Raw genomic sequence first — 72,089 nt, forward strand, 5'->3', positions numbered from 1 at the left:
GTGTTTATAATAAAGCGCTAGAATGTGCAGGAACAAATTGAAGTCGATTTGATTAAAATTAAGACTCCTTTCCTCCCCATCAGTGTGCACTGGTGGTGTTAAAATGGAACAATGACACAGCTGCGATGGAACAATATCAGAGAAATTACGGTAGGCATTGACTACAGACAAAATTATAAGGTTAGAGTTGCTATTCGCATTCAGAGATCCAACTGGCTGCATAAGCAAAAATGCTTCATATCATGAATTGTAAAAGGAACCCATTTAAATTTCCTTCATCTGGATAAGTAAAATAATGGAGCAAATACAGTAACAATAATAGCGCTCAGCTTTTGTACCGAACTTTTCATCTATGTCTTTCCAAGGCATTGAAGAAAGGACTTAATTATATGTGCAACTTTAAGCACATAAGCAGTGCCATAAAAGTTGTTGGGGCCCTGATTCAGGAAAGATTTTAGCATGTTCCTGACTTTAATCTGTAGGCCATATGAGGAGAAATTGATAAGATTGGGTTTTTCAACTTACAAAAAAAAGGACACTTATGGTACGTGTACACAGTCGCGCATAGGTCGACCGAAGCTATGCAATTTGAGCTACACAGGCTGTGTAGCTTATTTCGGGAGCTTATTTTGAAATTTGGTGGTCTACACAGCTAGTACGGCATCCTCATTTTTCCTCATGCAACAAGGTTTACAGGAAGCCAGAATAAGATACCTGTTATTTCAAATCTATTTCGAAATAACGGACGTGTTGTTAAGAAGCTCACAATGCTGTTTCAGGATAATGGATGTTATCTCAAAATAGTGCCACTGTGTAGACGTACACTATGGGGCTACATCTACATTGGCAAGATTCTGTGCAATTATTTTTAACGCAAGAGTTTTTGTGTTAAAGTATTTGCGCAAGAGAGCATCTACACTAGCATGCTTTTGCGCAAAAGCATCCGTGCCAGTGTAGACGCTCTCTTGCGCAAGAAAGCTCCAATGGCCATTTTAGCCATCAGGCTTTCTTGCGCAAAAAATTCATGTTGCCTGTCTACACTGGCCTTTTGCACAAGAACACTTGCACAAGAGGGCTTATTCCTGAGTGGGAGCATCATAGTTCTTGCGCGAGAAGCACTGATTTCTTACATTAGAACATCAATGTTCTTGCGCAAGAACTCGCGGCCAGTGTAGACAGGCGGCAAGTTTTTGCGCAAAAGCGCCTGCTTTGGAACAAAATCTTGCCAATGTAGACACAGCCTGGGGGAATATAATAAAGGTCTATAAAATCTTGACAGATATAAAGAAAGTAAATAAGGAAGAAACATAATGTAAGAACTAGGGGCCACCAAATGAAATTAATAGGTAGCAGGTTTAAAGCAAACAAAAGTAAATATTTCTTCATGCAGTGCACAGTCAACCTGTGGAACTCCTTGCCAGAGGATGTTGTGAAGACCAGGACTTTAACAGGGTTCAAAAAAGAGCTAGTTAGATTCATGAAGGATAATTCCCTCAATGGTTAGCCAGGACAGGTAGGGATGGTGTCCCTAGTCTCTATTTGCCAGAAGCTGGAAATGGGTGACAGGGGAGGGATCACCTGATGGTTCTTTTTTCTGTTCACTCCCTCTGGTGGCATGTGGCATTGGCCACTGTCGGCAGACAGGACACTGGGCGAGATGGACCTTTGGTCTGACCCAGAATGGCCATTCTTATGTAATTCTTATGTCATGAATTGTCCCATTGTGGAACATGCTTAAGTGCTATGCTGGATTGGAGCCTAATTGCTTTATAAAGGAAAGGAAAGTCGTGTTATTCCATCTTTCACAGATGTAGAAACTGAAGCACAAAGAATGAGTTGCCCTCAGGTCTAGCGACAGAGCCAAAAATGGAGTTTTGGTTATAGCTCTAGTCTCCTGACCCGGGCAATCCATAAAGGCTCCAGCTCATTAAAGCATTTAAATGCATGTTTAAGACTCATTGCCCATAAAATGCTGTAAGTTAAACATGAGCTTCAGTGCTTTGCTGCATAGGATGCACTTAAGCATGTTTAAAATTACTTATACACCTAAGTGCTTTGCTGAATCAGGGCCAGAGCCGAGAAAGGATAATACTGGTAAAAGTAATAGGGGAAAAAAGCCTTTATCCTCCAGTTCGCTATTTTAAACCAATACAATCTGACCCACACTTTGCCATGACAGCTGATGTACAGAATAAAATGGGCTAATCTGCTTGTAGGCCTTACGTCACTGCACAAACACCAGCTGGGATCAGTCCTGCAAGGTGCTGAACAATTCAGTTGTGGATGGGGCAGGATCGGGCTCACTGTGCAGGACAGCACAAAAAGAGATTGCTACTAAAGAATATGTAGGTGTGCATGTAACCCATACACCTAGGCCGTGTCTAGACTGGCAAGTTTTTCCGCAAAAGCAGATGCTTTTGCGCAAAAACTTACCAGCTGTCTACACTGGCAGCTTGATTTTGCGCAAAAGCACTGACGTTCTACTGTCCGAAATCAGTGCTTCTTGCGCAAATGCTTTGACATTCCCGTTTGGGCAAAAGCCCTTTTCCGGAAATGTTTTTGCACAAGAGGGCCAATGTAGACAGCTAAAAACTGTTTTGCGCAAAAAAGCCCCGATGGCAAAAAAGTGCTTTTGTGGGAAAGCGTCCGTGCCAATCTAGACGCTCGTTTCTGCAAATGCTTTTAACGGCAAAACTTTTCTGTTAAAAGCATTTGCAGAAAATCATGCCAGTCTAGACGTAGTCCTAGTGTGGTTACTGAGCAATGCAAGTGGTACCTAGACCACAGAAACAGCTACCATCAAGAGACCGCTACAGCATGGGCTGGGAGAAAGCTGGCTTTTAGCTCAGAGGGTAGAGGCTCCTATACTCAGCTTCAGAGGTCCCAGATTCAAATCCGCCCAGTGGCAGTTACAACTGGGGGCTCATCCGGAATCTCAGCTGGGTCTCTGAAGCTTGGGATGTGCTTCCTCACCTAGGGGAAGTATATAGCCCATACACCCAAGGGCTGTGTCTACACTGATGCGATCTTGCGCCAAAGCATCTGCTCTTGAGCAAAAACTTGCTGCCTGTCTACACTGGCCGCGTGTTCTTGCGCAAGTAACATGATGTTCTAATGTATGAAATCAGGGCTTCTTGCACAAGAACTATGATGCTCCTGCTCAGGAATAAGCCCTTTTGTGCAGCTGTTCTTGTGCAAGAGGCCAGTGTAGACAGGCAACATGAATTTCTTGAGCAAGAAAGTCCTATGGTTAAAATGGCCATTGGAGCTTTCTTGCGCAAGAGAGCGTCTACACTGGCATGGATGCTCTTGTGCAAAAGCACATGCCACTGTAGATGCTCTCTTCTGGAAGAGTTTTTGCAGAAGAACTCTTCCTCAAAAGAGTTTTTGCGCAAGATCATGCCAGTCTAGACATAGTCCTAGTGTGATTACTGATCAATGCAAGCGGTACCTAGACCACAGCAACAGTTAAGACCAAGAGACCTCTACAGCAGAGGCTGGGAGCCAGCTGGTTTTTAGCTCAGAGAGTAGAGGATCCTATACTCAGAGAGCTTCAGAGGTCCCAGGTTCAAATCCACCCGGTGGTGGTTACATACAGAGCAGGCTGGCAAACTTTCAAGCATGCAGTTTTCTGTTGAAAAAGGGAGCTTCATTAAAATCAAAATGTTTAATGGGGGATGTGTCGATTCCCACACATTTCAAAAAGTTAAAATTCATTTGGATAATATTGAAATCAGTTCAGGTATATCAGAGGTAGACAATTTTCTTTGTCAAGGTCCAGATTTCTTGCTTAAGAAATCCAGATTCTAAAGAAAATAATTTTAAAATGATAGTAAGTAGTTAAATAAAAAATTTTTTGAGTCTATTCAAAAGTCTCTCACAATCTGGATTTGGCCTGCAGCCTGCTCATTGGCTAGGTAAATTTTTTGTTTCACCTGCATTGTTTAAATTTCTTTCAAATGCAGCTCATCAAAATATTAACTTTATTATTTTAATCTATGGTTGTGTTTAATATTTTCTATATCATAACATTCTGGCAGTAGGGAAACAAAATATCTGGCTAGTTCCACAAACAAGTTTTCTACATTGGTGTTCAGCTAAACATTTTTAAAATGTTGACTTTTTGTTTCAATTTGGAATGAAAACAAATTTCAATGTGTCAGAATTTGCTGAACAATGGGAATTCCAGTTTTCAGTTGTCTCTACTCATGTGGTTTCTGTGCATAAGGTCTAAGGAAAGATTTTTAAAGCCAGCCTGTGTAATGCAATAGCAAGGATTGGATTCTCTGTTACGTTCAATGTATTAGTATAAAACTTCTATAGACTGGTTTTCATTACAGGTTGAACCTCTCTAGTCTGGCACCTTCAGGATCTGACTGGTTCTGAATGAGAGAATTTTCCAGACCACAGAAAGTCAATCTTGTGTAGCAGCATTAACAACACTTCCACTGCTTACTGGGGCTGGGGGAAACTTGGCCACACCAAGAAAAGTGGGCATCCAACTAACTATAATCATGCTGGACCATGGATGTTTCAAAACCAGAGACTTCTGGACTAAAGAGGTTCAACCTATATCTATTACATTCTGTAGGTCCTCTTGAGTAATTTCTATAGCAACCTATCAGAGCTATCCCAATTAATTTTTCCATAAGGATAAAAAATAATATTTCAAATGACAAGTCTATTGTAACCCTCATTTCAGTATTTTTTTCACCATAAGCTTTTTTTTTTTTTTTTCAAAACACCTTCATCCTATTTTTTTACAAGTGGTGGAGTTGAAAAAAGCCCAGCAATTTAGCAAGTACGGTTGCATAGAAATATGCCAGCTAAGAACCCATTTATTACATGAAGATTAAAAATGGCTTGCGAGTAAAGCAGCGTTGATGACAGTATAGTGATACACATTCTTTTGACTTAAGCTTGATGCTAACTTTTAATTATATTTTTTTTATTTAATGATGTTCTCCAGAGGGATATTAACTTTCTTTGCTCCACTGTTTATTGCTGGTTCATTGGACTCAAATGGGAAGTGGTGGTGCTTTGATTAAGGTCCAGTTGCTTTAATTTCATGGCCGCCTGTTTCCTTATCTCTGGCTGAAATACAATAGTGATCTTTTTTTCCCCCTTGCAGCAGTACTGTTAGGTGACTCACACCAGATATTTCTATGCCAAGAATAAGGAGACACTATGGTTAAGTTACTGTAATTTTCCTTTCTTTCTCCACATGGAAACTGGTATTAAATCAGGACTTTACATTGAACCTCTCTTGTCCAGCACCCTTGGTACCTGACCTATGACAAACCAGTGAATTTGCCGAACCTCGGCAGGCCAATATGGAAGTGAGTGGGTCTCTCTATTTTTATTTCACTGAGGCAAATAAATGGATTGACATCTGCAATGCTGCTTAATAAGGTATGACTGAACTGATACACCCTAGATAAGCCTATTTCTAGCCAAGGCGGATCAGCTCTCTTCATAACATGTTAGTGTTGCATGTTAGTGTTGGTGGTGTTGCACAATTTTACTGTATTGGCACAAGGAAATATGTAGAGAAAGTATGTAAAATAGGCTTATGCTTAGCAGCATCGCCAACACATCCACTGCTTGCTGGGCCCAAAACAAGCTAAATAACAGCACAGAACACTGAGAGACTATAAACCAGCTTTATGGGGCCATGGGAAACTTGGCCAAACCCATGATAAGTGGACATCCAGCTAATTAAAGTCATGCCAGACCACGGAGGTTGCTGGAGCAGAGAGTGCCGGACTAGAGAGTTCTCCCTGTACACAGACACCTTGAGGAGGGGTGTGATGGGGGGACAGTCACCTCTTATGAGCACCTCCTGCCCACGGGGGTGAACCCTGCGTGCTTTCCTTTTTCTGTTCCTTATTGGCGCCTTCCGTAAGTGGGTCCTCAATGTGCTCAGCCCTCTGGTGAAGGCACACGCAGTCTCAAAGCCTCCGAGGGTGAAAGGTCCACCAAGGCCTATCCCTGTGCCCTGGTTGGGATCTGCAGCCCTGTCTCTGGGCTCGGTTCTCCGCCCCTTCTGGGCTGGCTTTAAGTCCGTGTCCTGCTATGGGGCTGTGCTCCTGGACACTCTGCTTATCGGTTCTTTTCACCCCGGCTCTCCTGCTAGGTGACTCCTTAAAGCTCAGGCTTCTTTCCAGGGTAACAAAGTTCAGCAAAGAGTTGGCCCCCTATAGGGCCTCGGGTGGAAAGAGAGGGGCTGGGACAGCCAGTCCTCAGCGCCGGCCGGAATGCGCCATCCTGGCCCCCGCACCATCCAACCAGGCCTGACTGCAGCCCAAGTGTGCCACGGGGTGTTCTGATAGCGATTCAAAAAGCCTGGGGCTCCTGCCACCGCTGCTGCCCCCTTTAACTCCTCGTGTTAGGGGTCCTGCTCCCAGGTCTCTTTACCTGGGGAGTCTCACAGCTTTCCCTTCTTTCCTCACCCTTCTGGTCCCAGCCAGCAACTGAGCCACTCTGCCCTGCAGCCCCTTTTAACTAAGCCTGCTGTGCCCTGATTGGCTGCTTCTCTATGGCCTTTCTTGGCAGGCCTGGAGGACCCACCTTCACTGCTCCTGCTCTGTGCCGTGTGGTCACGAGTAAGGAGGTAGGCCTCCAGCCAGCGGCCTCCGAGGTCCTGGTGCACCCCATCAGACTGGGTATCTATAGTGCCCAGTCCTAAAAATAGCTGAGTGTGACCATCCACACTGTCCCTGGGAGTTGAGTAGGAATGTAAAATCCCGTTTAATTAATTAACTAATCAAACGGGTCAGGTGAGGGGGGGAAGGCTGCTCCAGCCCCTCTGGTAACCATCACTGGTAAGTCTCACCCATGAATGGTGAGGCTTCCTGGTTAACAAATTAACCATTAACTTCCCTACTCGAGAGACCTCCGTTGTAGTCCTGATTCTGCCACTAACCGGTAGAGTGAGGTGGTGTACGACATTTCACTGCTCGGTACTTCAGTTTCCTCTTGACCCATCTGTCTGTTTAGTTTGTAAGCTTCTTAGGGGTGGGACAAGCTCTCTTTCTATGCCTATGAACTTTATCCAGCACAATCTCAGTTTTGGTCTGGGACCTCTTAGTGTTACCATCATGCACATAGGACTAATAGCAAACAAGTGCTTTGTTCATAAACAGGTATAAAACAATGCACCATTTTGATTAAATCTTCCCCAAAATGGCTGGTTCTCAACAGAAATATAAAACATTTATTCTTGACTTTCTTGAAAGATTTTAGTAGCTTGCAAGCTAAGAGACAGAAATTTAGCTTTTTGGAGCTAGGCAGGACTTGCGTACATGAATGATGCATATTTTGAACGTTGTAATGTTCAGAAGTCACTGGAAATGTTTTGCTCAGCCCTATTTGACAACAGCTGGTGTGAAAGTTCGCCAGAAGTCTCCAAAAGAGAAGCCCAAATGTTCCCAACTCCATGGTGTGATGTCAAGCGCTCTCATTGGTCTAAATTTTTACACCGCACTTATCTCCATGGTATCCCAGCATTTGCCTGCTGTCAGGGTGTGATGACCTTTCTGAGCTTTCTTCCTGGGAAAATTCACCCGACTGTAATTCTTTTCTTGATGCAGGGAGTCACATTATATGATATCAGTCAAAGCAGGCATTTGGAGGGGTAGTGCGGGAGACATCTCTCCAAAAAAACAAGCTGTCTCCTTTTTTCATGCCATGATCAGAACTGGAGGCATGGTTCTAAAGGCTACCACTTATGTAGTAGTGACTTTGTGTATCCTGCAACTCCAAGTGGAGAAATCTCACCTTGTATGTCTTTGGCAAACCACTCTTATCTTCATTTTTTGAGCTGCAAGCACAACAAAAGAAAATTTGCCTGCTAAGTTGAAAGTGGGTCTTCTGACATCACAAGGGTTAATCAAGCAAAATCTACCTATTCGTACATCTTACGCCATCTGTTAATGAGAAAGGCTAAAGGAAAAAAGCAAAACTTCTTGAAGTCAAGGCTGCATAAGCCTAACCGGTCATTTTACAAGTGGTAATGAATGACCCATATGAAGAGAGTCCCATATGAAGAGAGATTAAAGCGACTGGGACTTTTCAGTTTAGAAAAGAGGAGACTGAGGGGGGATATGATAGAGGTCTATTAAATCATGAGTGGTGTGGAGAGGGCGGATAAAGAAAAGTTATGTATTAATTCCCATAATAGAAGAACTAGAGGACACCAAATGAAATTAATGGGTAGCAGGTTTAAAACTAATAAAAGAAAGTTCTTCTTCACACAGCGTATAGTCAACCTGTGGAACTCCTTGCCAGAGGAGGCTGTGAAGGTTAGGACTATCACAGAGTTTAAAGAGAAGCTAGATAATTTCATGGAGGTTAGGTCCATAAAAGACTATTAGCCAGGGGATAGAAATGGTGTCCCTGGCCTCTGTTTGTCAGAGGCTGGAGATGGATGCCACGAGACAAACTGTTTGATCCTTGTCTTCGGTCAACCCTCTCTGGGGCACCTGGTGCTGGCCACTGTCGGCAGACAGGATACTGGGCTAGATGGACCTTTGGTCTGACCCAGTACAGCCGTTCTTATGTACCAGCAAGTGAATCATTATCATGACTTTAGAATTAAAGGGGTTTCTGTTCTCATAATTGAACAGTATTAAGTACTTTGGTTTTCTGCTTTCAGAAAAGTCCATCTAGCTCAGTGTCCTGTCTGTGGACAAAGGCCAATGCCAAGTGCCCCAGAGGGAATGAATGGAACAGGGAATCATCAACTGATTCATTTTAAATGTCTCTGCTGCTCAATGCCCTTGTTCCTCTAGGGCATTCTTCATAAATAAAAAGTACATTTTCTCCCTAGATTGGTTCCCTGCTCAGATTTCTTTTCTACTGATTTGTTCCCAGGCTGTGTATCAGTTTCATTTGTTGCCCTGCATGTGATACTTCTGGAATTTTATTTTACCTTTACCACTTGAGGAAAACATTGGGTTTCTTATAAAATAACAAACCAAAAAAATCTCCGTCAGATCAGAGTTAATTTAACGGAACAAATTTAATTTTCCCTTCTGAAAGTGAGATGTTATGGCAGATTTTCCCATGTTTATTGAGTCATCTGTGCCAAATTACTGACAGAAATATGTTGATCCTGTGAAGTCCGCGGAGACAGGTCGTGCTGGGAAAGGAAGCTGGATTTTCCTGGTGTGAGCGCTGTCAATGGAGCTACTCACGAATGGCGTGGTTGCGTCACCTTTGCTCACATTCATTAGTACCTTGCTGCATTTGCAACACGCTGATTTCACTCACAGCTTTCACATAATATGGTAGAGCTGACCGGAGATGACAGTTCCATTTCACAGCAACTGTTGAGGTTTCAAAATTTGTTTTCTTTCCTCACTGGAACAAAACCCTTTCAAATGTCTTCGAGAAAATGGAGTTGTCAGAAAGTCCATTTTCTACGCCGAACCCTGAGGCTTTTCAATTGGGAAGTGGCGTCAACATGTCCAAATGTCAGGGCCCGGCGTTTGGCTGAGAGGCAGAAAATGGAGGGTCAAGCATTTGCTTCACTGGAGTCAGGACTGAGTTTTTCATCCCATGTCACTGTGAATCAGGCAGAGTGGGGACGTGAGCTTTTGTCTTGCCCTCTCTCTAGCTAGCGCGGCTAGCCATCAGGCTACAAGGGTGCATAAAAATGGCTGCTTCTTCTCTCCCTCCCCCCTCCACCAGACACCCCAAAAAGTCCAGTTAAGTCTTCCCTGAAACGTCTTCACAAAATGCTTTGACGAAACAACATTCTTCAGGGAAATCTCATTTCATCTAAGTTGTTCCAACCAGATCTATATTGTGCTGCTAGTCACTGGACCAGACTCTAAGGTCTGTGTAACTCCAGTTGAGAAACTGGGGGGAGGGATAGCTCAGTGGTTTGAGCATTGGCCTGCTAAACCCAGGGTTGTGAGTTCAATCCTTGTGGAGGCCATTTGGGGCAAAAATTTATCAGGGATGGTACTTGGTCCTGCTGAGAAGGCAGGGGACTGGACTCAATGACCTTTCAAGGTCCCTTCCAGTTCTAGGAGATAGGCAATCTCCATTATTATTATTATAACCTGGCCTGTGGGCAGGAATGGCAGCATATTTTGCTCCCAAACCTCACATCCTGACCCCCAATATCATAGTGTAGGAGGTGGGGAACTTGGTAGGACCAAATGGGGGGGGAATCTTCCCTTCTGGCTATGAAGTAGGGGCAGGTAGCTTCTGTCATCAGTGGTGGACTAGAAGGTCATAGATTCTCCGGACCCAGCCAGCCTGCACAAGAGATGCTGCACACAGAGATCCCAGAAGCATGGGGGAATGGCGCTGTACCAAACTCTAGGGTGAGAGTCTACAAGAAAAAGCAGAGCTGCTGTTCTCCTCCTATTCTGCGGTTTCCGATCACTGATGAGGCCAAGCAACCATTTGGGGTTTTCCTGCCACCGAGCGATACCTAGGTTAGCAAGAGCCCACCTTGGCTTTCATACTCAATTTGAGTAGATAGCCACAGCAGGTTAGAAAAATGACCTTGCTGAGGCTATTGTAAAGGAGGAACGCTTTATATGGATACCACCTTGACCTCCAGAAAATCCTGAAACATCTCCATCCTTGTGCTATTTTTATAGTAAGGATTATAAACCCCAACAACTAACAAGCTGAGAAAGGGGTTCCCAAATGCTTGTGCTTTGGGGCATAAACCAAGCCCTATCTAATGGGGGTTAGGAGGATACTGGACAGGTGGTCCCATAGTTGCTGCTGCACAATTTTCTGCACCTGACTCTAATGCTGCTGGTATTACCCACTGTTGTGGACCAAATACGGCACTAAACAGACTACCGGTCTGGCAATTCCTACCTTTAAGGTCGTTTATTAGAGTATAGCCCTTGTGAGTGAAGCTAGGGATGTGCAGGACTTAGGTGCTGGCCAGAGCCAGAGAGAGAATAAAAGTTAATTATGCAACTTTGCTAAAGCCCTTGGCAGTGCAGCGTTCCCTGTAAGCTGTGCGCTTGGGCAGCCATGCAGGAGAGGTCCAGGTGCCTCCCAGTTGATTAGCAGTGTACCCCAGCCACTCAGAGCTGGCAGCATGTGTTTCTACTGGTGGTGCACATCCGACACATCTCAGTGCACATAGCAAAATTTATTCCACATGCAGATGGAAAAAAATAGTGGGAACCATCTTGGATCCTGACCTGCGCCCTTGTCTTTGGATAGCCTGAATGCTTGGCATTTCTGACCTGTCACAATGTCATCCTATCCTGGGATGTCCACAGAGCTCAGCCAGGGCATCTTGTTCCTGACCTGCAGCTCTCCTGCTTTTCTAATCCTGCCCGGGCAATGCCCATTCTGCTAAGCTGTGTAGTGACTGGTTGGTGATGATAAATGGGGATTAGGATGAGAGGCATTTAAGCAGGTAAAGACCAGTTTTCTAAACTGTGCAGCCCTCATGTGTTTAGGGCTCCATTTAGCCGCCAAAAGGACTCGCTCTGAAGCAATGAAAAAATAAATGAAGTCCAATCTGTTTTTCAAAATCGCTCTTGAGCCCCACGTGGCAATTCAGTTGCCAGGGTTCCCTTTCGTCCTATAGGGAAAAGAAAGCAACCCTAATTGCTTTGTAAGAGGTGGCCGTGACAAAGGGAGAGGATCCATCGGGGTGTTGAGCCGTCAGCGGGTCACATGGTCAAATGAATGAATTACAGCTTAGAAGAAAAATGATCCGCCATCAGGGTAGTCTGTCTGTCTGTCTGCCTGTCTCAGCCGGTTTTACAGCTATTATTGAGCAGCCAAGCTGTGTATCACGACAGATTCATCTCTCTTGAAGGATGCTCCCCTGCAAATGGAAAAGCCCCAGGCCCAGTGTTAGCACCAGAAACACACTGTTTGAATGCTGGAGAGTGCCAATAAATCTGCCAGTGTGGATTGACGACAAGCAGTGCGAGGGCCAAGCCTGTAGCCATCCCCAGCCATTTGGCAAAAAGAGGACAAACTCAGAGCATTGCCAAGCGACTCGAGACAAAAGGTGGCTTCCATGCTGCCCAGCTGGAGGCTGGATAGACGCAACTGGCACCTGTCACCCCCTGTGCCAAGGGAAGATGCCGGAGGAGAGCAAATATTCAAAGCATTTTAGATGCTCATGTAGGAGGGCACCATGAAATGGCTCTAAACATCAGTCAGTTAAATACAATCCTAGCTACTGAGCAAGTCACCGGTTGGACTGGCAAAGCCAAGGCTGCAAAGTGATGTGGGCAGTTTTTTTGCAAACCTCTCTGATCAGGACTTTTTCACGGGTTAGGCTCAGAATAGCAGTGAAAGGGGAAGTAGCGAAAGCCCATCAGGCAGTGAGGTGCCCAACTCCCAAAGTCAGTGGCAACTTTTCCATTGACCCCCACACGAGCAGGATCAGGGGGCAACAGGTTATGGATGGATCGGTGTCCTTTATTTCCTTCTGCCCCTTTGGGTGATAGCGAGGGAAGAGACGCACGATGTGGGTTAAAACACTCGGAAATCCTGCTTCTCTGCTCCCTTGCCCTGAACCCTGGGGAGAGCCCTCTGCAGTGTGGACCCACGCCCGATCTGCATCTACTAGGCTTCCCTCATCATCCACGCCGCAGCCCGGGGTCCGGATTTTACTTGCGTCCACCCAGCAAACCATCCAGAGGGGAGGGAGCCTAGATGGGTGAGGAGGGGGCAGTTATTCAGGGAAGAGGCAGGCAGCACCAATGCAGGAACTGGGGTAAGGGGAAGCATGGTCCTGGGGCCAAGGATCCTCAGGTCTACACTCGCAAGGCGTGAGGGATGGGGGGGAAGACAGGACAGATACTTAGCCCCTCCTGCAGGGAGATTTAGGATAGAGCTTGTCTTTTCCTTTCCCTGTTGGCAGTGCAGGGGCCTGCCCTGGTGCCCCCCCTCCATGGTAGCTAAGCAGGGTGGTGGTGGTGGTGGGGGGGAGCCCCACATGGGCATTCACCCCACTATCCATGAATATGAAGCAGCTCTGTGCAGGACTCTAGCAATGGGCACATGGAAACTGCACTCTGGAGTGAGCCTCCTGGTGGCCACCTTTGCGCTAATCGGGCCTGTTAAAAATAGTGGTGTGGCTGTTCCAGCTCAGACAACACTTGAGCACGCTAAGCTCTGGGGCGGTGGGGAGGTCAGGTGGGCCCCTGCCTGGGCTGTTACGGCTGCGCTGCTGTTTTTAGTCGCGGCTCGAGGAGGGAGACACACTCCTGAGAGCAGTGAAGACCTTGCCTAAATCCCCAACCCGGCTTCTCCCATTGCTAGAGGCATCACAGGAGTGTACGCCTCAGAAGTCCTCTGCCACCAACCCCTGCTCCTGAACAGAGAGCGAATTTGATTACCGGTCATCATAAAAGGTCTAGAAGTCATGGCCTAGGAGGGAAGATGGGAAGAATTGGGTTCATTTAGTGGGAAAAAGAGAAGACTGAGAGGGACATGATAGCAGTTTTTAACTACCTGTAAGGGTGTCACAGAAAAGAGGTGGGAAAATTGTTCTCCTTGGCCTTTGCAGATAGGACAAGCAGCAATGGGCTTAAATTGCAGCAAGGGAGGTTTAGGCTGGACCAGGGCTGGCCTTACCATGAGGCGAACTGAGGTGGCCGCCTCAGGTGCCAGATTGTGGAGGGCGCCACTAGGACCCAGAGTGTAGAAAATTGTGTCTGCTGCTGGTGCAGGTGTATTCTCTCTGCTCGAGATGCACAGAGATGGCGGAGTGCTGTGCTGGAGGAAGGAGGGCACAAGAGACATAACAGGCAGGCAGGAGAAAAGGGAGCATGGGGGCATCATTCGAGCTCCCTGCTTCAGGTGCCATAATGTCGTGGGCCAGCCCTGGGCTGGACATTAGGAAAAACGTCCTGTCAGGGTGGTTAAACACTGGAATAAATTGCCTGGCGAGGTTGTGGAATCTCCGTCTCTGGAGATATGTAAGAGCAGGTTAGACAGACATCTTGCAGGGATGATCTAGATGGTGCCTGGTCCAGCCGTGAGGGTAGGAGACTGGACTTGATGATCTCTCAAGATTCCTTCCAGTTCTAGTATTCTGTGATCTCTTGCTGACAACTCCCTGTGCAGTGAAAAACGGAACCCACCAACAATATTGGAGTATATTTGAACAACTCTGCTGGAGGAAATTGCGATCCACGGGCAGAAAATGAGGTTTTAAATCACAGAGTAAAGTATTTGCTCAATTCTAATATGTAGGGACAGTGCCAACAATTGCACCATTCCTCCAATTGTAAGCAATGATGAGCTTGGACACTATTTAGTGATTTTTTTTGTTTAGAGGTGCATTAATTCTGGTTAAATAAGCAACTGAGGAATTTTTCAGGCCAATCTTATTGACAGGAGAATCCATAATGAGTGTCCTCTGAAGCCATTACCATCTCAAGATGTAAATCCATAATAATTCCATATATATGTCAAGGCAGTATATTGTTTAGGCAGCGCTAATAATAGTTCCAGTGTGCCAATGAAAACATCTTATGAACTAAAATCTCGGCCTTCCTCACCGCATGTTGTTTTTTTATGGGCAAGGTTTGTAACCCCCTAGATACTGCAGTTTATAGCAAATTATAATAATGAGCACATCTGAAAGCACAGTCATCTTCAGATTATTGTCCTTGTTCACTTCACCTCCTGGTGCCCTTAGGAAGGGAGTCAGTTTTCCTCAGGACATTTTACAGATGAGGACATTTGGATCTAAATCATTTCTCATGGTCCAGCCCAAGCTTGGATCAACTATACCCCAAAATCGCCCACGTGCACACAGCTGTGACCCCCTTTTCTCACATCCTGTCCCCTTGGCATGGTGCAAGCCCTTGTTCGTGGACTGTCTCAGCAATGAGGTGTGCAGTGTCTCATTCTGGGTCTTCACCCTGCATGTTATAAAACAAGTCTCACTTTGAAATTGGTGTCCTCCGCCATTTTCTGGACACCGGCTCTAAAACTAATCACTTGCTCAGCTGATTTGCTTCCATACATAACGATCCTCGACATAACATCTTTCTGTCCCACTGAGCAATATGAGTTATAAGGCATGATACCAAAATGCAGAGGAGTAACCCTAGCAAATAGCATATGGTTGCCCAGTCAGATAAGTTTCTTTGTCGACAGTAATCCAGGCCATCATGGCTTGCATTCCCCAAATCTGTAGTTGAAATTTGCAAGCCAAATGTGTTTTGAATACTCCTCCATCCAGAATGCAAACAAAGTCGTGTGAAACACTGGACCACAACTAACTGAGGGCCCAGTCCAGGCCTACAGAACTCAACGGAAAGATTCCCAGTGTTGACTTCAACCCAACTGCATCAGCCCCATACTGTGAAATTAGGCCTTCCCAGAGAACCCTTTGCCATCAACTCATAGTTACAGAGCTCTCACCAAAGAAGTTGTCTGATGTTTTAAAATAACAAATGCATTCACGGAAACCGCAGCCTGCTCACAGTCATGCAGGGAGCAGAAAAAGAGACTAAATCAGTCAGAAAATTATTCATTGTGAGTTATTTGTTCAGCTCCAGTACTCTGTAACAAAATGATTTATTCTTCCTTCCATACATGCACATCTCTTCCATCTATAATAACAAGGTATATCCACAACTAGCGAATAAATATTTCCACTTAGATCTCTTTATAAGACTCTTTCTTGCAAACATTTAATCTAATCCGTGTTATACCCAGTTCCGCCTTTCCCAGAGATTTACACATACACATTCTCTCTCTCTCTCTCTCTCTCTCTCTCACACACACACACACACACACACACACACACACACACACACACACACACACACAGATTTACTCATTGTTCACACACACACAGATTTACTCATTGTTCACTCTCTCTTTCTCTCTCTCACTCACACACACACACACACACACACAGATTTACTCATTGTTCACACACACACACAGATTTACTCATTGTTCACTCTCTCTCTCTCTCTCTCTCTCTTACACACACACACACACACACACACAGATTTACTCATTGTTGCCCCGGTCCTTTAGGGCAAGGCCTTGGGGAAATGTTTGTGTGTATTGGGGAGGGAGGGGTTCTCTTTTCCTCCTAGAACACCTCCCACCTCCCTGGGACCTGTTTTCTCTCCCTCAGGCCACCCTTCTAATCTACCCAGGGCCTATTCTCTTCCCCCACCTTGGGTGTTATGCCCAAGGGCTGGGAGTGGGGGAAGGGTTTGGGGCACGGGGCCTACATACTGGTCTGGTGGCAGGCAAGATGGTGGAGCCCAGTGGTCACTCTGCAGGGTAGATCTCCCTTTGCACTTGCTGCCCCCCATGGCCACTGTGCTAGCGTGTGACTCTGAGCAGCAGCCCCTCCCTTTGCAGGTTATGGAAACTGATGCAGTGGCCAGGGGGGCAGCAAGTGCAGGGGGGGAGCCGTCCTTCAGAGTGACCACCGGGGGCCACCGCTCCATAAAGGGAGTGGCCAGCAGGACTGGGACTCACCATCTTGCCTGCCAGCACACGGATAAGTAGCCTCCTTACCTAAACCCTTTCCCCCCTGGCCCTTGGCTGCAGTGACAGAGGGGAGGGAGGGAGAAAGTCCTGCTGGCTGGGGAAGGAAATGCCCTTGCTGCCTGGAGGAAGGCTGTGGGGAGAGAAAAGGCCCCATTGCTTGGGGATATAGGATATGATATGATATTGTATGTATTATATATTACTCTTAAAATTCATTCCTCTACTACATGCACAGCAGATTTGTTATATATATATCATGTAATACACAGAATAATTGTCTTGTCTATTCCTCCATCCCTAATGTTTACCAAGCTGGAATTATATTACTCTTAAAATGTATTCCTCTAACAAATACATGCACGACAGATCTCTCTAGCTCTAGCTCATGTTCGCTTCTGCACGCTCTCTCTCTTTATATAGACACAGAATGGCTGCTGTACATGTATTTGTTAGAGGAATACATTTTAAGAGTAATATAATTCCAGCTTGGTAAACATTAGGGATGGGGGAGTAGCAAAGTCAGTTCTTCCAGGGCTGTGGTTAAGGGTCGCTAGACTCTCTTTGGAGTTCCGTGTGTGTGTGTGTGTGTGTGTGTGTGTGTGTGTGTGTGTGTGTGTTTTGGAGTTCCCTATGTGTGTGTGTGAGTGTGTGTGTGTGTGTTTTGGAGTTCCGTGTGTGTGTGTGTGTGTGTGTGTGTGTGTGTGTGTGTGTGTCTGTCTTTTGGAGTTCCCTATGTGTGTGTGTGTGTGTGTGTGTGTGTGTGTGTGTGTGTGTGTGTGTGTGTGTTGGGGTGTGTCTAGACTACAGGGTTTTGTGGACTTTTGTCGAAAAACTATACCTGCGTCCACACTACCGCTGAGTTCTGTCGACATAACGTCGACAGAACTCAGCAGTTTTGTCGACGCTGGTAAACCTCATTTTACGAGGCATAACACCTTCTGTCGACAGAGTTTCTGTCGACAGAAGGTGTTATTGCATGTAAACTGTCCTTTGCGTCTACACTACCATGTCGACAAAGTAGCTTGCTTTGTCGACAGAACTCAATGTAGTCTAGACGCTCCTTGTTGACAGAAGTTTTGTCGACAGTATCTGTCGACAAAACTTCTGTCGACAGAAGCCTGTAGTCTAGACGTACCCTTGGAGTGGAGCAAATGTTGGCAGTTTGAGTTTTCATGGTTTGTGCAAATCTTGCTTCTGGTGTGCTGGGCTTTCAGACACCTCAGATGAATCCTGGACTCATTTAAGTCAATGGCAAAACTCCCGTTGGGTCAATCAAGCCAGAAGCTCACCGTTTGAGGTTTGTATTGTGTTGCTGGGCTTGAGCAAACTAGAAAACTGAAAGCCAGCCAGAAAGCAAGCAAGCAAGAAACTAAATAAAGTAGCAATGCTGGAATACAATGTTGGCTTACATCAAGTCTTTGGTTGCTACCAAATCGTTGGAAGTCCATTGGTTAGAATAAGCCCATAGTCCAGAGGTTTGAGCAGGGGAAAGGCAAAATGGAAATGTTCCTGGGGCCAATTATAGCTTCTGTCCTGTGGAGGGAATCCCATTGTTCTTATGGTAGAAAATTACAGGTATATAAAATGGAGTTGCATGGCCAAGTCACCTTGTCCAGGCATAATTTTGCTTAGTTACAACAGTGGAATGTTCACAAGGAAGTCCATTCAGTGCAGCTGGGTGTTCTCCATGGTCCATTGTGAGTTAAGCCTTGCTAAGCCTCTTGATAAGCCTCTTAGGTTGAAGAGTCCTTCCCAGATGTATTGGCTAACTTCCTTCTGGGTGTTATCCCAGGGAGCAAAGGCAGCAGGCTGGTGCACCTTCGAAGAGAGGTGGCCTGAGTCCAGCATTTGCTCCTTGTGTGGCCCGCCTGTTTTATTTGGGCAGGCATAGCCTCCTCACACCTCCTAGGTGCCACCCATGTGCAATCCGATTGGATGAGGCAAATGGTAAAGAAAAGAAGTGTTAGCGTCTCTCCCCCCTTTTAGAGATGCAGAAATGAGATGCGGGGGGTGAGGAGGGGAATTAAGGGTCTGAACTGACATCTGTCACCATCAGTGGGAGTCTTATTGTCGAGGGAGTGGTCATTGTTGAGGGAGGGGTTAGGGTGCAAGTCTGGAACTTGAGAGAGCCTCTCCATTCCCCATCTACCCCATGGGAAGAACAGCATGGCCTCACACCCCGGGCATTGAGGTGCTCAGATACCATGGGGTGTGTCTAGACTACAGGGTTTTGTAGACAAAACTATACCTGCGTCTACACTGCCACTGAGTTCTGTCGACATAACGTTGACAGAACTCAGCAGTTTTGTCGACGGCTGTAAACCTCATTCTATGAGGAATAACGCCTTTTGTTATTGGATCTACACTGTCCTTTGCGTCTACACTCTCATGTCGACAAAGTGGCTTGCTTTGTCGACAGAAATGGACGTAGTCTAGACTCTCTTTGTCGACAAAAGCCTGTAGTCTAGACGTACCCTCAGTGATGGAGTCTGTATAGATATTGAAGGTAGAGAGACTTCAAGGTTAGGGATAAGGCCCTAAGCTCATTGAAGCAGGGGGTGGGGGGTTGTTACTTATTTGTACAGCATCTAGCACAACGGGGCACATTATAATGAATAACTCTAAGGGTGTGTCTAGACAGGCAAGATTTTGCGCAAAAGCAGTTGCTTTTGTGCAAAAACTTGCCAGCTGTCTACACTGGCCACTTGAATTTGCGCAAGAGCACCGCCTTTGTAATGTACAAAATCAGTGCTTCTTGCACAAATACTTTCATGCTCCCGCTCGGGAAAAAGCCCTCTTGCACAAGAATACTTGTGCAAGAGGGCCAGTGTAGACAGGGAAGAATCATTTTGCGCAAAAAAGCCCCGATGGCTAAAATGGCAATCGGGGCTTTCTTGCACAAAATCGCGTCTAGACTGGCCACGGATGCTTTTGCGCAAAAGCATTTTTTTGTGCAAAAGCATCCATGCCAATCTAGACTCGCTTTTGCGGAAATACTTTTAATGGAAAAACTTTTCTGTTAAAAGTATTTCCACAAAATCATGCCAGTCTAGACGCAGCCTAAGTGTCTTGCCCAAGATCTTACGGGACATATGAGGTAGAGCTTGGAATTGCATTGGCTCTCCCCTGAGTCCCAGCCCCAGTGCCTTTTGACACAAGACCATCTTCCTCCTAAAATCCACTGAGTAAGCATCCTTCCCTGGAAACATCCCTGCCTTTCACATGAGCCATGAGAATGCCTGTGTTAGATCTGAAACAAAAAACAGGACTACGTAGCACTTTAAAGACAAAACCATCTTGTTAGTCTTTAAAGTGCTACATAATGCTGTTTTTTTGTTTCAGCTACACCAGACTAACACGGCTACATTTCTATCACTATGTTAGATCTGACTTTCTTTCCCCTCTCACTGCCTGCACGGTGCCAATCCCTGCCCAGATGATCCCTCCACGTCAGAACACATCTGACATTTTCCATTTGCCTGAATCGTACGCAGAAACTGGGGGGATCTGGGCACAAAGTCCTGCTTTGTAAAAAATAAAATAAAATAACAACATCCATCCATCAAGGCAAGTACCAAGCACTGAAATATTTTTTTCTTTCTCGCTTTCTTCTTGTTTCTCTCTCTCCCATCTCTCCTCTCTCTGTTGTTTGGGGGTGACTGTAGAAATTGATGGGGGGTAGGTGTGGATGGCTCAGGAAAGATGGTACTTTTACAACTCTTTGAATTAGAATCCATGAGAAATCCCAATGAGTATTCACAGCTACGGGCCAGTGGTTGTTTAGTATGGCACTACGAGAACCCAAGCCTTATGACTGATATCTTTCTTTTACAACCAAAACAAGAGTAAATCTGTTAAGAAACCTTCCCCTACCAAGGTGGACACCCACTATCTTTCTTTTCTTTTCTTTTCTTTTCTTTTCTTTTCTTTTCTTTTCTTTTCTTTTCAGCAACACATTTAGGGTCAGGGTGAAATCCCCATTGCTTGCAGTTGTCTAGCAAATTATTCCCATGCTTAACTTTGCCTTTTAGGATTGCCCGTCAACCTAACTTTAGCTAAACTCCACCAGCATAGAGATTCTGCTAAAGATCATGGGCCAGATTCTGTTTCACTCACACTGGCGTAAATGTAGACTCAATCCATTGATGTCGGTGACAGATCTACACCAGTGGGAAAGGAAGGTGAACTTGCAAACTTAATAATTGGGAAGAATGGGCAGAGAGCGAAAGAGACCCAACTTTCAGTGACACATGATCAGGTGACAATACAACAATACAGCTCCTGGGACAATGGGATTCTGTTCTATGACTAGGGGTTCTGGGTATTATGGTAATATAAGAGTATCCGATTCCACCCGCTTGCCCCAATAAACATTGCAGTGACAGCAGCTAGAGTGGGCTCCCTATTTTGATTTACTTCCTATGCTGCTTTTATAGGTTAATAAAGCAGTTTCATGGCCCACATTTATCATCATTTTAAGGCAGGCTTCGTCTAGGGTCTTTCTCCTTTCCAATTATTCTAAGGTTTAAAAATCTCTCCTGAGCCATCTAGTGACGTGTGTATGTGTTCCAGGGCTGGTTGCTTTTGATTCTGCCCAATAACGAATGTAACTTTCCCCCAAATTAATTGGTGATGTGCTTGGGGAATCTGCCTGCCACAAAGCAGAAGGACTCGGTGCAACCCATTTTCTAGCACTCCGGCTTGGAAGAGTTGGAGGAGGCAGGCTTCAGAGGAAATCAAAGTTTTTAAAATAAACAAAATGGTGGGGGTTGCTTATTCATCAAGGGGAAAAGAGACTCTAATAAAAATTGGGCAGTGAGACCATTAATGCTGCAACCTGAGGTGGCAAAAAGTAAATGCATTTCAACAGGCCCGTTCAGTTTGCAGTGTGTGGGGAAAACCCAGTATTTCTGATTCTTTGGGGTGGGACGTGTGTGTGTCCCCTGAATCAAAGGGATGGATTGGCAGCAGTGAAGTCTCTGCTACACATCACAAAAACACAGGTTAGGAAAGGACCTGTCTGGAGAATGCTGGAATAAACATGACAGATGAATTTTAGACTCTCGTTGTACCCAAAAGCTGGGGAGCAGGTGAGGAAACTTGCAAATTTGCCTCAGTTCCAAAGCAACATCTTATCTATCTGTATTCATACACCTCAAAACTGAGTACTTTGACTATGCTTCATACTATCAAGGTGTGATGCTATACCATCATATGCAATGCAGCCTTCAGGTAAGCCAAGAAGCAGAGAGTGTTTCAATTTCCCTCTGCCGATTGAACATGTAGCCTTTGTGGGATTGCTACTTGCGTATTGGGCTCTTCTCCCTTGCCACTGCTACGCACCGGTGAGGGATCAATTTGTGGCATGTCCTTTCATCGGTCCGGATGTTGAATAGCCAAGGATTCCTGCTTTGAATGCTATGGGACAGTTCTGTTGAATGCCCTATTGCAGTGGTTCTGAAACTTTTTGGGCTCCGGAGCCCTTTACATGCGTAAAAATTTATGAGGAGCTCCAGCGGTCCACTGATTGTATGTGTTGTACCTATCGATGTTGGCCGCATTAGACTTCCAAATTTTGTACATATATTTATCAACTCATGTGTGTTTTATTCATAAATAATAACAATCAAATCATTTACTTGGTTGAGAAACCGTGTCTTCTAGTATCCCTTTTTTAAGCCACGGATCCATTCTTAACATAAATAAAATATTTATTTTGAGGCGATTCTCAATTATGCTTGTGAAGGCTTTCCAGTTTGTCAACCTCATGGAGCCCTGGAGATGTCTCAGGGAGGTCTGGGGCTCTACAGAGCACAGTTTGAGAAACACTGCCCTATTGGATTACAGGTCTCCGAGGGGTCGCTATGTTAGTCCGTAACTTTAAATACAACAATTAGACCTGTAGCACCTCAGAGACTAACCAAGTATAAATAGTATCATAAGATTTTGTGGGTAAAACCCTTTTCATCAGATGTGCTGGCCTGGAAAAAACAGAAGCAAGATATTTATAACGAGTGTCAAGGAGGGGTACTGTCATTTGTAGGACCGGTGCTAATGAGGCTAATTTAGAGGGCTGGGACTGTCCCATTCTTAGTTTTGATGTAAAAATGCAGTTGCTAGAGGCAGGGAGGACTGGCTTTATAATGTGACATCCAGTTCATGCCTTTGTTCAAGCCCAGAGAAACAGTTTCAAATTTGTAGATGAAAACCAATTCCGCCCTCTCTCTCTGTCAGTGGCTGGTGAAATTCCTATGAGTCAATACCATATGCAGTTTTCTCTGGCTTTGAAATGAAAAGGAGAAGCACCTGTTTTCGGCTCCAAATTGAGGACCATAGAAGGTCCAGCGGGGCTTATTAGGCTAGAGCAGCACGTCTTGTTTTTGGGTTTGAATTTTAGTTTCCTCTTCACAAAGGGGGAAAATTTCTGCACGCTCCAGCGCTGTGGTAATGGGCATGGGGTAATACCTGGAGGGGCAGCACAGTATCACAGACTCATCCATGAGGCCTGAGTTTTTGTTCCGCACCTCTAAGAAGGTGATACACACCCAGCGTTTACCCAAACTTATCCCAATCTCTGTGAGTCTAGAACAGGGGTGTGGAACCTTTTATGGGCCAGGGGTCACTGACCCTCAGAACAATCAGTCAGGGGCGGCACAAAAGTGAGAAGCAGGGGGGGGGAACCCTTCTCGTTGAGGAAAAAGACACTCCCCACGTTTCCCTCGCACACCAGAGCCTAAGGAGGCCCAGCCTGCAGGATTTTGTGTGCTCCAGCCCCGAGGGGGACAGCACGGGGACTAGAGCACCAACGCAGGCTCCCCAATGCTAAGGAGGAGCTTTGAGCCTTCGGGGAGGGGGGCAGATCCACACAAGCTGAGGGCCACATCTGGCCCACAGGCCTGAGGTTCCCCAACCCCAGTTTAGAAGCTGGGCCAGAAAATACATGAGCACAAGCTTTTTGAGGAATTCTGACAGATTGGTGCTTCCAGGCTAAGTCAAAGGCAGGCAGTACAGAAGCACGAGAAAACACACACACACACACACACACACACACACACACACACACACACACACACACACACACACACACACACACACACACACACACCCCTTCTTCTGATCTCCAAAAAAGTTGGATTTAACATTTGCATGAATGTTCCTGTTGGTTTCACATGTTATTCCAGCATTGAAATGGCTAGAAGTTATCAATATTAAAAAGGACAATCCCATAGACAGGTGGGCAGGGAAAATTCACTCAACACTTATTAATTGTGACCCTGAAAAGTTGGCTGTTCTGTTTGAAGAGACCTTTGGGATGGACGACACAACTTCTCCCCTTCCCTCTTGTAGTGGGCATTCCTACTGCCAGCAAATCATGGGAAGGCTTTGTTCAAGAGATATTTAGGGACAGATCTGTGACATGCAGCTAATTGCAACACAGCCATCTCCCTCCTATCATTATTAAAAAAAAAAAAAAAAAAAGGTCTCAGTATGGCTCCGTGCTCTGCTGGCAGCGAGTGACAAAGCTGTCTGCTGAAAATGAGCACTCGCAGAGACAAAGGACTAAAGCGTTCAAAACTCCCCGCCTGACATCCTCCTGCTGGGTTACTTAAGGCAGTTCAGAGCCTTCTGGCTTGTTTCCCCCCCCCCCCCTCCGGTAGCATGTTTTGTCTCCCACAGAAGTCATGCCACTATCTGAGAACATAAATGGCGCATGATGTTAGATTAATTGGCTAAGAAAACAGCCACACTGGAGGGGCGGGGGGAGCCTTAGCTTGTCAGAAATGTCATTTTATCCCCATAGAAGTGAGGAAAGGAAAGTTTGTAAATGACATCAAAGGGCTTGCTTGACATTGCCAGCAGCAGACGATGATGATGGGGGTGGGGTGGAGGAAGCTAATGCACAGTGTCTATCTGCAACGCTAGCAGGGCTAGGAAATGCATTTGATGCTACTCACCAATGACTAGTCTGTTAATGGATACAATACGCTCCTGGCAGAAATAGGCACCTGGTGGCACCTTAGGGCATGTCTACACTAGGAAATTATTTCAAAATAATAACTCCCGAAATAATAATTTCAAAATAGCACATCCACAGTACGGGAAAGCCTGGAAATTAGTCCAAGCCAGTCTCCATGAATATGGATGCGCTTTCTTGACTTCAAGCCCCAGGAAGCACTGGGGAGTAATTAGTCTGAATTAGTCTGGGGAGTCATTAGTTTGAAACAGTGGCACCAGCGTGTCCACACTACCCCTATTTCGAAATAACTATTTTGAAATTAGCGTTGTTCCCCAAGGGAAGTGGGAGTTATTATTTTGAAATAACCAGCCCTTTATTTTGAAAGAAAGGGCTTTGTAGTGTGGACTGTCCACTTGCTATTTTGAAATAACTCCCTAGTATAGACCAGGGCATAGAGACCATCAGTTTTATTAGGGCATGAGCTGATGAAGTGGGTTTTACCCACAAAAACTGATGCCCTAATAAATCTATTAATCTCTAAGGGTATGTCTACACTAGCCCCCTAGTTTGAACTAGGGAGGCTAATGTAGGCATTCAAAGTTGCAAATCAAGCCTGGGATTTAAATATCCTATGCTTGATTTGCATCTTCCCGGCTGGTCACCATTTTTTGAAATTTACAAGTCCGGACTAACTGCCCGCATCTACACGTGGCAGGGACCCGGTATTTCAAATTAGAGCCCCTAAATCGAACTACCTGTTAAACCTCCTTGCAGGAGGAATCTTTTCTGGGTTGGGAGCTGCGGACCCACAGGAAAATCAGTCGGTGGGAGATAGCGGGGGCTGGAGTGCCAGCAAGCCAGGAACTACATCTGGCTCCAGGGCCGTAGGTTCCCCACCCCTGCTCCAAGGGCATGTCGACATGAGGAAATTATTTCAAAATAACTACATTTGAAATAATACCCCCTGAAATAACTATTTCAAAATAATCTTGTTCCCCAAGGAAAGCAAGAGTACAGATTTCAAAATAACCAGCCCGTTATTTCAAAATGTCGGGCTTGGTAGTGTGAACGTACTGCTTATTATTTCGTAATGAGGGGGGTTATTTCGAAATAACTCCCTAATGTAAACGAGGGCTAAGGTGCCACAGAGCTGCTCATTGTTTTTGCAGATACAGACTAATATGGCCACCCCCTGAGACTTTGCAGACATAGGGTCCTTCATTCAGGAAGCTGTGGGAGAGGAGTGGGTGCTGAAAAAACTACTTCTAGAGTGCAGGGATGAAATTCTGCTTGGTAGGCAAAGATAGATTGTTGGAGCCTGCTGTCTGGTACTTGTCTTGAGCTGTGTCAATCCCTCTGTGATGGATAGTGGGAGGGAAGGAAAAGATTGGGAAGTGGAAGAAGCCCTTGACTTCCCCTTGGACTGGACAGCCTGAAACAGCTTAGTTGCAGCTGCAACCAACAGAGACAGGACACAGTTGAGGACTGAGTCCTTTTTGTCTCATTGGCTGCCATATCAGGGCCATCTTCTCGGCCATGCCTCAGTTGTGATAGCTGCAGTGGAAAAGGCTCACTGCGGTTTGACAGTCATCACCTGCACCTTGTCAGAGGAGGTCTTTGCTTTCTGGAGCTGACTTGCAGACTCATAGCATCCGCTTGCATACTGCCATTCTTTGCTTGCTGGGCTGCCTGCTAAGTCCATCCATAGTCTCCAGCAAAACATGGCCCAGGAGGGAAGGCTGAAAGAACTGGGCTTGTTTAGTTTAGAAAAGAGAAGACTGAGAGACACGAGAGCAGCTTTCAAGTACCTAAAAGAGTGTCACAAGGAGGAGGGAGAAAAATTGTTCTCCTTCATCTGTGATGATTGGACAAGCAGCAATGGGCTTAAATTGCACCAAGGGAGGTTTAGGCTGGACATTAGGAAAAACTTCCTACCTGTCAGGGTGGTTAAACACTGGAATAAATTGTCTAGGGAGGTTGTGGAATCTCCAACACTGAAGATTTTTAGGAGAAGATAGATAAATCTGCTCCTAAATTTTAGACAAATATCTATCATGATCTAGACCAGCCAGGGACAACCCATGGCTTGTGAGCTGCATGCAGCTCCTCCCCCCCCCCTCCCCCAGGGTGAAGCCCCCTCTGTGGCTCATAAAGCCGCCTCTGGGCCCCTCAAAATGGCCCTCTCCTCCCGGCTCCCTGTGCTGACCTGGGCAGGGGAGCCATCCGGCATGGCCATTAAAGATGGAGAATTAAAGTGGGAGCTTGATGTGGCCAAAAAGCCTCCAAATGCATTTTCTTAAAGGGGCAGAGCTTTTTTTTTTTTTTTTTTTGCTCTTCACGCTAGATCCACTGATATTGGTTGGCCACCCCTGATCTAGAGGGTGCTTGATCCTGCCGTGAGGGCAGGGGACTGGACTTGATGACCTCTCGAGGTCCCTTCCAGTCCTAGTATTCTATGACTATGAAATTTCAGCTCTCTGGTAACTTGCTAGAGGTTAGGAAGTCCGGTTTATTGGTACTGCTCCGGAAGCTTTACATTGAGGCATGTTTTTAAATCCTACCCAGCCTGGTAAAAGCACTCCAGGGACTGAATGGGTCTCTCCTCCTCTGCCAGGTTCTCCATCATACTCTTTATCCACTCAATCATCCACACATTCCCCTCTGAAGACCTGTGGTTTTATGGCTTTTCCTCCTGACATCACATGCATATAGAATTAGCTCTCTCTCATGACACAAGAAAGGTTGAATCCCTTCAAGGTTTTTAAGGGAAAATTGAAGAGCCATTTGTAACATGTCAGACCCAGCACATAGATGAATTCCTCATTGGCTCACCCTGAACTCTGATTCTAACTCCCTGCCTAAAGATGAAAAATCTCTAATTCTGACTCATGTATGTCATTTGTGACAAACGCGGGGCTGCTAGGCAGTGTTCCCTCTAAGCTGTACACTTGTACGGCCACTCGGGAGAAATTCTGGTGCTGCCCTGCTGATCAGCAGAGCATCCACAGCTAGTTTTTTTTGTTTCAAGTGGTGGTGCACATTTGCACATGCCTTGGTGTGCATACAATTTATTCTGCACACGTATGGGGTAAAAATCCACACATGCATGGAAAAAGTTAGAGGAAACACAGGCTGCTAGGCAATCACCTCAGAAGACTGACATGAAATCCAATTATTGAGGATGATTATATGACTTATATTGGGGATAGTGGAATGTTTTATCCAATTACAGTATCAGAGGGGAAACCATGTTAGTCTGAATCTGGAAAAGCGACGAGGAGTCATGTGGCTAGCCAACTACAAAAGCAGTTTCTCCTCTCTTGGTGTTCACATCTCCACATCAGCTGCTAGAAGTAGACCTCATCCTCCCTGACTGAATTGACCTTGTTATCTCTAGCCTTGCTCTAGATTAGAACTTTTCTTATGCCTGTATATTTATACCTGCCTCTGGAATTTCCACGACATGCATCTGACGAAGTGGGTCTTTGTCCACGAAAGCTTATGCTCCAATAAATCTGTTAGGGTATGTCTACACTAGCACCCTAGTTTGAACTAGGGAGGCTAATCAGGGTGACCGAAATTGCAAATGAAGCGAGGGATTTAAATATCCCGTGCTTCATTAGCCTGTTCCCAGGCGGTCGCCATTTTGGAAATTGACTAGCCTGAATAACTGCCTACACGCGGCAGAGAAGAGCGATAATTTCCAAAATGGCGACTGGCTGGGAACATGCTAATGAAGCGCGGGATATTTAAATCCCGTGCTTCGTTTGCAATTTCGGTCGAACTCATTAGCCTCCCTAGTTCAAAGCAGGGGGCTAGTGTAGACACACCCATAGTCTATAAGGTACCACAGGACTCCTCGTCGCTTATCCAGTTACAGCCACACACGTATTTGAAAGAGAATGGGGCAAATAGTTAGCTTCATGGATCCTGCCTCAAAGATACTGTGAATCTTGTTTGGCCAGTGCTGGGAGCATGGAAATCAAAAGAACATTTACCCATTAAAAAGCCCAACTCAGAAGAAGGGGTTTCTATTGACAGGGATTGACACAGACTCTTTGGAGGGAGTTTAAAAGTGCTGAGTCTTCCCAGATCCAGGGAATGGGAAATTTTAGGGGAAAGCAGGAGTGAATATGGACAGTTGTATTGCCTTTGAGATGAGACGTTTGCTGATGAAATGCTTTGGTGGTCACAAGGGAGCTATCCGGCCAGTGGTTACCACTCTCCTGGCTTCTGAGCGAGGGCTAAACGAACTGCAGAGCCTGGCCATAATGCAGACCTGCTGTGGTAACCATAACTGGTGGATTTGGGATTGAATCCCAAGGCAGGCCCCGATGAGCATGGAACATCGTGAGACTCCATCTTGAGACAGGTGACCTACCTGAGGCCTCTGACCCGAGTAGGGCGTGCCTGAAGAGACCAGGAGTGCTCAGAGGAGCAGTTGGCATGGTTCACTGTGGTGCATCTAATCTTCTTAGCGCCAGCAAGGAAAGAAGAGGCTTGAGACCTCTCTGTTGCATTGTCAAATAGGAGCTGGCACAGAGAAGTCCTTCAGGGAAACCCTCGAGCGACAGTCAAATGTTAAGGAAAAGCTTACAGAAATGCTTATGGTTTGTTATTTCTCTGCTTGCTTTAGGCCCTCATTAGTGTTGCATCTGAGCACCTCACTCAGTTTAACATATTTATCCTCGCCCAGCTCCCGCTAACATATTTATCCTTCCCCTTTTGGGCAAAGCGAGTGAGGGAAGGATCATCTGGCTAGGTGCTAGCCAAAGACTTGCACCACCACCAAGTTTCTGTCTCCACTCAGGCAAGTCACTTGGTTTCTTTGTCCCTCCATTCTCCATCTGCAAAGTGGGGTGTTGTGAGGCTAAATTCATTAAATGTGATGGGGTTGCGCAGACACTGAAGTGATGCGGAGCCATATAAGTCGGATCAGTGGACAATGCCAGCCGTTTTTCCCAGACTAACATGTATAGGTGCTGTCAGAAACTGAGCATAGCTTCCTGACATCTTCTCTGAGCAACCAAAGGAATTCCCAAGAATCCTAGCTCCCTACACTCTGTTGTCCCCTTTGTTTGGGGAAGATAGGTTGTTGGGGACCCATGATCATGGGAATCCCTCCTGGTCCCATACGACCCATATTATCCACCGTTCAGTAATTTACAGACCACCAGTGTGGTTCTGAGAGGTGCTGAGTCCTGGGAAAACTCATTGGGAGGCAGATGTTACTTCTCTCAGACTGAAACCCCACACCCTAATGCAGTGGTCTCTCCAACCTTTTGAAGCATCAGATCGGCTGCGTCTAGACTGGCATGATTTTCCGCAAATGCTTTTAACGGAAAAGTTTTCCATTAAAAGCATTTGTGGAAAAGAGCGTCTAGATTGGCACGGATTTTTGCGATTGGGGCTTTTTTGTGCAAAACAAATCTGAGCTGTTTACACTGGCCACTTTGCGCAAAAGGACTTTTGCCCGAACAGGAGCAGCATAGTATTTCCGCGAGAAGCACTGATTTCAGACAGTAGGAAGTCAGTGTTCTTGCGGAAATTCAAGCGGCCAGTGTAGACAGCTGGCAAGTTTTTCCGCAAAAGCTACTGCTTTTGCGGAAAAACTTGCCAGTCTAGACACAGCCATCATGTTTCGAGTGCGAGTGCAATCCAGAATCTAGCTCAAGCCCAAACACCCTGGCCCCTCCTCCTTCTGCCCCTTCTCCAAGACCCCACCCCTTCTCACTCCATCCTCCTTCCCCCATCCTCACTCACTTTCATCAGGCTGGAGGCAGGGGCTTGGGGAACAGGAGGGGTTCAGGACTGGGCCAGGGTTTGGAATGCAGGCTCCAGCTGGGTACCACTTACCACAGGTGGCTTCTGGGTGGTGGTGCAGGGGGCTAAGGCAGGCTCACCCCTGTCCTGGCCTTACACTACTCCCAAAAGCAGCCAGCTAACTCTCTCCATCCCCGCCCCCCTCTGCTCTGTGGAGTTGGGTCCAGGGTGGAGGAGAGGGACACCCTGAAATCAGCACCCCCCGTTCTTCTTCTTTCCATGCCCTGCACAGCAAGCAGGAGGCTCCCAAGGATGGGGGTCAGCTCCAAGGCAGAGGGCAGGAGCAGCACGGTAATGCTGAGGGGGCAGATGAAGTGCCGGCTCTTGATACCCTTCCAGCCAAACCTGTTAGGATCACCTGTCAGAGGCTCCAAAATCTCCTGGTAGATCCTGATCGACTGGTTGGTGACCACTGCCCTAATATGATGTAACACAACTTGCCTCACTCAGCATTACCAAGAACTGATGTTCCTTTTTTCAGTGGTGGGTCCTCTCTTGGGTTGTCATGTTACTGTAACCCATCCCTAGGTAAGATTTTAAAAGAAAAAGAGCCAGCAATCATGGTGCTGATGAACTGACAGGGCAGGTTAACACGTCTGAGGAAGCGATTTTCTTTTTGTGCCATGTGACGACCGTTTGTTTCCTGTCAGCTGGAGCATGAAGGACCAAAGGCGCCCACCGTGACTACTCTCTGCGACATGCCGACGGCCAGGCAAATAAAGATCATCTATCAGTCCCTTCCCTTGGACAGCACAAGCATTAGGAAGAGACATGCTGTCTGGAAAAACAGATTGAGACAGGCGTGGTTAGCCACACACACCTCTGACCACCCACTCCTGGCTCATACACCAACTCCCACTTCTCACCGCCTCCCCCCTGCAGGGTGCTGAAATAATTTTTAGGGTGGGGGTGCTGAGAGCCAAGAAACCATACTGTAAACCCTGGATATAATAGAGCCTAGTTCCGGCACCAATGCACCCAAGCCCCCCCATGCTCACATAGGGTATGTCTACACTACCACCCTAGTTCGAACTAGGGTGGTTAATGTAGGCAACCGGAGTTGCAAATGAAGCCCGGGATTTGAATTTCCCGGGCTTCATTTGCATCTTGCCGGGCGCCGCCATTTTTAAATCCCCGCTAGTTTGGACTCCGTGCCCGCAGCTACACGCGGCACGGACTAGGTAGTTCGGATTAGGCTTTCTATTCCGAACTACCGGTACTCCTTGTGGAACGAGGCGTACTGGTAGTTCGGAATAGAAAGCCTAATTCGAACTACCTAGTCCATGCCGCGTGTAGCCGCGGGCACGGAGTCTGCACTAACAGGGATTTAAAAATGGCAGCGCCCGGCAAGATGCAAATTAAGCCCAGGATATTTAAATCACGGGCTTCATTTGCAACTTCGAATGACTACATTAGCCACCCTAGTTCGAACTAGGGTGGTAGTGTAGACATACCCATAGCTTACAACGTGATTAAGAGAGAAATCAAAGGGTTCCGAATGGCGTCTTCCACTTTTTTGCTCACGACAATCCAAAATGTAACCCCAAATGCAGTGACTCAGAGCTGGCACCCCAGCTAGAACCGGACTTAGTTGAACTCCCTTTCAGAGACAAAATACGTGCGTGAAGGGGAAGTGTCGAGAAATAGATCCAGATGGCAGAAGTAGGCCCAGAGAAAGAGAGAGCGAGAGAGAGAGCAGAGGTGAGGGAAAAAACACCCCGCAAATAGAGTAAAATTAGAGCTGCCAGTGGGCAGAGCTTTCAGTGACTGAAGAGCACAATTCCACCTGCTGAGCAGTGGCAGGCAGGCTGCCCACACAGTGAGGTACAAAAGGTTTGGGTTTGTTTCGCTATGATTAGGTACTAAAGCAGCATATTGGGTCTAGGTCTTGGAATGAAGAAAAGCTACTCATGTGTCCACACCAGAACCACTGCCTAGCCTTGTAATTCTCTCTCTGAGTGCACGTCTCCACTAGGAAATTTTTTCACAACAACTCAATTTGAAATAACTCCCGAAATAAAATCGAAATAGTGTGTCTTCACTATGGGGGAGCCTCGAAATTAGCCCAAGGCAGGCTCCATTAAGCGACTTAGCACCCCAGGAAGAACTGGGGCGTAATTAGTTCGAATGACTCTGAGGAGTCGTTATTTTCAAATAGCAGGAGCGGAGCGTCCACATGATTGTTATTTCGAAATAAGCGATATTTCCTGAGGAAAGCAGGAGTACAGATTTCGGAATAAGCGGCCCGTTATTTCAAAATAACGAGCTTGGTAGTGTGGACGCTCCACTTATTTTTAAATAAGGGGGGTATTTCAAAATAACTCCCTAGTATAGATCAGGGCTCAGTGGTGAACGGTTTACGTATCCTGCAGAGAGAGTAACCCTGTCAGAGCCCACAAAAACAGTTCTGACAGAGCAACACCCTATAAAATGAACAGATGAAAATAGTAAGGTTCTGTAAAAATTAGTCCAAAACCCAATAGAATGTGAGGGATAATTATATCCATTCTATAAGGGCGTTTGAATCCTTGAATATAATTCTGCAGCCGGGATATAAATTATCATTAAATTGTGTTTCAAAAAAGCTACAGGAAATGATCATTCCACTTGTACTCTGCATAGAGATTTTGCATAAGGTTGCAAACTGGGAAAAATGTATGTACTTTGATGTGTTTATTCCAGGTGGCCAATAACATAAATCAAAGAAATAGGACTGGTCAAAACTCCTTTGACATAGGGAGAGTCCGTTGAAAAATGGAGTTTAAGAAAAATGTGAAGGCTCAAAATCAGTTTGTTTTATGACATTTTTATCTTTTCAATTACATGAAAAAATCTCAAAATTAAAATACATAGTGGACAAATGCCCACTTTCTTTCAGTGTTTAACTTATCGGCTGTGTCTAGACTACATGCCTCTGTCGGCAGAGGCATGTAGATTAGACACATAGGCAAAGGCAAATGAAGCCGCGATTTAAATGATCGCGGCTTCATTTACATTTACATGGCTGCCGCGCTGAGCCGACAAACAGCTGATCAGCTGTTTGTTGGCTCGCGCGCTAGTCTGGACGTTCCCCCTGTCGACATCAAAGCCCTTTGTCGGCAGCCCCGTTATTCCTCGTGGAATGAGGTTTACCGAGGCTGCCGACAAAGGGCTTTGATGTCGACAGGGGGAACGTTCAGACTAGCGCTCGAGCCGACAAACAGCTGATCAGCTGTTTGTCGGCTCAGCGCGGCAGCCATGTAAATGTAAATGAAGCCGCGATCATTTAAATCGCGGCTTCATTTGCCTTTGCTGAACAAACAAATCTACATGCCTCTGCTGACAGAGGCATGTAGTTTAGACGTACCCATCCTGTTCTCTACAATGGAAAATGGGGAAGAAAAGTTTTTAAAAGTCAGAAAATTGGAGGGGAAAATGCCATTTCCTCTAATTCACTTATTTCCCAGTGGAAAAGTATGAAAAGCAACCAGTTTTTCACCTATATTCAGTGGTAAAATGGGAGGGAAAGGGGGGAATGAGAGAGAGAGAGAGAAGGGAAATACCCTTCCTACAAAATGCAAAATTTTTGTTAAAAACATTTTTGGTTCAAAACGACACAAAGCAAAACAAAAAATTGATCAAAGAAAGAACTGTTAGCAATCTTTTGAAATATTTTGCAAACATAAATAGATAGATAAATCTTTGCAAATCACAAACACGTGAAGAACTGCATTTGAGGCCAAATAAGAACACTGCTAAAATACATCACACAAGTGCTGGATTTTAGAGACCATGTTTCCTGTATCCACTGTACTCCAAATCAATGTCCAATTACCTTACCCATCTTACTCACCTCACCCCTCTAATACTCCAAATCAGACAGTCACACAAATCTTAATCATAAGGTCAACATGACCTGCCAAGACACTTTAGTACTGCATAAAGAAAAAAAGAAACTCCCAAAACTTCAGCGGTAACAAAATCTGTTTTTTGCCTAGCTAGATCCTCTTTCCAGAAGACAACAATTTGTTCCAAATCCCAATAACCTCTCAAATCTCTAACAAATACCCAGTAGGAAAGTAAGGAGGAATCTGCCATTGTGAATTATAACTCCAGCTTTCTCCCCTGTTTGCTTATTTACACCCCCGTCTGGATGAGCACGGGAGGCAGCCATAAAAAACCATTTTATTAAAAGGCTTCTGAAGCATTTAATCAAAGCTGCATTGATCCGACCCAGTGTTTGCAGCAATGTGTACATGGCAGAGACCTGACTGCAAGTACAGAGTGACAGAATGAGCAATTAATCACAGTTATGGCCTGCTCTGTATCGGTGGCAATCAGGCAATGGGGTGACTGACAACAAAAGAGGTGTCAACTGTAGGACTATTTTTAATATGTAAAGAAAACTTGAGCTGTCTAATCAAAGTCTCCAATCCTCAAAAGCCTTTTCTCCATTTTGATCGCCTACGGAAAGGAGTACACTCAACATGGTGCGCTCGCTGGTAGCATTTTGCTAGTCAGACCCCTATGCTGGGAGATGGTGTTACCCGGGGTTCTTTCCACCCAAACCTCTTGGTAACTTTTACTCTCTGCAAGGTGGGGTAATTCAGGGGAGTCACAGTCGTCCGACCAATAGATGGATGGTACAAACAGGATAACACAAGAGTACTTTCACTTACAGCTAAACTTTACTTAGTCTCAAGCACTTACACACATCCGCAACAGGTTAGTAAAACACCCCCAGCCTTCATAGTTACCAAAGGTGAGTGTGGCTTTCGAGTGACACGGGGCCAGCTGCTGATGGTCAGTCTTCTGTCTGCCGGTGGGGACGGAGATGCATCCAGATGTGAAGAGTCCTCAAAGCATCCCTCCAAGTGTGCCCTAAAATTCTCCCACTAACTCAAACTTTCCTTCCCTATTTATCCATTAGTATTACAATAACATGTCACTCAAAAACTTGTTAGGCAAGCACTTTCTGAAGGTTAGGCAAGAGGTTTTCTTCTGATCATCACTTTCACCAGATGCATTTTTTTCTTTTTCAGAGACTCCATACTCAGAAGCCCTGATAGATATATGTCTTAGGGCATTTAGACAAGCTTCCTGTTTTTCTAAATGTATAGCTCAGCAATTTCACTAGAGATTTGGGCCTCAGGAAGGATGCGGGGTCAAACTGCCCTCTCTGTGGCACTCAAACTCCCTTTCTTCCTCCTCCCTGACTGTGCTCATGCTGAAGTTGCTGTCGAGGTCTTATTTGGGGCCTGCTAGCTTGGTTGCTAAAGTTTAAGCAGTAAGCAATAGTGGTTCAGGCACTTTCCTGGATTTGCTGAATTCTCCCCAAACAACGGACTCTGTTGGTTTGGGGGCATGGATAGGATTGAGGTCCAGGTGTGGGGAAAGGTTTAAGATGTAGCTGCCAGAAGGCAGCTCGGAGGGAGGTCACCTTTCAGTCACTTTGTGGGTTACTGAGAGGGGGTGGACTAGGCCTGAAACCCCCCTGCTGGAGGCTGGAGGCCTTGCTGCACCCCACCCCAGAGAGAAGAGCAGAAAATAGGTCTTCCAGGCAGACTAGAGTGGCTGCCTCTGCTGTAGCCAATCAGGGCCCAGCGGGCTGATATAAAAGTAGTGGCTGGGCCAGGGCCTGGCAGTTCCTCACTAGCGCTCTACCTAGTCAGACTGACTGGGAGGACAGTGGCACCTTGGACAGCTCTGAGTGAGCACTGGCTTGCAGAGCTGGTGGAAACCCAGGTCCAATGGCTGAAGACCAGCCATCATAGAGGACAACCATTGCAGAACCCTGGACAGGGAGCAGTGAGAACTTGACCTCCAAGTCCTGAGAGAGAGGGCTGGGTGGAGCAGCTTCTTGGGAAATGGTCCGAGAAGTGAGATAGCTGGGCCAGGACCCAGTGGAGTGGGCAGGGCTGCGTCCTCCCCAACTCCCAACAGCTACAAAAAGGGGGACAAGAAGACTCCTGGTCCCAGGCAACCGACCAGAAAAGCCACCTGGGACACCTCCACTCCCAGAGCCTGTCGGAGAGAGAGGTTGCGCGTACACCCTCGGCCACAAAGGGGCGCTCACAAGAGGGGGAGTCCCTTCCCAGTTATATCTGTCATGCTCCTGAGAAATGATTCTCTAGGCCTTGGCAATGGAGTGTTTACCCCTATTCTGTTAGCGGTCTGATTCTCGTTGCCTTCCTGCTGTTGGAACTGACGGGGGTTCAATATTTATATTTTTATTATAATGTAACGGGTATGCTGTGCAGGATCCCAAGAGCCTCCGCCTGGCACCATAGAGAGAAACACGCTATTAAAAATCTATTATTTCTGTTCATTTTGTTGCAACAGAAAATAGATTGTGATATTATTCTGACATTAGCCAGGCTTGCCTCTCAGCAACCAGCACACCCCACAAACGAGCTTGGATTTGCACCGACATCTGCGGGTGTAAATCAGGAGGAATTCTGCGGAAGCCAATGGGGTCAAAAAAGCAACCCCACTGGAGTAAAAAAAAAGCAGCAGGATTGGCCCCAATGTGTCCCTCTGGTGGGGTTGCAGAGGGATAAAGCTCTTTGCATTTGCTATCGGGCTGCAATAAATCTCTCTCGAATAGATGCACAGTACATGGCCACTTTGAATGCCAGGCTTAATCTTCCTGGGATGTAAGTGCACGTGGGGGCCTATGGCAAGGAAAGCAAGCATTCTGGGTCTCAGAACTGATGTGTGATGGCAGAGCAATTGGGAGACCTTGCACAGTTCTTTCCTGTCCAATGTCTCTTTCTAGCTAGTGCTATTAATCAAGCCCTTTCAGCCTCACCAAAGGCACTTTCACTTTCTTCCCCAAGTGAAAGCAGGAAGAAAAAAAACCATGTTAACCCGAGGCAGGAAGGAAGAGAAGAGCCCGAGTTCTGGAGAGAGGGGTGAAGAATATCCAACCGGTTGGACACCATCATGACTCTTAAATTGTTGGGAAGGAAGGACCCAGCCGTGGGTCTCCTCGTTGTGATATAGTAAGCGGCGGAGTGGTGATAATGAATGATAAGCAAAGAGTTTGGATGTTCACTGTGTCCCGGCATTTAGAAATGAGATCGGCACATGGGCATTTATGCGACGTGGAAAGGATGCTCTTTCATTCACAGGCATCCAATCCCTATCATGACGGGAGGCGGTTCAGTGTTTTCAGGACTCTCATTAGTGTTAATTGGAATCTCATGAACTGCCCGGCAGATTCAACCCCGGAGATGCCCACGGTGCTGCATGTGTCAGGATACCCCAAGGCAAATGCACCCGCATAGTGACAGCACAGCATGGCGATGTTAGGTGCCAAACTCAGGAATGGTAATAGGATCAAAAAGCTTGATTTATGATTGTGTTGCTCCACTTTTAGATGGTCCCTACCCCAGTGATCACCGTGGAGGGCATAAAACTAGAATTATGATGGGGCTGAATCAGACCCTGAGTTGTAAACAAAGAACAGAATCAGCGGATTTTGGAAGCTGAACAATGAGAGTAAAATGTTGCTCTCACTTACACCCCGGTAAACCTGGCACTCAGTGGAATTACTCCAGGTTCTATATTCACATGAATCTGGACAAGAAGCTGTACAAGGCTACAGTTAAATTAAGCTGGGAACATTGCACTGGAAATTATTTGCAGTAAATTCTAGCATAAGGGTCAGTTCTCTTTTGACCAAATCATAGAATCATAGAATCATAGAATAATAGGACTGGAAGGGACCTCGAGAGGTCATCGAGTCCAGCCCCCCGCCCTCAAGGCAGGATCAAGCTCCGTCTACACCATCCCTGACAGATGTCTATCTAACCTGTTCTTAAATATCTCCAGAGAGGGAGATTCCACCACCTCCCTTGGCAATTTATTCCAATATTTGACCACCCTGACACTTAGGAATTTTTTCCTAATGTCCAATCTAAACCTCCCCTGCTGCACTTTAAGCCCATTACTCCTTGTCCTGTCCTCAGAAACCAAGAGGAACAAATTTTCGCCTTCCTCCTTGTGACACCCTTTTAGATATTTGAAAACCGCTATCATGTCCCCCCTTAATCTTCTTTTTTCCAAACTAAACAAGCCCAGTTCATGAAGCCTGGCTTCATAGGTCATGTTCTCTAGACCTTTAATCATTCTTGTCGCTCTTCTCTGTACCCTTTCCAATTTCTCCACATCTTTCTTGAAATGTGGCGCCCAGAACTGGACACAGTACTCCAGCTGAGGCCTAACTAGTGCAGAGTAGAGCGGCAGAATGACTTCACGAGTTTTGCTTACAACTCGATGTGCATGTCACACCCATGAGTGATCTGGGGAAAAGGTTGCTTCAAGGATCCGGCAGCAGTGAGACAGCCCCTTTTCCACTCTCTTCCAGGGGTCTGCCCCTCTGCAGGGCCGGTGACTCCTGCAGCCTTCAGCACACCTGCTTCTGCCATAAGCCACCTTGGAGGTCCATTCACTCTGGACCCCCAGGACCTCCACTCTCAGAGGGAATAGTGCAGCCCTGTTCTCCAGACCAGGGTGACTCTTAGCCAGCACAAAACAGGAGGTTTTACTGAGCTCTCTATAAAACCCTGGTATGCCCACAATTTGAATACGGTGTACAGATGTGGTCGCCTCATCTCAAAAACAATATATTGGTATTGGAAAAGGTTCAGAAAAGGGCCACAAAAATGATGAGAGGTTTGGAACAGGTCCCATATGAAAAGAGATTAAAAAGACTTGGACTTTTCAGCTTAGAAAAGAGGAGACTTAGAGGGGAAATAGTAGAGGTCTATCAAATCCTGACTGGTGTGGCAAAAGTGAATAAGAAAAAGTTATTTACTTCTTCCCACAATATAAGAATTAAGGGTCACCAAATGAAATGAATAGGCAGCAGGTTTCAAACAAACTAAAGGAAGTTTTTCTTCACTCGGCGCACAGTCAACCTGTGGAACTCCTTGCCAGAGGATGTGGTGAAGACTAGGACTTTAACAGCATTCAGAACAGAGCTAGATAGATTCATGGAGGTTAGATCCATCAATGGCTATTACCCAGGTTGGATAGGAATAGTGTCCCTGTCCTCTGTTTCTCTGGAAATGGGTGACAGGAGAGGAATCACGTGAAGGTTACCTGTTGTGTTCCCTCCCTCTTGGGCGTCTGGCATTGGCCACTGTTGGCAGACAGGACACTGGGCTAGATGGACCTTTGGTCTGACCCAGTCTGGCCATTCTTATGAACTTTGAACACAGCAAAGGATCCCTCAGATCTGTGGCCTTAGCCTCCCTCAGCCCAGCACGTCTGAGTCTCCCCTGCATCCAGATGGGCTCTGCCTGCTCTCTCCCCATCCAGTTCAAAATCCTCCTTCTTCCAGCCCATCCTCCGATATCCCCCTACAGCAGCCCCTCTCCTGTCCATTGTCTTCTATCCAGGTAAACAGGGTCACCTGGGCCCCTCTCTTCGCCGCCTATGCCCTCCTCCATCCTTTGTTCTCCCGTGGCACCTTATAGACTAACAGATTTATTGGAGCAGAAGTTTTTGCGGACAAAGACCCACTTCATCAAATGCATGTCACTAGTGTAACACACACACCTAGGCTATGTAGTACTGCTGTTGCTGTGGAGTGTTGCTGTTCCTGTGTGAGACAGCCTCTGTGAGAAGTGGTTCTTGTTTCCATGACTATTTCTGTGAAATTTCACAAACATCTAGCTTCTGGCAAACAGCCAAATTATTTGTTTGGTTTAAAAAAAAATCTGTTTCTTTGCTAATATTGCACAGATTTCAAAGGGCTGAGTCCGTTTTCTATTCTACCTGGCACTTTTTGCACTGCTCTTCTTGACGCTCTGGGGTAGAATTCTCCTCTCAGAGGACTGGGCTGAAATGAGGCATACCTCTTGTAAAGGTTCTCTGGAAAGGAGAGAATTTCAGTCGCAGTGAACAATGTCGGGTTTTCTAAAATATTGTTATGGGTTGGGTTAATTGCTCTTAAGAGTCAGGCTTAGCTGCCATCTTAGGTTCAGGATAAATGCAGAGACGTCACTGTAAAGAAATGCCTGGAAACCTCGTCCTAGTACTCAAAACACAAGCGTACGTTAGAGCTTGAAGAGAAGTTGAACCATGTGGGCCAACAGGTTTCAAATTCAGGGGATAGTGTTTGGATTGATGGACCTGGTTTTGGCAAGGTGTGTTTTAGAGACACACGAGAGACACTGATGTAGTGAAACCAAGCCAGACAGATAGTAACAAAAGGCCTCATTATGGAGAAAGCTTGGAGAAAATGCTTTTTAGGTACAGGGAGATGGCTAGAAAGGCAGGGTGGATACAGTGAATCTAGGAACTGTCTCATGTTCATTGTTTCCTATTGTGTGGTGGGAAACCTTAGACCTTTCTGCTTTCTATAAATAAACGAGAGGAAAAATTGTTCAGAGTCAGGAATTCCTTCAATGCAAATCTAACTGGAACAAGCTACAAGTCCCCAAATTTGAGAGTATCTGCCGAGGTGACAAGGGGGGTAAAAATACCATGACCTTCATGAATGAAACAAAGATAATTTCCCTCACATGGTCTCCTCAGAACTTTATCCGACAGGATAGCTGAGACGTGCTTTGGTTGGCTGGTTTTTTTCTCGCCCCATATTCTGCACGTCGGACAGCAACTGGATTTGGCGACGGGACAGTGGAAGCAGAAACGTTTGTGGACCATTTAGTAAGAGAACCAGTTGTCCAGGAGACACAGAATTATTTTTCACAGCTGTGTAGCAGGAGTTTCGCAACCTTGGGCTCCCCCCTGCATAGAATAGGATAAAAGTTGCTGACAGGGCTTCTGAGAATTTTTTTTGGTTTTTTTTTGCTGCAGGAGTTAAACATTATGATAATTTCATGCTCCTCTGAGAATCTGTTTAGCTGCAAAGAAATGTTTAGGTCAGCTTTCGTTACATCCTGTCTATTGTATGTAGGGAAAGGTAAACTGAATGTAGTTAGAAATGGCTTGGAAGAGAGCTTTGGAATGTGTTCAAAAGTGCCGGAGGGGGAAAGCCAGTGTTTCCCAAAGAGCACCAAGTAGTGCAGTTGCCTATAACTGTTTGGTGAGAGGAACTCACTTTGCTTCATTTCCAGGTGTCTTTGTTGTGGGAGAGAACTCAACGTGTGGCCCATGGCTTTCATTCCCCAACCTCTGCTTGTGATGTTCATCTGCAGGATTTCCACCTGCTTTGATGAGGTCTTCTCCACCCCCACCCCAATCTAGATGGCATTATTTGTTCCTTTGCTGTCAGATCCTGCCAGTCTGAGCACACGTAGGAAGATCTGCACATCACAATGCACCATCAATTGCCTGATGCCTTTTGCTTTTAATGCTGCTTCTGCTACACTGAGAGGAAACTGGAGACTTCCTTGGGAGAACAGAGCATCATGAAATGGGAATCAGATGATGAATGGCAAACTGCAGCTAAGTAAATGCTTCCTTGTTATTGATCACAAAATCAGACCATAGGATGCCAGATTCACTCCATCGGAAAACCAGGATACTGGATAGACTAGACACAAATGTTACACCTACCTCTCTGTCAGAAGAATAATTCAGCCTTGAAAACTGGCATGATAATCCACCAGTCCAGGCATAAAATCCAGTCTCTGTTAAAATAAGGTGATAAGATCATGATACTAGTGATAATAATATAATGAATATTTTACTTCCTCATCAAGCGAGGTTAAATAGAATTGTGTAAGGCTAGAATAAGCCAGATCAATTTGTGTCAGTCAAAAAATTGTATTTGGCACATTTTTGCACTTTGTTTTTTACTTGTGTATCCTAGTGCTGGCTTCTGTCAGCATATTAGAGTAAAATCAAAGATGGTGACATGGTGAAAGGAGACATGGCAACCCCTACTGTTTCAGTTTACACTTATCTGACATATGCTCCCTCATTGTAAACTGGCAGCCATGTAAATGCATTGGCTCAATTTCCTCACTTCCCACCAGATCGACTGGCAGCAATCTATCCAGTGGGGCTCGATTTATCACATGTAGACATGATAAATTGACTGCAGATCACTCTCCTATCGACTCCCGTACTCACCCGAATGAGAAGTGTAGGTGGAGTTGAAGGGAAAGTGTTGGCTATTGGCTTACTATAGTGAAGACACTGAAGTAAATAGGTCTAAGGACCTCTACTTCAGTTATGTTACCAACATAGCTGAAGTTGTATAACTTAGATCGACCACCCATGGTAGTGTGGAAAAGGCCTTAGTTCTAAGCCAGGAACTCCAGTGCGTGTGGGTTACATTCTTCTGAACCCATGTCTGTTCTGTGACTGCCCCACAGACCTACCCTGCAGAACCCTCTACACCTGAATGCTTCAATCACATAATAGGAAGCAGGTTTTTATTTATTCGAAACCCAGAAAGAAAATGTTACATTTTGAGAGGAGACCGACATTACTGTGGCAGAGGGCAGCAGCCCTTACCTAGGCCCAGTTGAAGAATGGATTAAAATCGCACTCTATTTAGACTAACTAGGGCATAATATCCTGATGGACAAAATAAAAGGAAGGTTCACTTGTTGATTAGTTTTCTTCCAGCAAAGTAGTTCTTCTGTGACTCTGACAAGGTTCGGATTCAGTGGCCTGGAACTTTCAGGCCTGAATAGTTCATTCATCTTTCATCCTACAGTCAAGGATCCTGGTTCAATTCCAGCCTGGTCCAACGGAGACCAGAAAAAAAATCTCTGTCATCTTCTGTTAAAGCTCTCCTGAATTACAGGACTGGTGCTCACTATTGCCCAAGGTGCAAGGAACCGTGGTGCACATGAGGAGAGAGTCCTTACATGTTTCTTGAGAGACACAGCAGAGGTGGGGGAGCTAAAGGGGATGATATGGGCAGCTTTAGTTCATGGCAGCCTGATCCAGCTTACCCTGTGGACCAAAGCCACCAAAGAATAGTGTATTTCCCACATTTGTCCCTCTCAGTCCTTACACGTTCCTCTCTGCCTCAGGCATGATCCTACACCAGGCTGTGGAGGATGGGTGGGGGAAGGGAGTGCAGGATCACAGACACCAACAGCTACATTGCTGCCAGCCATGTGGGAATTCCCTTAGACACTCTTCTGCCCCTGCACGGCTTCTGTAAACCACTGGAGCAGTGTAAAAGGACAAAAAAGGACCATAACTGGTGCCACCATAGTGAAACAGCACCAGCCTTGTGTCAACCACAAGCCAGCTAGGCCCAGTTCAGCACTGATAGCTAAGGGCATGCGGAGGCTATTGAGTTCCAGCTTAGCCACAGAGACCACGTTTGTCAAAACATACCACACCTCTCACTTCCACGCTCCTTTCCTCACGTGGATGTTTGGCACCATGTACTCTCGTGCAAAGACAGTCAATTGGGAAACTTGGTTGGCACGTGAGTTAAATTTATGATGCAAAGAAATAACCCATTTTCCCTCACTGGCCCAGGCAATATAACTACCAATCAAGGCAAGGCAGAGCAGAGAGAAAAATGAGAGAGCACATGAGCTGGCAGAAATGCTCCGTGCAAACCAGACGCAGGCATTTTATTTTCCACACTGCTGACCAGTCAACTAGACCAGGTCTATCATCATTTCCATAAATGGAGAGCCACCCTGCAGATGCAGAAAAGAGCGAGAAGGCGCACCAGGCCTCCTAAATCTACTCGTGCATTCAGCAAACTCAGTGCAGGGCTATAACTAGAATCTCTTTATCACCGAAGAGACGTGCTGGTACTGGATTTCCTGCTAACTATCAGTGCTGACAAAAATGTTCTCTCAGGAACACTACAGAAGACGTTACTTGGTAAAGCCCTTTAGCTGACACACTTCGCCTGCCACAGTCCCAGGAAAATCCTCCTCTCGGAATTTCTTGCCTGTACTAAATGGATTCTAGTTACATCTCTTGACTTTTTGGCAGGCATCCGGGTATTTACCATCTGTTCAAATGCGCATTGGCCGTGGTAAACAATCCGCGCTATTCCCCAAGCAATGGACATGAAGAGGCAACAAATAAGACACAGAGCACATAAAAGGGTCTGCCTGCCTACAGCACAGAATTATGAGCACCAAACACAACATGGACACACATGTTGGCGGGGCTAGCTGAAGCTGGAGGGAAAAACACCTCAGGCACATAGAACAAAGGACAAGCCAGGCAGGTGCTAACGGTCAAGAGAAATGATAGTTTGCTTTGACCAAAATTGCATTTCCCCACCCACACAATGGGCCCAATTAATTTCCTTTAGCAAAATATAATCTGTCCCAGGGTGATTGCCTATTGTGAGGGCAGGGGACTGGACTTGATGACCTCTTGAGGTCCCTTCCAGTTCTATGGTTCTGTGCACATCCGCAGCATGTTGTGATGTTAATGAAGGCTTCATAGGGGATGCTAAGGTTTTGGGCAGCTCCGTAAGGATCCTGCTAGTATCAGTAGCAAAGAAATGGACTGAACTAGGTTAATGTCGCTCATTTTTTTTCTCATTGGTGACCACTGTGTTCTTTTGGGGATATATTGGCACTGGAAAGGAAGATGGTGTCTGTCTCCTGCTACGGTAACTCTCTTCTGTGTGGACTTCCCACCGCCAGGAGCCCCATGTCAAGGTCTGGCCATCGTTGCCAGCAAAGACACATACGCAGTTGGGAGCTGCCCCTCGCAAAGAAGGACAAGTGGGAAGCACAACTTCAACAAAAGGCTGCTGCTGATCGGAGCGGGTTACAGACTCTCATTGTGTATACAATTAGTGCCTACGCTCTCTGCCTCTGTGCAGAAAAGTCTCGGATTAGCTCTCCCTGCCAGACATCACAAGCCTGCTTTGCATTCGTGTAGCTCTGCAGTTTGGCTGCCCAATGGACAGTCAGCTTGATGGCACAGAGAGTATGGCAACACACTGCTTCTCTCCACTCGCCCCAGTGGGCCCAGGCATTTATTTTTAATTTTATCGACCACTCTGAGAAATTCCGTTTCCTAGAGTTTTTAATTGTTTTGTACAATATTTTATTCATGGCCCCCCTACTGAAATCAGCTGTTAACCTTTTTATAAATATATCTATTATTTAGTGTTTATTTATTATTTAGTTTGTAATTGTACAGGGCCATATTATTTATTCATATTTTCTCTAGAACAATTCCCCCTCACATTCCAATGTACCTCCTTTCCCTCTCTTTCCCTTTGCTATGGTGGTGATCAGGGACCAGAACTGGGCAAATCCTATCCAAAGCCATTCCAAGAATAGTCTTTCAAAACCGCAATTCAGGATAGCACTTCGTTGTCAAAGGGATTTGCTTAAATTAAGCACATGCTTAAAGTGCCTTTCTGGTTTGAGGCCTTCATCAATTCATTTAATGCAGGGGTGGGCACTTATTGGCCCGTGGGTGGGATCTAGTCTGCCAGGGTTAGCCCCTGGCGGGCCCCCACACCGCCATATTTACCTGCGCCTCCGTACATATGGGGGATCGCAGCACCTAGTGGCCACAGATCACCATTCCTGACCAATGGGAGTCGTGATTGTCCATACCTGTGGAAGTACAGTTAAATATAGCGACATTGGACTACCAGGGACTAACTTTGGTGAACCGCTGCCATTTTAGTGTCCACCGCTGCCTTAATGACGCTGCCCGAGTTCACTTTTCTGCAGTATTCTAGCAAACGAACTCACCGGCAGGAATGTTCAACAAAGTGCCACATGTCAAGCTGCAATTGTACAGTATTCATGGAAAGAGAAGTCTCACTTCGTATCAGCAGAATTTCTGTCAGAGCAATTCATCCCATCAGGGAACAGAAACATACCGGCTGTGTCTAGACTGGCAAGTTTTTCCGCAAAAGCAGCTGCAATCTCATGTAAGATTGTGAGTGTTCTTGCAGAAATGCTATGCTGCTCCCGTTCAGTTGCAAATGAAGCATTTGCACAAGAGGGCCAGTGTAGACAACGTGGTATTGTTTTGCTCAAGGAAGTCCCAATCGCAAAAATGGCGATTGGGGCTTCCTTGCGCAAAACCACGTCTAGATTGGCACGGACACTTTTCCGCAGAAAGTGCTTTTGCGGAAAAGCGTCCATGCCAATCTAGACACTCTTTTCCGCAAATGCTTTTAACGGAAAAACTTTTCCTTCTGTCTTGGCAACTTTTCCCCTGGGCCACTTCCCCAAACAACCCCTCCAAAATGACTCCCTCTAGCACCTATTAACCAGCGCTCAGCTCATACACAGCTTCTTCTTGTTCCTCCCTTTCTCCTTCCGGTCCGTCACCTTTTGTCTTCCCCCTCTCCTTACCTGGGGGAGGCCTTTTAAAGCAACCCCACTGGCTGTAATTGGCTGCAGGTGTTGAGTGACTTGTCTGAGGTGGCAATCTAGTTAATTAGCCCCAGATGTTTCCTTGCCTTCATTTTATTGCAACGGGCTCTAGTCTCGGCTATGTCTACACTGCAGGGTTTTTTTGTGGAAGAGGATATGCAGATGGTGCGCTCTTTTGCATATCTTCTTCTGATTATTTTTGCGGAAGAGGTTTTGCCACTAAAAAGCCCTGTGTAGACGGGGCCATTTGTCAGAAAAAAACCCACCCTTTTTTGCAAGATCCTTTAAACCTTGATTTTTGTGGAATAAGGGATCTTGCGAAAAAGGGTTTTTTTTCCCCCAACAAATGGCCACATCTACATGGGGCTTATGAGTGGCAAAACTTAGAATCATAGAATCATAGGATTGGAAGGGACCTCGAGAGGTCATCGAGTCCAGCCCCCCGCCCTCAAGGCAGAACCAAGCTCCGTCTACACCATCCCTGACAGATGTCTATCTAACCTGTTCTTAAATATCTCCAGAGAGGGAGATTCCACCACCTCCCTTGGCAATTTATTCCAATATTTGACCACCCTGTCAGTTAGGAATTTTTTCCTAATGTCCAATCTAAACCTCCCCTGCTGCACTTTAAGCCCATTACTCCTTGTCCTGTCCTCAGAAACCAAGAGGAACAAATTTGAAAACCGCTATCATGTCCCCCCTTAATCTTCTTTTTTCCAAACTAAACAAGCCCAGTTCATGAAGCCTGGCTTCATAGGTCATGTTCTCTAGAACTTTAATCATTCTTGTTGCTCTTCTCTGTACCCTTTCCAATTTCTCCACATCTTTCTTGAAATGTGGCGCCCAGAACCGGACACAGTACTCCAGCTGAGGCTTAACTAGTGCAGAGTAGAATGGCAGAATGACTTCACGAGTTTTGCTTACAACACACCTGTTGATACAACCTAGAACCATATTTGCTTTTTTTGCAACAGCAGCACACTGTTGACTCATATTCAACTTGTGGTCCACTATGACCCCTATATCCCTTTCCGCCATGCTCCTTCCTAGACAGTCGCTTCCCATCTTGTATGTATGGAACTGATTGTTCCTTCCTAAGTGGAGCACTTTGCATTTCTCTTTATTAAAGTTCATCCTGTTTACCTTTGACCATTTCTCTAACTTGCTAAGGTCATTTTGAATTATGTCCCTATCCTCCAAAGAAGTTGCAACCTCATCCAGTTTGGTATCATCTGCAAACTTAATAAGTGTACTCTCTATCCCAATATCTACATCATTGATGAAGATATTGAACAGTACGGGTCCCAAAACAGACCCTTGCGGAACTCCATTTGTTATCCCTTTCCAGCAGGAATTAGCACCGTTAACAACAACTCTCTGACTACGGTTATCCAGCCAATTATGCACCCACCTTATCGTGGCCCTATCTAAGTTATATTTGCCTAGTTTATCAATAAGAATATCATGCGAGACCGTATAAAATGTCTTACTAAAGTCTAGGTATATGACATCCACCGCTTCTCCCTTATCCACAAGGCTTCTTCTGCAAAAAGAATTGGAAGAAGCTAGGCAAATGAGTGCACCATTTGCATATCCTCTTCCGCCAAAAAAACTCAGTGTAGACATAGCCTAGTAGTTTATTCTGGAAAGAGAAAACCACATATCCAGTGCCCTGTATACCTGCCTTCCACCAGAGTGTGGCCGGCTGCTGGCTTAGGTCTGTCACACACACTGGAAGGATGTAGAAAGAGTGTGTCATACCACATCATCAGAGGGACAGAGTGTCCCCTCAAAATTCAAAGGCAAGCCCGCCCCTGACTCAGGCCCCAGCAGGAATACACTTTAACTACCTGAAAAAGAATACATAGCTACCTTCTTTACATCTAAAACCACATAAAAGCCCTCCTCACGGGTCAGCACAGAGCCAATGAAATAAACCCACCACACCCTTTGCATTTAGGATCATGCATTTAGGACCCACTATTGTGTTTACACCAGAAAGGAAAAGGTTTCAATTCCTTCAAAATTCCTATACAGAGGCCCTGGTCAGTTCTCACTGTTCCCACCTCCTTGGGCTGAGAGGATAAAAGGCTAAGTGCTTTGATGATGACTCATATTGTTTATATCATTATAGTACTGAGAAGCTCCCCCGCCCCCAGCATGGGCCGACACCTTGTTGTGTTAGGCGTTGTACAGATATAGAACAAAAAGACAGCATCTGCCCTGGGGGTGTTACAATTTTAATAAGACAAGAGAGAACAGATGGGTACGTACAGAGTGGGGAGTACAAAGAAATTATGAAACGATTGTGGGCACCATGATTAGTAGACTAAACCAGTGTCAAATTTTGTGTCGGCACCATGGCAAAGGAGCATTTTAAGCAGGGCCGTCCTTACCGATATGTAGAATATGCAGCTGCATAGGGCACCTGAAAATTTGGGGCATCCCTGGGTCTTAATGTGCACCCACTCACCTTTTTCTTTCTCTGTTCTTTGGCTCTACGTCTTCTGGAGAGGATCGAGTTAACTGAAATGTGAAAAAGCTTGGCAAAGCAATTTGCAGAACATGGAACCTGGGAAAGAGTCATTCGAGTGGTAAAGAAGCCATTTAACAAGCATGGGCCAACCCGAGGTCCAGGCCGTCCGTTTCTGAATTGACGGTGTTAGTCTACAGGGCCTTAGTTTAAATTGGGCATTAATCTGTTTCATTAGGGTGTTGCTGAAGATGATAAAATCACAGCTCTAAGAAATCCCCCCCTCCGCCATTGGGCATAGGAGCACCAATTAAATAGTACTGCATAGGGCCCCTTAAATCCAAAGGACAGCTCTGGTTTTGGAGATGTCTGCAGATGTTTACACGTCAAGCAGAAGGGGCAGTGTTACAGAAAAGAGCCATGAAGGTGCTTATTGGAAAATGTAGGAAGTGGATGGTGGAATTTGCCATGATGGCTGATCAGAGATGGGAGTCACCCTCTCCCTAGTGAATGCAAGATGTTGGTAGGGAGGGGAGAGGCATGGAAGGCCATCAAAATGAAGGCAGGTGGCTTATGTGTGATGGGAGAGGAGATGGGGAGCCGCTAGAAGGATGCAAAGAGAGAGGTGACATGGTCAAGGGACCGGCTCGGAAGATGATCTTTGCAGCAGTGGTGTAAGTGGACATAACCAGGGAGAGGTTGTCTGGGACATGACCAGGCAGAAGGGTACTGTTGCAGCGGAGATGCCAGACGACGAGCACTGGGATGAGAGCGTTAGCTGTGTAGCTGGATTGCAAAGGTTGGCTCTTCAAGAGGTGGTGCAGAAAAATAAATCTCCAAGGGTATGTCTACACTAGAAAGTTAGTTCGAACTAACGGACGTTAGTTCGAACTAACTTTCCTATGCGCTACACTAGCGCTCCGCTAGTTCGAATTTGAATCGAACTAGCGGAGCGCTTAGTTCGAACTAGGTAAACCTCATTTTACGAGGACTAACGCCTAGTTCGAACTAGCTAGTTCGAACTAAGGGCTGTGTAGCCCTTTAGTTCGAACTAGTGGGAGGCTAGCCCTCCCCAGGTTTCCCTGGTGGCCACTCTGGCCAACACCAGGGAAACTCTATGCCCCCCTCCCGGCCCCGGACCCCTTAAAGGGGCACGGGCTGGCTACGGTGCCCGTGCCAGGTGCAAGCCTGCCAGCACCCAGCTAGCAGACCCTGCACCTGGCACGGCACAGAGCCACCCACCCGATGCCCCCCAGCCCACCCCCTCTTGCCGGGACCAGGCTGGCGGCTCCCGGGAGCTTGCCCTGGACCGCAAGAGGCGGGCACCTTCCTGGGCTAGTGCGGACATCGTGGACCTCGTCCACGATCTCCGCACTAGGCACAGGAAAGTGGCCGGCTAGGGCAGGAGAGCTGCCAGCCTGGCCACCCAGGACCAGGTGTGCATGAAAATCAAGGGGGTCCACTGAGACCCCCGACACTGAGCCCTGAGCTTACAATGGCCGTACTGGGTCAGACCAAAGGTCCATCTAGCCCAGTAGCCTGTCTGCCGACAGCGGCCAACCCTAGGGACCCTGGAGGGGATGGACCGAAGACAATGACCAAGCCATTTGTCTCGTGCCATCCCTCTCCAGCCTTCCACAAACTTTGGGCAGGGACACCACTCCTACCCTCTGGCTAATAGGACTCCATGGACCCAACCTCCATGACTTGATCTCACTTCCCTTTAAACTCTGTTCTAGTTGTAGCCTTCACAGCCTCCTGCAGCAAGGAGTTCCACAGGTTAACTATTTGCTTTGTCAACAACAACAACAACTTTCTCTTACTAGTTTCAAGCCTGCTACCCAGTCCTTTCCTTTGGTGTCCTCTAGTCCTTCTTTATGGGAACTCATGAAGAACTTTTCTGAATGCACCCTCTCCACCCAACCCCTGCTTTTATAGACCTCTATCCTGTCCCCCCTCCGTCTCCTCTTTTCTAAGCTGAACAGTCCCAGTCTCTGTAGCCTCTCTTCATCTGGGACCTGTTCCCAACCCCTGATCATGTTAGTTGCCCTCCCCTCTCCCAGCCTTTCTCTTCCCCTCTCCCACCTCCTTTTCCCAGTCTCCCCCAGTTTTTTTCAATAAAGACAGAGTCAATGTTGGAAGAAACGTTATCTTTGTTTTGTACATCAATAAGAAGGGGGGCTAGGGAAGGGCAAGTGGAAGGAGGTGAGGGAGGAATGGGGTACGAGCCCCCGATGGGGAGGACTGGGCTGGCTCTGCGGGCTTCTGGGGGTGGAAGCTCTCCTGCAGCCCCCCAATTACTCCCTCTCCCCAGATGGCAGCCTGCGGCAAGTGCAGCCGGGCTGATGGCCGAGTGGTGTGATGTGCCCAGTGTGGGCACTCAGGGCACTCCAAGCCAGAACTTCTTTGCAAGCGGGGCACCCCTTAGAACTGTGTGTCCGGGGTGGGGGTCGGGACCCTTTAAGCGCAGCCCTCGGCTAGCCTGAGACAGTATCTCCATGCTCTAAGTCCTCCTTTTATGCCCTGCCGGCACTGCTTCCGGCCATCATTAAGCCCTGTTCAGAGTCCACTCAATGTGGACTTACTAGTTCGAACTAGCAAAACGCTAGTTCGAACTAGTTTTTAGTTCTAGATGCGTTAGTTCGAACTAGCTTAGTTCGAATTAACTAATTCGAACTAAGTTAGTTCGAACTAGCGCTGTAGTGTAGACGTACCCCAAGAGTTGGACTAGCCTGGGTGGAAGATGATGGCCAGGTTGCAGGCCTGAGGACAAGGAGTTAGTTTTGAGTGGCATGGAGTGTTCCCTCTAATTTATTCCATCCATGTGCAGAATACATTTTGCTATGTGCACCAAGGCATGTGTGGACATGCACCACCAACAGAAACACACGCTGCTGGTGGTGGGCACAGTGAGTGCTCTTCTAATCCACTGAGCGGCATCTAAATCTCTCCTGGGTGGCCACCCAAGCACTCAGTGTACAGGGTCATGGCCGTTGACCATGGTGATCAGAAAAAGAGCTACGAGGAAAGTTCAAGTGGGGAAGACGATCTCTACTATAATTATATCCATCCAATCAGGGAACAAAATCAGTTTCATTTGACAAGTGTGCCACAGCAATTAAGGCTCCAATCCAACTCTGTATTTAATACATAGGTAAGAGGTGGAGGACTTCCAGCGTGCTGGCTGCCTGGGGTTCATAAGATTTAGTCGCTGGCGGGCCACCAAACACTTTGTTTATTTGAGCGTCCATAGTCCTGGAATCGTGCAGCTCCCAGTGACCACGGTTCACCATCCTTGGCCAATAGGAGCTGTGGGAAGCTGTGTGGCCCACGGGTTGGAGGCTTCCGGGCCTTGATGTAGTGCTGTGTTGGATCAGGGCCCCAGCGAATGCACCCAGCAAGCAGTGAGTCTGTGCTCGTAGGCACTGCTTTGCATGAAATATTGGTCAGATGAGTGTGCATAACCAGAGAAGGCCAGTGCTTGGTGAATCAATTGTTGACTGATTATAGCCCCTCTGATGGTCTCCGTCCTCTTACCCACTTCCCAGCGAGGATGCAAGCTGAATGCATTAAGTTCTCACCTTCGCTACCCTCACACTCGTTGGGCCGTGCCTGTAGTTACACATGTATTGACCCAGACTCTGTGAGGGATTGCCTCCCCCACCTCGCTTAGGTGCGGGAAGTAGGGATGCCACAGCACCCCCAGGTTTTGCTCCCAGCATCTCCACTGCTGGCCCAGGGCCTCAGGGTCCCAGGCACCAGCGTTAGTCTGAGGTTTCTGGTGCTACCAGGAGTCCTGGCCTCCAACTCTGTGCTTGGGGGCTCCACTGATGGACCCAGGGTCCTGGCTGCCAGTCTATCACCTGGGGTCCCAGCCGCCAGCCCCACTGCCCCCCAGGGTGCAATTGCTAGCACTGGGGGCTCTGCCATCAGCCCCTGCATCCCAGATACCAATCCCACCCCCAGGGCCTCCGACGCTGCTGGGGGTCCCAGCCACTGGCTCTGGGACTCCATACCTGGCCCCAGCCTGGGGCACCACACATGCCCCCACATGTGGCCCCAGCCTGAGGTAGTGCGGGGCATGGACAGGGGTAAGGGTGAGTACAACTCAGCACCTCCATCCTAAAAATGGTGCCAGCACCACCGTCCCAGTGACTCTCTAATACCATAGCTACAATGACCCGGCTTCCATGACTCAGAGTACCATAGAGCCACGACCTCTCTGAGGCAACGGCAAATGGAAAGCGCTACTGAAATCAGTCGTTTTGGACAGGGACTCGAGCAACAGCAAGGGTGGAGTCTGAATCAATGTAATGCAGCATCACGTATAGGACCTGATCTCAAACGTTGCTAACGGCGATTGGTTACACCTGTACCATGCCTCAGGGCCCAATTAGTACCACAGAAGTCTCTGAATAGCTAATTCCTGAGGAGACCAGGGGGAGGAGCTGCCCCGGTGAGTCACGGCCCATTACAATTCCTAAACTTGTTCTCCTTCTGACCTCCCATTAGGCCAAGATTTTACCTCATGTCTCCAGAGATGAATGGCTAGTGTCAACCTCCCCGACCTCAGTGCAGTTTAGTTGTTTTGGACCATTTTGCGTACGTGGCTTTTTCTACCAATGACCAAGCGCCCGTGTCAAACAGCCAAGAGCTTGGAAAAGCCCAAAGATAGGTTTTCAAAAGAAAAGAAAGGAAAATTATTACTGTGAAATTAACAAAACATAAGTCGCTCCTCGCTCCTCGGAGCTCCTGGGGACTCCATTTTAATCCATCGCCATGTGGTACAGCCCTCTGCCCTCCCCCCCAGGGAGACAACAGGAACAGTTCTTGGAGGAGCAGGTAAACTGTCGGGCCATGCTCATGCAAACCGTATCCGACTGGCTGTCCTAAAGAACCTGATCATTTGAGGCAAATCACTTCCCCGGGGATTACTTGATTTCTACGCCGCATTTTGGTTGCAACAGTTGTGGGGAGGAGGGGAAACTTCCATGTCATGCATAATGGATCTCACTCCAAAAACCTGTCATGCCTTTGCATAAGACGACTCCAGCTTATGAAATAATAAAAACATGTCATTCTAAATCTTCGGCGAAAGGGAGCCAATCCAGTCGCTGTCGAGTCCTGCGTCCACTTGTCATACATTTTTCAGGGGCCTGAATGCATGTGGGAGCTTTGGTGTTTAGCAGGCAGAAACCATTACCAGGAAGCTTCCAAGACATCAGTCTGAGAAAATGAGTGCTAAGACTCTAATTCCTAATAGGTGATCTAATTTGTAAATCCAACCTAATGCTCATTAGGGACATTAAGACAGTCACATGGCATAACAATTGTATTTTGGGCTTCAGCAGATGGGATCCATTTGTCAAGGTGTTTGCCTGCTTTCCCCTGTTTGAGGGAGAGGGGGGCTGGTTTTACTGTGTTCAGAAGAGGACAAACTTTATAACTCTGAGTTTGGAGTAGTTCCAGACCTTACTGATGAATGACAAAGCTTGAAAAACAGGGCGCACAGATTTCAAACACTTCGGTTGCACACTTAGCAAGTTGTGAAAATGTCTCCAGTTATGGTACCCAATTTTGGGACCCCCATGACAGAAAGGATGTGGACACATTGGAGAAAGTCCAGTGGAGGGCAACAAAAATATGAGGGGGCTGGAGCATACGACTTATGAGGAGAGGATGAAGGATGTAGGCTTATTTAGTGTACAGAAGGGAAGAGTGGGGGAGGAAGGGGATTTGACAGCAGCCTTCGACTACCTGAAGGGGGATTCCAAAAAGGATGGAGAGAGGCTGTTCTCACTGGTGGGAGATGACAGAATGAGGAGCAATGGTCTCAAGTTACAGTGGGGGAGGTCTAGATTGGATATTAGGAAAAACTATTCCCCGAGGAGGGTGGTGAAGCACTGGGATGGGTTCCCTAGGGAAGTAGTGGAATCTCCATCTCTAGAGGTTTTTAAGGCCCAGCTTGACAAAGCCCTGGCTGGGATGATTGAGTTGGGGTTGGTCCTGCTTTAAGCACTAGGTTGGAGTTGATGACCTCCCGAGGTCTCTTCCAACCCTAGGATTCTATGACGGAACATGAGGAATAATTTCCTTCAATAGCTATTCAGACTTCAACAGGCCCCTAAACAAAGCCTTAGGTGAGTTTGGAGAGAATATACAGTCATAGAATCATAGAATCCCAGGGTTGGAAGAGACCTCAGGAGGTCATCGAGTCCAACCCCCTCCTCAAAGCAGGACCAACCCCAACTCACTCATCCCAGCCAGGGCTTTGTCAAGCTGGACCTTAAAAACCTCTAAAGATGGAGATTCTACAACCTCACTAGGGAAACCCATTCCAGTGCTTCCTAATATCCAATCCCCCACTGCAGCTTGAGACCATTGTCATTGTTCTGCCATCTGCCACCACTGGGAACAGCCTCTCTCCATCTTCTTTGGAACTTCCCTTCAGGTAGTTGAAGGCTACTATCAAATCCCTCCTCCCTCTTCTCTTCTGCAGACTAAGCCAGCCCAAGTCCCTTAGCCTCTCCTCATAGGCCATGTGCTCCAGCCCCCCCATCATTTTAGTTGTCCTCTGCTGGATCTTCTCCAATGTTGGATCCACATCCTTTCTGGAATGAGGGGCCCAGAATTGGATGTAATACTCCAGATGTGGCCTCACATGTGCCGAATAAAGGGGAATAATCACTTCCCTAAATCTGCTGGCAATGCTCCTCTTAATGCAACCTAATATGCCATTAGCCCTCTTGGCTACAAGGGCACACTGGTGACTCATATCCAGCTTCTCATCCACTGTAATCCCCAGGTCCTTTTCTGCCGAACTGCTACTTAGCCAGTTGGTCCCCAGCCTGTAACAATGCCTGGGATTCTTCCATCCAAAGTGCAGGATTCTGAACTTATCCTTGTTGAACCTCATTAGATTTCTATTGGCCCAATCTTTCAATTTCTCTGGGTCACTGGAAACTATTCCTGCCCTCCAACATATCTACCTCTTCCTCTAGCTTAGTGTCATCTGCAAACTTGCTGAGGGTGCAATCCATCCCCTCATCCAGATCATTAATAAAGATGTTGAACAAAACCATCCTTGGGGCACTCTGCTTGAAACTCACCACCAGCTGACATTGAACCATTGATCACTACCTATTGGGCCTGACAGTCTAGCCAGCTTTCTATCTATCTTACAGTTCATTTATCCATTTCAGATTTCCTTAACTTGCTGGCAAGAATTATATGGGAGACTGTATCAACAGCTTTGCTAAAGTCAAAGTATATCACATCCACTGACTTTCCCATGTCCTCAGAGCCAGTTACCTCATCATAGAAGGTTGGTCAGGCATGACTCGCCCTTGATGAATCCATGTTGACTGTTCTTGATTACTTTCCTCTCTTTCAAGTGCTTCAAAATGGATTCTTTGAGGGCCCCTTCCATGATTTTTCTCAGGACTGAGATAAGGCTGACAGGTCTGTAATTCCCTGGATTGTCTTTTCCTTTTTAAAGAGAGGCACTACATTTGCCCTTTTCCAATCATCCGGGACCTCCCCCAGTCTCTACGAGTTTCCAAAGATAAAAGCCAAGGACTCTGCAATGACATCTGCCAACTCCCTCAGCACTCTTGGATGCCTTAAATACAGCCCCGGGGATTTGTGTATGTCCAGCTTTTCTAAATAGTTCTTAACCCGTTCTTTCTCCACTGAGGGCTGCCCAGCTCTCCATACTGTGTTGCATGGTGCCGTAAGCTGACCTTGTCTGTAAAAACAGAGGCAAAGAAAGCATTGAGTACTTCAGCTTTTCCCACATCATCTGTCACTAGGGGTGTGTCTAGACTACATGCCTCCGTCGACGGAGACATGTAGATTAGACAGATCGGCAGAGGGAAATGAAGCCGCGATTAAAATAATCGCGGCTTCATTTAAATTTAAATGGCTGCCCCGCTCTGCCAATCAGCTGTTTGTCGGCAGATCGGAGCAGTCTGGACACGCCGCGTCAACAAAGAAGCCTTTCTTGATCGGCACAGGTATGCCTCGTGAAACCAGGTTTACCTGTGCCGATCAAGAAAGGCTTCTTTGTCGACGCAGCGTGTCCAGACTGCCCCGATCTGCCGACAAACAGCTGATCGGCAGAGCGGGGCAGCCATTTAAATTTAAATGAAGCCACAATTATTTTAATCGCGGCTTCATTTCCCTCTGCCGATCTGTCTAATCTACATGCCTCCGTCAACGGAGGCATGTAGTTTAGACGTACCCTTCGTTACCTCCCTCATCCAGTAATGGTCCCACACCCTCTTCTTGCTAACATGCCTGTAGAAACCTTTCTTGTTACCCTTCACACCCGTTGCTAGCTGCAATTCCAATTGCGCTTTGGCCTTCCTGATTACACCCCTGAATTTTCAAGCAATGTATTTATACGCCTCCCTCATCATCTGTCCAAGTTTCCATTGGTGGTTTCATACTGTATTGGAGCCAGTTAGCTTATCCCCTGTTGCCAAACATAAAATTCAAATGTATGTTCTCCACATCTGCTGCGTACCATCAGGACCACTCCTCTTACCACGCAGCAATTTTCATTCCCACAGCACAGATGAGTAAATGTGAGTGAAAAGCCTCTATGCAATGCATCCCACAGAAAGGACTAAAAATGACATCAGCAATAATAAACCGCTGTTGCAAACAACAGCCAAGTAGTCTTAATGTAAAGGTCGCCCGCGTCTATATAGAGGGCAAGTCTCTGAGTCCGTGTGAAATACAGGGAGCTTATCTCTTTGAAAGCAGGAGTCTATAAAAATACAATTGCCAGAACGAAAGAAAATTGAAGCACATTGCCATAGCAACAAAAGAATTACACTGATGAAACCGAGGCACACAAAAACCTGGCATGCTATATTAAAGACAAAGCAATCAAAAGTAAACAAGAGGGGCCTGGAATCAGCTCTGATGAGGAATGACAGATGCGCCCAGCTGATGGAGTGGAGCGAACCCACGAAAAATGAGGGACGAGTAATTGCCAGTCCCAACTTGCAGACTGAGGAGGAGTGGAGGATGGCTCCCTGGCACTGGAAGTGCGAAACCCGTTTGAGGTGGGATGAGAGGCTGCTCCAATGAAGAGGGGCAAATATCATTACACATCATTCGTGCCCCTGCGTCGTCTGGCCCTGCCCTGCTTCCTTCACACTTGCTTCCCTTGTGTGGCACGTTTTGCCCATTCCGATTTGCACGAGCCCGGGAGCCTGCCACATGCTGCGACGGGGCTGGCTTCTTTCCGAAACGCACACACAACCCAGCCATGTGAAATGCTGTAGAACACCTGGACTGAGTTGCACGTGGTGCGGTAGCCAGGTGGGGCCTAGGGGATGTGAGAGACACAGCGGGCAAGGAGGGAGTTGAGGAGCAATGGGGCAAAACACTGAAAATCCGGGCCTTGATAAAGACCCTGCTTTTAATGGCTTATTACAACAATGTTTAAAGCTGTGTCTCTGTGTACAGTGCTGACACTCGTATAGCAGCACCACTGCCGTGTGTCTGAGGAAGACGATCTAGGCCAGGGATGGGCAAAATACGGACTGCCAGCTCCAGCCTGCAGCCGAATGGGAGCCTTAGACTGGCTTCCTGCTTTCTGCACCCCGCACGCTGCTTAAAGTGGCCGGCTGTAGGGGCCGGGTGTTCTCTGTGCACCACACGGAGGGGAGGGTCCATGCACTGCCCCTGCTCCCGACCCTCCCATTGGCCAGAAACCTGAGCCTGGGCCATGCATGCAATGCAGGCAGTTCTTAAAGAATCTGTTCCCCACTCCGGTGCTCATTGTGTACAGAGACTACATGACCCCCCCAGCCAGCTGCTGTGAGTGTGGGTGCAACAGGCAGGAAGCCTGTCTGAGGTTCCCTCTGGGCTACAGGCCAGAAGCTGCCTAGATAAGCACCTCCAACCACAGCCTGTGCCTAGTGCCCCAGCTAGGGTTGCCAGGTATCTGGTATTTTCGCCTCCTGTCCAGTAAAACAATTCAGAAAATACTGAACACCTAAAAATGGCTGGTGTTTTCAGATTTTTTTTTCCAGGTGAAAATACCGGACATCCGGAAACCCTACAACACACTCGGCAACTGGGCCCAGCCCCCGGCCCTCCCCCCTCCCCTGGGCTCCCTGCTTACCTGGTTCTGAAGGGAAGCTGCATTCTGGCTTGATCAAGAAAACAAAATGGCCACCGGAAAAAGCCTATAGATCAAGGGGAAGCAATGCCTTCCCTGGGTCTTAGTGCTCAACCGCTCCCCTGTTCCCATCCCTATTCTGACTCTGCATGCACTCTGAAAGGGGCCATGCTGTTTTCTTATTTAAAAAAAAATTTTTTTTTTGTTTAATAACTCTCAGAGTTCATTTTTTTTCTCAACAACTTTGGTCTCCTGCTTTTTTTTCCTCCCCTCAACAGAATTTTTTCCCCAGTGTTTTTTTGTGGGGGTGGTGTTTGGTATTTTTGGTTAAACCATCTGGCAACCCTAGTCCCAGCTCCTCCCTCCCCCCCCCCAACCCTCTGCTCCTCTTCCTGCACTCCTGCCTCATATAACCCAACCCCCCCACACACACATCCTGCACCCCAATCTCCTGCCCCAGGTCACAACCCCCTCCTTCGCCCAAACAGCCTCCCAGACCCCAAGTCTCCTCTTGCACAATCCCCTACCTCGAGCTCTCTTCTGCACCCAACCTCCACCCCAGGACCCCCCCCCCCATTAATACCGTGGAAGAGAGCGGCCCGAGTGCAGCCCTCGCACACTGAACACATTCTTGGAGTGCCCCCCTCCTCAATCAGAAATGATTGCTCAGCCCTGCTCTAGGCTGACAGGGTGAGCGCTCTCCCATCTACTTAACGCACCTACTTCTGCAAGCGGCTCTCCCCCCGTTGTAGCGGAGTGCACACCAGCGCTTATGGCAGTGTCACCTAAGTCGTTCCAGAGGGCGGAATATTCACACCCCTGAGTATCAGACATTTTGCTAGCATGAGCTGTTGCACAGAGCAAGCCGAACCCCCTCACCTCCCTTTTTGTCCTCTGAAGGGGTGTTAATAGGACACAGTCGACCCCTGTGCATCAGTGCCAGCTTACACTAAACCAGAGTTTCTCAATCAGTGGTATGAGTACCCTTAGGGGTACTCGAGAGAAGTCCGGGGGGGGGGGGGGGGAGGTACGTCCACACCACTGAAATGTGGAGAAAACTGAATTTTGGTTTTACGTTTCACAGAACTTTATTATTTTTGTCCTTTTTACACCCAAATATTTCCTTACCCGCCTGACTATGATTAAGTTGTTTAAACAAATGTGTTGCAATGGTGGAAAAAAATGTGTCTGAAAACTGTAAGTACTGGGGATCCTTATATACATATTTTTTAAAAGGGGTACTTTATAAGAAAAGGTTGAGAAACACTACGCTAAACTAGGGGTTGGATCTCGTCTTTGGCAGCGATGCTCCGAGTACTTTCTCAGATCAGGAGCCGGGCCGTGTGAGGACCTGAATGTGTCTCTCTCACCAACAAAAGTTGGCCTGATGAAAGATATTACCTCACTCACCTTGTCTCACCAAAATTGTCACAGACATTTTCCCAGTCACAAGACTTCATTGCGACAACCGCGAGGAGGGGGGAACTGAGAGGAGGGGACGTAGGATCCATCGTCATGCAAAGCCCAGCCCCTGGTTGAATTGGTGAGGAAAGGCTGTGGCTGGCACTCCACAGCAAAGGCCAGAATAGGGCTACAACTCCAAGGTTACTTTGCATTCCCTTGATTTGGTCCCAAATTGATGGGGGGGAGGGGAGGTTCATTTCCCTAAGCGCCACTCCCCCGCCTCCCTCCCACAGTCTACTCTCAGCATGTCCTGTTATTTACTCAGACTCTTTGCGGCTGGAATGGATTTCACTGGCAAAGTGTAAGAGCTAAATTCTGGTTTTCCCTGCTCCAGGTGCATAAATGTTCCTGAAGTGTGCAAATCCCTCCATGCAAAATCCAAGGAAAGCCACGCAGCCCAAAGAGGTAAGTGTCGTAAGCGGCATGCACAGAAAGCAGATACTCTATATAGCATGGCCAGATACAAGGAATAAACGCTGGATACGGCATCAAAGATTTTCCCTTCATATTTACTAAAGCGTCATCCATTTTTCTCATAAAAAATCAGCCTTGAAATTGGTCCAAATATTGCAATTAAACAAAATGAAAAACATTCGAAGTGGTGACCATTGTTCCCTCTAATTTTTGTCAGCCATGTGCAGAATAAACTTTGTTCTGTGTACCGAGGCATGTGTGGATGTGCACCACTAGTAGAAACACAAGCTGCCAGCTGTGGGCACTTTGCTGATCATTTGAATCTCTCCTGGGTGGCCATCCAATCCATTGGCTTACAGAGAACAATGCCTGGTACCCACCCTCACCATGCCTGAGCACCTGTGCTCTCATTACAGGAGTGTTTTGTAAGGAGTTGAGTTGAAGAAGGCGTCCCTCCAAGCCTGCTCTCTACCCTCAGCTATGGGGTGGTAAAAGACTGTTCTTCTATGGTTCCTGTTGCAGCCCTGAGACTGCAGTGTCCCCTGCCAGTCCAGTACATTGACTAGTGTGTTTGCAAAGCAGTTATTGGACCTTGACCCTCTCCAAGTCGACCATGCTATGCCAACTCTGCTTTGGGCACCCAGTGGGTACATCTACACAGCAATTAAACACCCACAACTGGCACCGATCTGCAGTCTCCATCCCAAAGAACTTGGGTGTGGGTCCTGCATGAATATTCAGACTGGAGCTGGAGCAAGGGCTCTGACCAATAGTGTCCTAGAGAAATTGGAAAATGAAATCTACGAAGACCTAGAAAGCAGGCCCCAAATCAGCAAAAAGCTAAAAAAGCAGCAATGACCGAAGGCGCAATAATGACCCAAAAAGCAATAATGACCAAACCTGCACAAAGTATATACAAAAAAATAAGACTAAAATAAATTCACCAGTCCCTTAATTATACCCATCTTCCTTTTGATGGAAGTGACAAAAAGTTTAAAGGACATTAATTAAGACTTAAATGCACTAAAATGACTGGAGGCGTATATAAATCAGACTTAAATGAGTCTTTCATTCAGACAGAGGAAAACCATTAACAAGAATGGAAAGTAGGTAACTAGTTCTCATGGCTTTTGCTGAAATATTAGATCCAAGATTGTTTCTCGCACTGAAAATTTCAGGACCATGCTGGATTTCTTTAAACATCTTCACTGGGTTCCTCTTGTCATGTTTCTTTGCAGATATTTAATTTGATTTATGTCGTCCTCTAGCAAAGTACTTACACGAGTATTAAACTTTAGTCATGTGAGTTGTCCTACTGACTTAGATGAGACAATGCACATGCTTCAGTGTTTTCGTGGATCAGGGCCTTAAATACAAGAATTCCCCTATTCACAGTTCTAGGTAGAGCTTTACACAGTGGGTCCCAACCAATACTGTAATGTCCACGGGGAAACCAAAAGACAGCCATGCAGATGCCAGGTTTCTGATGTGTTTGTGATGAGATACAATGTTTAGTGAGCCGGCAGGGGCGTTCTGCATCCGCTTCATTTTCTGAATGGATATTCTCCGATGTTAAGGGGCTAAGGCCAAAGTCATGACAACCTGAATAACAGTAGCAAAGTCTTCTAAGAGAAAAGATTGCAATTGTGTACAGGTGGAGATGGGAATAAAAACTATTCTGGCCCTTCAAAGTAACAGGATAATTTACAAGCCAATGGGATTCTCCCATAATCACTATACATTGCTAAATCAGGTGACCATTGGCAGGAATAGAAACTACAAAGGCAAATAGAGAAGGCATATCTGGAGCATTGCATCCAATATCTGGAGTATTGGTCCAATTCTGGGCTCCCTGTTACGGAAAGGATGTGGATGCATTGGAGAAAGTCCAGCGGAGGCAACCAAAATGATTAAGGTGCTGGATCACTTGACTTACGAGGAGAGGCTGAGGGATTTCTCTTCTCCGGAAGACAAGGGTGAGGAGGGATTTGATAGCCTTCAACTGCCTCAAGCGGGATTTCAAAGAGGATGGAGAGAGGCTGTTCACAGTGGTGAGAGATGACAAAACGAGGAGCAATGGTCTCAAGTTTCAGTGGGAGAGGTCTATGTTGGAGATTAGGGAAAACTATTTCCCTAGGAGGGTAGGGAAGCACTGGGATGGGTTCCCTAGGGCGGGGGTGGAATCTCCATCCCTAGAGGTTTTTAAGTCCTGGCTTGACAAAGCCCTGGCTGGGATGATTTAGTTGGAGTTGGTCCTGCTTTGGGCAGAGGGCTGGACTCGATGACTCCCGAGGTCTCTTCCTATGGTTCTATGAATTGAGTGAAACCAAGAGAATATCTCAGCCGGTATGAAGACCACTCCATTGAAGAGTGTGGCTGAATGCATGGAGCATAGTCACACAATCAGAAGATTTCATTGGAGGGAGCTTATCTATGCAAAAACTCAGTCTTGCAGTTTGGTGAGGAGACTGTATACCCATGAACCCGAAAAGAGAATGAACACACCTTATTGTTTTCCAGTTGTTCTCATTTGTGCCCCTACACTCCAAAGAAACCCTTCCTTCTCCCCAGCATTATCTTTGGGACACTTATTAAAAAAGATTCCTCGGGTTTTATTTTTTTCTTCCATAAATTGTGCCTTGAATTTTTTTTCATCTGCACCCAGCCATGTTGCAAATGGGGGAAAAATAATGTCTAGTCTCTTGTTGGGGTTGCAAATTGGATCCATCCATTTCGGTAAGCATGAAAACAAACAAAATCCCAATGCTATGGAGAGAGGGCACTGCACAACGGAAAATTTGTAAACCTCGTTTCTCGCTGTGGGTGGTTAAATGGCTGTTTAAAGCCATTTAGCGCCTCACAGGCTGCGGAAGAAATACAACTTTTTGTCCTGCAGCAGTCTATCTTCCCCTCCATTAAAGAAGCCTTTGTTTCGTCCTTTGAATGTACTCATAAAGGGGAAAAGCGGTTCATTTGGGCTTATAATTTCATTAACATGCCTTCGTGAATATGCACTCGATAGCAACACTGCCTGCCCACTCCATTTCTATTCTCCTTGGCCGGGGTCCAAACACACATTTGGCACTGTAACTTCACTGTGGCAGAAGATACAAAGGGAGCCCATCGTCACGGATAAATGACCACAACCATTATCAAGCACAGGAGTGAAAAAAAGTGGATGAAAAATTAGTTCATAAAATAAAAGTTCACCTCGGTGCTTTTGGTCCCGGGGCGTGATAGGGACGGTGTTACGTCGCTGGCTTTTTCTGAATGTTTGGTCACTGAAAGACTTTCTCTAGTCAAACTTGAAGTTTAATAGCTGCTGAAACTGCCTCCAAAGGCCATGGGTGTGCGTGTGTGTATGTGTGTGTTACTGTTTTGTTTTTGTAATGGCCGTTGTACTTGTCACTATCTGAAACCAAACCCAGAGTCCTAGGACTTTGACCGACATTGCTGCTGAGTGTCCCAAGCTAGAAGCAGACTTTGCATTGGACTCTTCAAGCACTTTACCGATGTTAATCAAGTTTCACAATATCCCTCGACGGCGGGTCACTTTCAGTCCTTTTGCAGCTGAACAAACGGAGACGCCAAAGGCCAAATCCATCTGACGCTGCTCACACACAGAGTATGTCTACTCTACACAATAGTCAGCTTGTGTGAATGCTCTGTGTTGGCACTTTTGTCGACAAAATACTTCCACCCCCAACGAAGGGTGTGTGTGTGTCTTGCTTTGTCGACAGCAGAGTGCTCCTGCTGACAAGGCAGCATTTGCACTTTCACTTGCCATGGGGGTGGGTGGGGGGGAGGTTTTTAAGCACCCATGAACAAGTTTTGTTGATCAAGTGCACCTATTCTGCTCCACTCCTTATCCCCCCACATACGTACCATGGGAACACAGAGCCCTTGCAATTCCTCTCTCTGTAACCAGGTTTTATGGTGTTTTCTTCCTTTTCAGGAAGCAAGGGAGCCCATCTCTGCCCTCCTTTTTCCCCATCCTGGTGCTGCCCAGAAGTTGCTACAGTTATAATATAACTAGCTGGAATTACCCAGTGTTATGCGAGAAACCGGAGGAATGAAATGTAGAAAAACAGTAGTCCATTATCTTTTTCTGAATGTTAGAAAAGATGCACGGATTAATATAGGGATTAAAATGTAGGTCCTTGTCATCCCCAGAGTGGGGAGAAGGTGTGCGACCCCAGGTGGAGGGGAGGTTACACACGGAAGGGGTGCTCCAGCTCACGCCTGGGGCTACAGGTTCCATGGGGGGCAGGGCAGGTGCCTGAGCTGTTGTGCACGTGGGGGTCGGGGCACTGCGTGCCGGCGTGGGGGGGAAAAGAGAGTCACTTATGAAAACTCGCGGGTGGGAGAGGGCGAGTTCCGGATGGTGCTGGGGGCCGCAGGCGGTGGGCACGGGACCTAGGGAGGGCGGGGCGGAGGGTTACTTTTTGATTTTTAGAGCTTGAGCTCAGGCCCAAAAGTACCCTAAAACCTTCTTCAGGATGAAAGGTTATCCCATGCAAAGTTTGGTTGCGGTAGCTCTTATAGTGTCCAAGGTAACAGCACTTAAACATTCTCCTCTATCTGGAGATATACAACTATAACATAGAATTAGAAGGGACCTTGAGAGGTCATTGAGTCCAGTCACCTGCCCTCATGGCAGCACTAAATACTATACCTGACAGATTTGCCCTAGATCCCTAAACAGCCCCCTCAAGGATTGAACTCACAACCCTGGGTTTAATAAGGCCAACGCTCAAACCACTGAGCTCAACTGTACACCTCCCCTCAAGCTCCATCCTTTATTTACTTAATTCTTCTTCCCATTGTCTGAGGAACCCTCTTGAGAGAGAAATAAAATCCCTAATGTCTGCAGGCCATTTGCCAATTGAAAAAGTAGGATTTTGGCTTTTGGGGTGGTGGGAGGGGTAGAGGCACGAAGGGAGAAGTTGCCATGTTTGGAATGGAAATAAAAGTAATGCAGCTGTGTATGTTGACTTCTCCGTGTGAGCACCAGCCCCCTGAGGGAATCGGCAATAGGGAAAATGTAACGTGTTTAAATTTAAACACTGTAGATCAACTTTTACAGCTGCACACAAACTGTAACAGCAACTCGCCCTCCCGAAATTAAACTGTGTAGGATTAGGAGATATTTTCAGTGCTCCTGATAATTGATTCCATCTCTACTGAGGCAACACATTGCAAACAACTCTTTGTGCCCACCATTTTTTTTCAACCTTTGCTGCATTAGCTCCCCCCTCTCTTGGAAACAAAAGGACAGTTTTGCCCAGGTTGGTAGGAGAAAGATGTTGCTATATCTGCCAGCAAACTGAGAACTGTGACAAGGGTTACAAAATAGAAACAGATGAAAAGGGGGAAAGGAATCAATGATGATGAGTGGGGAGGGGAGTGAAGGTCGTCGGTGCTCCTGGTGGTCACCAGGGGTTCAAAAACAGTGAGTAGTCCTGCGGCAGCTTAGAGCCAAACAAACATATAGTCAGCAAATCCCATAACTTCTGGATCCTTCTTGGTGCCTCCAGCCTGTGAAATTCTTCCTGTGCTCACTGGGACGGGCTTCTGCATTATGAAAAAGGGGTTTAAAATAAAGGTTGCTGTTCTGAGCCCATGACAATATGAACTTAAGGAAACCTAAACATTTACTGCAATGCCAGCTCTCCACTCTATAATGCTCCAGGGCTTTGCAGACCCTTCTCCCTTGGCTTCTCTGGATTCGAGTTCCTAGAAATCATGTTCTACTTTTCCAGCTCTTTAACAGCATTGCCACCTGAGGGGTGGGACTGTAATAGGAACCTCCTTCCATTCGTGAAAAAAACAAGCTGGGCTGTAGCTTTTCTTTGTGCTTGGGCTCACTTGTGCTGGACCATCTGCTTCTGAGTTGGGGCTCCTTCCACAGCCTAGGCACAACGTAAGGGGGTGGGAAGGGTATCCTGGTATCGCGTTTCCAAGGGAGACAAGTGGAGGAGTACACAGAGCGTCTCACATACATGGGAAAATATTGGGTGCTCCATCCCCATGGAAGACCACGTACATTCTGAAGGAAGGAAGCGCCACCATTTATAGGGTGAAGGAACTTGGACAGATCATTAAATAGTACTCAAGCGGTGCTCAAAATGGCTTCAAATGCCGGTTTTCAATTAGGTCCTCTCTGCTTTGTGGCAGTTGGCCAAGTGGGTTGAGGGTAGCTCATGTTGGTCAAAGGATTTACCTCAGGTCACATACAGGTGAGTCAATGGCTCATCTGAGACTATTTAGTATCCAGTTTCCTCTGGACCTTCTGACCTGCCTCCCTGCCCGTATCTCAGCACTCTCCCAAGTATCCCACCTCCTGTGTGGGCAAGTGAGGAGTGTCTGCAAATAATTCCCTCTTCCCATGCCGGAGGCTACAGCTTTTCATCAGGGCGACAGAAAATGGACCCTGCTACAAGCTTCCTTTCATTTTAACGTATGGTTGGATGAGCAATTGATTAACTCCACCCAACTTCACGCAATCGAGACTGAATGTAGAGTCCTCATCTGTGGAGATAAAAGCTCGCAGAGCGTGTCTATTAACTCCTCAAATAAGAGTTCCATTAAAGACCAGTGAGGTAACCATTTCCAAGGCACTGTGTTCTGGTAAAAGGCATATAATTTTCCGATCCCACTTATCCTTGAGGAGTTTGCTTGGCTCTCTCCATCTTAAGTTGACTCAGAAGTACACGCTAAGATCTCAGCTCTCATCAACCCTCTCCAGTAACTCTTTGAGTCAGATGAATTTTCCAATAAGTAGTTTCTTTATTATATGAATCTACCTATCTGCTGCTGCGACCTTTCCCCGGGTCGACTTTCCACTTGCCTGATGGAAACGTGGGTTGAATCTAGCCACTAATGTCTAAATAACCTGAGTTATTGCTGCAATGAATAATAGCTGCGGTATTTGCTTACATAGTCACTGCACTAGCACCATCTGGACCTAACGTATTGCTTTGTAAAGCTGTTTGAGACACCTGGAGTATGAAAGGTCCTATATTAATCCAAATTCTATTATATTTGCTATTGCTGTCAGCAACTCTCTTATTCAGCCAGTTCATTGGTTCAGGAAGTACATTCCTGTCTCTATCCCCTCCCCCGGCTTTTCTGAAATAATCTCTTTTATGCATTGAATAGTAAGATGCTCTACTTTTTGATGTCTCAGGGCTTGCTGACACTGCCACTTTACTGCAATATAACTTTCTCGCTCAGGGGTGTAGAAACACACACATACACCCCGAGTGCAGCAAGTTACAGCGCTGTAAAGCACCAGTGTGAACAGGCTTCTAGCATGGCAAGCTATGCCTCTCCTGGAGGTGGTTTACCCACAGCTCTGGGGGTGCTCTCTCTCTCAGTGCTAATGTGACCACAGTGGTGCATTAAAATGCAACACAGTGAATAAGGAAGTTATTTACTTGCTTCCACAACATAAGAATTAGAGGGCAACAAATGAAATGAATAGGTAACATGTTTAAAACACACAAAAGATAGTTTTTCTTCATGAAGCACACAGTCAACCTGTGGAACTCCTTGCCAGAGGATGTTGTGAAAACCCAGGACTTAAACAGGGTTCAAAAAAGAGCTAGTTAAATTAATTGAGGTTAGGTCCATCACTATTTATTACTCAGGATAGGTAGGAAATGTTGTCCCCAGCCTCTGTTTGTCAGAGGCTCAAAATGGGATCGCTTGAGGATTACCTGTTCTGTTCACTCCTTCTGGGGCATCTGGCATTGGCCAGTGCTGGAAGACAGCATACAGGGATAGATGGACTGTTGGTGTGATCCAGTATGGCCTCTCTTAAGTTCTTATGTACACTGGCTAAGCTTTAAATTTACAAGAGTACACAAAGCCTCAGTGTTTGCTGCATTACTTCTACGGAGGAAAGGGAGTTTGAAATGAAAGGAAAGAGGTTGCAGTGATGCATTTCACATTCCTCACCATGTTTCAGGAGTGGCAACACGATTAAACCCAGTAAAATAATCTACAGGTCCTGAATGCAGACTCTGGTTTATTTGCCCATTAGTAGATTTACCCATGTCCTTAACTCAATTAAGGATGTGGGGAGGGGAGGCAGTTGGTTTGATTTTGGAAAATAAAAGGAATATGTACATGCTTTATTTAAAGGACTGTATTTTTCAAAAATACAATGTTATTTTATTGAGATAATTGTTCTTTCAGATTTCAGAAGAAAGGGATTGTTAACATTTTCTAATATTTTTAAATGGGAATTCTATCAAGTGAATTTTTCTCCTTCATCCCTATAAACTCTTATAATTTGTTATGTTATAACAAAAAAAGTGATATAGTCAATTTAGTTTCCAATAACATTTTCTTCTACTTTTCAAACCTTAAGCGTTGATTAAGCTGTTCCAAAATAAAACACTATTCCACATTTCTTCCTTTTATCCCTTTTCTGCACAGTTTATTGAGAAGTAGTCCTATCCCAGGTTCGTTCTCATTTTCTGGCTCATCCTGGTTCAGTCTCTTTCAACATTCACTGAGTCAGGTCAATTTTGAGGACTGTACTTGATTTGGTGATTCAGTTTCTTTTCTGTTGGTTTTATGAGAAGTAATCCCATTCCAGGCACATTCTGTTTTCATGGCATAACCGAACCCTTATCTTGCTTTAAGTTACTGAATTGAGTGGTCCTAGCTCTTACTGTTTATGAGGAGTTCTTAATCAAACAGGCAAACTCTCTAAACTATATAGCAGGTTTATTCGCAAGTTAGTGGTTCCCCATTTGCTGTGAAGCTCCAACATTAAGTCTTATCCACAGAGTTCCATCCCAACCCCTCTCATCTTCTGAGAGGAATAAAACCAAACTGCCCCTCAAAAATAGTAACAAGACTTATTCACCCGGTAATGTGGTAAATCACCAGTGTGAATATAATGTGCTAGTATGCCATAGAATACTAGGATTGGAAGGAAATTTGAGAGGTCATCAAGTCCAGTCCCCTGACCTCATGGCAGGACCAAATACTGTCTAGACCATCACTGTTAGACATTTATCTAACCTACTCTTAAATATCTCCAGAGATGGAGATTCCACAACCTCCCTAGGCAATTTATTCCAGTGTTTAACCACCCTGACAGCTAGGAACTTTTTCCTAATGTCTAACCTAAACCTTCCTTGCTGCAGTTCAAGTCCATTGCCTCTAGTTCTATCCTCAGAGGCCAGGAAGAACAAGTTTTCTCCCTCCTCCTTGTGACACCCTTTTAGATACCTGAAAACTGCTATCATGTCCCCTCTCAATCTTCTCTTTTCCAAACTAAATAAGCCCAATTCTTTCAGTCTTCCTTCATAGGTCATGTTCTCTAGACCTTTAATCATTCTTGTTGCTCTTCTCTGGACCTTCTCCAATTTCTCCACATCTTTCTTGAAATGTGATGCTCAGAATTGGACACAATACTCCAACTGAGGCCTAACTAGTGCAGAATAGAGTGGAAGAATGACTTCTCGTGCCTTGCTCACAACACACTTGTTAATGCCTCCTAGAATCATGTTTGCTTTTTTTTGCAACAGCGTCACACTGTTGACTCATATTTAGCTTGTGGTCCACTATAACCCCTAGATCCCTTTTTGCAGGACTCCTTCCTAGACAGTCACTTCCTATTCTGTATGCGTGAAATGGATTGTTCCTTCCGCAGTGGAGCACTTTGCATTTATCCTTATTAAATTTCATCCTATTTCATCCTACCTCAGACCATCTTGTATGTTCGGTGTGCCCCTGGTGTATTGTTTCAGGTGCTGTGCCCTCACATAGCAAGAGACATTCCAGTCCCTGAAGACTGACAATTTTAATGGACCAGACAGAAGAAGGATTGTTCCATTTCATGGATAGAGATCTGAGAAATGATCTGTTCTGGTCATTCCCTCTGGGGCATCTGGTATTGGCCACTGTCGGCAGACAGGATACTGGGCTAGAAGGACCTTTGGTCTGACCCAGTCAGTCCTTAAGTGAGTAGGAAAGATGGGAATAGAAACTATATCTTCCACATCATGATCTAGTGCTTACTTAACCGCATGATCATCTTTCCATACCTCCCACTCTGGAGAACATTGTACCTTGTAATTTAACCATCCATATCAACTCAGCCTAATGGCTAACGCTTTTCCTTCAAATCACTGTCTGCATGCACAGCAGGAGGAAAAAGAAATTCTCCCTCTCATGGAAAACAGGGTTAACTCTCCAAGACCTTGGCGAGGATGCTATAATCAAATGCTTTTCCATGCTCTCCTTCACAGTGATGAACCCAGCTGAGCCAGGGAAAACAAATGAGCAATTGAATCCAAATTTTCAAAATAATGCAGTGTCCACTGGGTGGCTGCATAATTGTTTTATTGCTCCATTATATCCTTTTACAGACGGGCGTCTTACGAGGTTGGAATGAGTTTGACTCTTATTAAGATGAGGAAAAGAGGGAAAAGGGAATATTTGCATGGTAAAATTTTTGCATTTCCCTGTGTAGGTGCCTCTTAAAATGACTGCAGAGGGATTTTGTGTTTTTAAAAAAAATTTAAGATTTAAAACGCTTACATGTATCTTTTTTAATTAAAAATTTGCATCCCCTCCCCCCTCCCACTGGACGTCTCAAATTGCCAGGAGTTAAGAGGTATAGGAAAGGGGTATAGAGAAATTAGGAAAGAGGAGTCGAGTGGGGAACGCTAGGGCAGAGATATTAAATATCAAAGGCAAATATATTCTGCTCAATCCTGGATTGTAAAGCCCTTGCTCTGATATTAGGCATTTTGGGCTCCCACTTTCAAAAAGCTATTAAGATCAAAGGTGAGTGAAATATTTCCAATTAGACATGGTTAATGCTGGAGAATGCTGAGTATGGTGGATTCTCTGCACACATGCATGCACAGTTTGAACTTTTAGATTTTTTTCCTGATGATAGTCAACACAAATGGAAGAAAAAAGGAAATAAGGCAGAAAAGATGAGCCAGATAGGCTCCAACCTTCATCTTTCTTTTCCTGATCCTCCCGAGCAATGCTTTTCAAGAGACCCTTGGAGATCTGCCTTCATATTGAGCTACTATCTTCGGGGTTCGGAGAGTGCCG

This window comes from Pelodiscus sinensis, chromosome 17, assembly GCF_049634645.1.
Source record: "Pelodiscus sinensis isolate JC-2024 chromosome 17, ASM4963464v1, whole genome shotgun sequence".
NCBI lineage: Eukaryota > Metazoa > Chordata > Testudines > Trionychidae > Pelodiscus > Pelodiscus sinensis.